This window comes from Danio rerio, chromosome 8 (assembly GCF_049306965.1).
Source record: "Danio rerio strain Tuebingen ecotype United States chromosome 8, GRCz12tu, whole genome shotgun sequence".
Taxonomy (NCBI): domain Eukaryota; kingdom Metazoa; phylum Chordata; class Actinopteri; order Cypriniformes; family Danionidae; genus Danio; species Danio rerio.
Window position 1 is genome coordinate 47,454,185 of NC_133183.1, and position 72,089 is coordinate 47,526,273.

Below are 72,089 nucleotides of genomic sequence, written 5' to 3' on the forward strand. Positions count from 1 at the left end.
AAATCACAGTAATGCAAACTCAGTGATAGACATAGATTTTCACTTGCAACTTGCTTTAACATGTTTAACAGTGCATGAAATGTTGTCTAAAACAAAAAAGAATGATCCATTTTATGGCTGGATCAGGTTTTATTATATTCTGAATTGGACGTTGAAAATGAGCTTATCTCAGCCAGCAGAGAGGTCAAATCACAGTAATGCAAACTCAGTCAGAGACATATATTTTCACTTGCAACTTGCTTTAACATGTTTAACAGTGCATGAAATGTTGTCTAAAACAAAAAAGAATGATGCATTTTATAGCTGGATCAGGTTTTATTACATTCTGAATTGGACGTTGAAAATGAGCTTATCTCAGCCATCAGTGAGGTCAAATCACAGTAATGCAAACTCAGTCAGAGACATAGATTTTCACTTGCAACTTGCTTTAACATGTTTAACAGTGCATGAAATGTTGTCTAAAACAAAAAAGAATGATGCATTTTATGGCTGGATCTGGTTTTATTACATTCTGAATTGGACGTTGAAAATGACCTTATCTCAGCCAGCAGAGAGGTCAAATCACAGTAATACAAACTCAGTCAGAGACATAGATTTTCACTTGCAACTTGCTTTAACATGTTTAACAGTGCATGAAATGTTGTCTAAAACAAAAAAGAATGATGCATTTTATAGCTGGATCAGGTTTTATTATATTCTGAATTGGACGTTGAAAATGAGCTTATCTCAGCCAGCAGAGAGGTCAAATCACAGTAATGCAAACTCAGTCAGAGACATACATTTTCACTTGCAACTTGCTTTAACATGTTTAACAGTGCATGAAATGTTGTCTAAAACAAAAAAGAATGATGCATTTTATGGCTGGATCTGGTTTTATTACATTCTGATTTGGACGTTGAAAATGAGCTTATCTCAGCCAGCAGAGAGGTCAAATCACAGTAATGCAAACTCAGTCAGAGACATAGATTTTCACTTGCAACTTGCTTTAACATGTTTAACAGTGCATGAAATGTTGTCTAAAACAAAAAAGAATGATGCATTTTATGGCTGGATCAGGTTTTATTATATTCTGAATTGGACGTTGAAAATGAGCTTATCTCAGCCAGCAGAGAGGTCAAATCACAGTAATGCAAACTCAGTCAGAGACATATATTTTCACTTGCAACTTGCTTTAACATGTTTAACAGTGCATGAAATGTTGTCTAAAACAAAAAAGAATGATGCATTTTATGGCTGGATCTGGTTTTATTACATTCTGAATTGGACGTTGAAACTGAGCTTATCTCAGCCAGCAGAGAGGTCTAATGCAAACTCAGTCAGAAACATAGATTTTCACTTGCAACTTGCCTTAACATGTTTAACAGTGCATGAAATGTTGTCTAAAACAAAAAAGAATGATGCATTTTATGGCTGGATCTGGTTTTATCACTTTCTGAATTGGACGTTGAAAATGAGCTTATCTCAGCCAGCAGAGAGGTCAAATCACAGTAATGCAAACTCAGTCAGAGACATAGATTTTCACTTGCAACTTGCTTTAACATGTTTAACAGTGCATGAAATGTTGTCTAAAACAAAAAAGAATGATGCATTTTATGGCTGGATCTGGTTTTATTACATTCTGAATTGGACGTTGAAAATGAGCTTATCTCAGCCAGCAGAGAGGTCAAATCACAGTAATGCAAACTCACTCATAGACTTAGATTTTCACTTGCAACTTGCTTTAACATGTTTAACAGTGCATGAAATGTTGTCTAAAACAAAAAAGAATAATGCATTTTATGGCTGGATCTGGTTTTATTACATTCTGAATTGGACGTTGAAAATGAGCTTATCTCAGCCAGCAGAGAGGTCAAATCACAGTAATGCAAACTCAGTCAGAGACATAGATTTTCACTTGCAACTTGCTTTAACATGTTTAACAGTGCATGAAATGTTGTCTAAAACAAAAAAGAATGATGCATTTTATAGCTGGATCTGGTTTTATTACATTCTGAATTGGACGTTGAAAATGAGCTTATCTCAGCCAGCAGAGAGGTCAAATCACAGTAATGCAAACTCAGTCAGAGACATAGATTTTCACTTGCAACTTGCTTTAACATGTTTAACAGTGCATGAAATGTTGTCTAAAACAAAAAAGAATGATGCATTTTATAGCTGGATCTGGTTTTATTACATTCTGAATTGGACGTTGAAAATGAGCTTATCTCAGCCAGCAGAGAGGTCAAATCACAGTAATGCAAACTCAGTCAGAGACATAGATTTTCACTTGCAACTTGCTTTAACATGTTTAACAGTGCATGAAATGTTGTCTAAAACAAAAAAGAATGATGCATTTTATGGCTGGATCTGGTTTTATTACATTCTGAATTGGACGTTGAAAATGAGCTTATCTCAGCCAGCAGAGAGGTCAAATCACAGTAATGCAAACTCAGTCAGAGACATAGATTTTCACTTGCAACTTGCTTTAACATGTTTAACAGTGCATGAAATGTTGTCTAAAACAAAAAAGAATGATGCATTTTATAGCTGGATCTGGTTTTATTACATTCTGAATTGGACGTTGAAAATGAGCTAATCTCAGCCAGCAGAGAGGTCAAATCACAGTAATGCAAACTCAGTCAGAGACATAGATTTTCACTTGCAACTTGCTTTAACATGTTTAACAGTGCATGAAATGTTGTCTAAAACAAAAAAGAATGATGCATTTTATGGCTGGATCTGGTTTTATTACATTCTGAATTGGACGTTGAAAATGAGCTTATCTCAGCCAGCAGAGAGGTCAAATCACAGTAATACAAACTCAGTCAGAGACATAGATTTTCACTTGGCACTTGCTTTAACATGTTTAACAGTGCATGAAATGTTGTCTAAAACAAAAAAGAATGATGCATTTCATAGCTGGATCAGGTTTTATTACATTCTGAATTGGACGTTGAAAATGAGCTTATCTCAGCCAGCAGAGAGGTCAAATCACAGTAATGCAAACTCAGTCAGAGACATAGATTTTCACTTGCAACTTGCTTTAACATGTTTAACAGTGCATGAAATGTTGTCTAAAACAAAAAAGAATGATGCATTTTATAGCTGGATCTGGTTTTATTACATTCTGAATTGGACGTTGAAAATGAGCTTATCTCAGCCAGCAGAGAGGTCAAATCACAGTAATGCAAACTCAGTCAGAGACATAGATTTTCACTTGCAACTTGCTTTAACATGTTTAACAGTGCATGAAATGTTGTCTAAAACAAAAAAGAATGATGCATTTTATGGCTGGATCTGGTTTTATTACATTCTGAATTGGACGTTGAAAATGAGCTTATCTCAGCCAGCAGAGAGGTCAAATCACAGTAATGCAAACTCAGTGATAGACATAGATTTTCACTTGCAACTTGCTTTAACATGTTTAACAGTGCATGAAATGTTGTCTAAAACAAAAAAGAATGATCCATTTTATGGCTGGATCAGGTTTTATTATATTCTGAATTGGACGTTGAAAATGAGCTTATCTCAGCCAGCAGAGAGGTCAAATCACAGTAATGCAAACTCAGTCAGAGACATATATTTTCACTTGCAACTTGCTTTAACATGTTTAACAGTGCATGAAATGTTGTCTAAAACAAAAAAGAATGATGCATTTTATAGCTGGATCAGGTTTTATTACATTCTGAATTGGACGTTGAAAATGAGCTTATCTCAGCCATCAGTGAGGTCAAATCACAGTAATGCAAACTCAGTCAGAGACATAGATTTTCACTTGCAACTTGCTTTAACATGTTTAACAGTGCATGAAATGTTGTCTAAAACAAAAAAGAATGATGCATTTTATGGCTGGATCTGGTTTTATTACATTCTGAATTGGACGTTGAAAATGACCTTATCTCAGCCAGCAGAGAGGTCAAATCACAGTAATACAAACTCAGTCAGAGACATAGATTTTCACTTGCAACTTGCTTTAACATGTTTAACAGTGCATGAAATGTTGTCTAAAACAAAAAAGAATGATGCATTTTATAGCTGGATCAGGTTTTATTATATTCTGAATTGGACGTTGAAAATGAGCTTATCTCAGCCAGCAGAGAGGTCAAATCACAGTAATGCAAACTCAGTCAGAGACATACATTTTCACTTGCAACTTGCTTTAACATGTTTAACAGTGCATGAAATGTTGTCTAAAACAAAAAAGAATGATGCATTTTATGGCTGGATCTGGTTTTATTACATTCTGATTTGGACGTTGAAAATGAGCTTATCTCAGCCAGCAGAGAGGTCAAATCACAGTAATGCAAACTCAGTCAGAGACATAGATTTTCACTTGCAACTTGCTTTAACATGTTTAACAGTGCATGAAATGTTGTCTAAAACAAAAAAGAATGATGCATTTTATGGCTGGATCAGGTTTTATTATATTCTGAATTGGACGTTGAAAATGAGCTTATCTCAGCCAGCAGAGAGGTCAAATCACAGTAATGCAAACTCAGTCAGAGACATATATTTTCACTTGCAACTTGCTTTAACATGTTTAACAGTGCATGAAATGTTGTCTAAAACAAAAAAGAATGATGCATTTTATGGCTGGATCTGGTTTTATTACATTCTGAATTGGACGTTGAAACTGAGCTTATCTCAGCCAGCAGAGAGGTCTAATGCAAACTCAGTCAGAAACATAGATTTTCACTTGCAACTTGCCTTAACATGTTTAACAGTGCATGAAATGTTGTCTAAAACAAAAAAGAATGATGCATTTTATGGCTGGATCTGGTTTTATCACTTTCTGAATTGGACGTTGAAAATGAGCTTATCTCAGCCAGCAGAGAGGTCAAATCACAGTAATGCAAACTCAGTCAGAGACATAGATTTTCACTTGCAACTTGCTTTAACATGTTTAACAGTGCATGAAATGTTGTCTAAAACAAAAAAGAATGATGCATTTTATGGCTGGATCTGGTTTTATTACATTCTGAATTGGACGTTGAAAATGAGCTTATCTCAGCCAGCAGAGAGGTCAAATCACAGTAATGCAAACTCACTCATAGACTTAGATTTTCACTTGCAACTTGCTTTAACATGTTTAACAGTGCATGAAATGTTGTCTAAAACAAAAAAGAATAATGCATTTTATGGCTGGATCTGGTTTTATTACATTCTGAATTGGACTTTGAAAATGAGCTTATCTCAGCCAGCAGAGAGGTCAAATCACAGTAATGCAAACTCAGTCAGAGACATAGATTTTCACTTGCAACTTGCTTTAACATGTTTAACAGTGCATGAAATGTTGTCTAAAACAAAAAAGAATGATGCATTTTATAGCTGGATCTGGTTTTATTACATTCTGAATTGGACGTTGAAAATGAGCTTATCTCAGCCAGCAGAGAGGTCAAATCACAGTAATGCAAACTCAGTCAGAGACATAGATTTTCACTTGCAACTTGCTTTAACATGTTTAACAGTGCATGAAATGTTGTCTAAAACAAAAAAGAATGATGCATTTTATAGCTGGATCTGGTTTTATTACATTCTGAATTGGACGTTGAAAATGAGCTTATCTCAGCCAGCAGAGAGGTCAAATCACAGTAATGCAAACTCAGTCAGAGACATAGATTTTCACTTGCAACTTGCTTTAACATGTTTAACAGTGCATGAAATGTTGTCTAAAACAAAAAAGAATGATGCATTTTATGGCTGGATCTGGTTTTATTACATTCTGAATTGGACGTTGAAAATGAGCTTATCTCAGCCAGCAGAGAGGTCAAATCACAGTAATGCAAACTCAGTCAGAGACATAGATTTTCACTTGCAACTTGCTTTAACATGTTTAACAGTGCATGAAATGTTGTCTAAAACAAAAAAGAATGATGCATTTTATAGCTGGATCAGGTTTATTACATTCTGAATTGGACGTTGAAAATGAGCTTATCTCAGCCAGCAGAGAGGTCAAATCACAGTAATGCAAACTCAGTCAAAGACATAGATTTTCACTTGCAACTTGCTTTAACATGTTTAACAGTGCATGAAATGTTGTCTAAAACAAAAAAGAATGATGCATTTTATAGCTGGATCAGGTTTTATTACATTCTGAATTGGACGTTGAAAATGAGCTTATCTCAGCCATCAGTGAGGTCAAATCACAGTAATGCAAACTCAGTCAGAGACATAGATTTTCACTTGCAACTTGCTTTAACATGTTTAACAGTGCATGAAATGTTGTCTAAAACAAAAAAGAATGATGCATTTTATGGCTGGATCTGGTTTTATTACATTCTGAATTGGACGTTGAAAATGAGCTTATCTCAGCCAGCAGAGAGGTCTAATGCAAACTCAGTCAGAAACATAGATTTTCACTTGCAACTTGCTTTAACATGTTTAACAGTGCATGAAATGTTGTCTAAAACAAAAAAGAATGATGCATTTTATGGCTGGATCTGGTTTTATTACATTCTGAATTGGACGTTGAAAATGAGCTTATCTCAGCCAGCAGAGAGGTCAAATCACAGTAATGCAAACTCAGTCAGAGACATAGATTTTCACTTGCAACTTGCTTTAACATGTTTAACAGTGCATGAAATGTTTTCTAAAACAAAAAAGAATGATGCATTTTATGGCTGGATCTGGTTTTTTTACATTCTGAATTGGACGTTGAAAATGAGCTTATCTCAGCCAGCAGAGAGGTCAAATCACAGTAATGCAAACTCAGTCAGAGACATAGATTTTCATTTGCAACTTGCTTTAACATGTTTAACAGTGCATGAAATGTTGTCGAAAACAAAAAAGAATGATGCATTTTATAGCTGGATCTGGTTTTATTACATTCTGAGTTGGACGTTGAAAATGAGCTTATCTCAGCCAGCAGAGAGGTCAAATCACAGTAATACAAACTCAGTCAGAGACATAGATTTTCACTTGCAACTTGCTTTAACATGTTTAACAGTGCATAAAATGTTGTCTAAAACAAAAAAGAATGATGCATTTTATAGCTGGATCAGGTTTTATTATATTCTGAATTGGACGTTGAAAATGAGCTTATCTCAGCCAGCAGAGAGGTCAAATCACAGTAATACAAACTCAGTCAGAGACATAGATTTTCACTTGCAACTTGCTTTAACATGTTTAACAGTGCATGAAATGTTGTCTAAAACAAAAAAGAATGATGCATTTTATGGCTGGATCTGGTTTTATTACATTCTGAATTGGACGTTGAAAATGAGCTTATCTCAGCCAGCAGAGAGGTCAAATCACAGTAATGCAAACTCAGTCAGAGACATAGATTTTCACTTGCAACTTGCTTTAACATGTTTAACAGTGCATGAAATGTTATCTAAAACAAAAAAGAATGATGCATTTTATAGCTGGATCAGGTTTTATTACATTCTGAATTGGACGTTGAAAATGAGCTTATCTCAGCCAGCAGAGAGGTCAAATCACAGTAATGCAAACTCAGTCAGAGACATAGATTTTCACTTGCAACTTGCTTTAACATGTTTAACAGTGCATGAAATGTTGTCTAAAACAAAAAAGAATGATGCATTTTATAGCTGGATCTGGTTTTATTACATTCTGAATTGGACGTTGAAAATGAGCTTATCTCAGCCAGCAGAGAGGTCAAATCACAGTAATGCAAACTCACTCATAGACATAGATTTTCACTTGCAACTTGCTTTAACATGTTTAACAGTGCATGAAATGTTGTCTAAAACAAAAAAGAATGATGCATTTTATGGCTGGATCTGGTTTTATTACATTCTGAATTGGACGTTGAAAATGAGCTTATCTCAGCCAGCAGAGAGGTCAAATCACAGTAATGCAAACTCAGTCAGAGACATAGATTTTCACTTGCAACTTGCTTTAACATGTTTAACAGTGCATGAAATGTTGTCTAAAACAAAAAAGAATGATGCATTTTATAGCTGGATCTGGTTTTATTACATTCTGAATTGGACGTTGAAAATGAGCTTATCTCAGCCAGCAGAGAGGTCAAATCACAGTAATGCAAACTCAGTCAGAGACATAGATTTTCACTTGCAACTTGCTTTAACATGTTTAACAGTGCATGAAATGTTGTCTAAAACAAAAAAGAATGATGCATTTTATGGCTGGATCTGGTTTTATTACATTCTGAATTGGACGTTGAAAATGAGCTTATCTCAGCCAGCAGAGAGGTCAAATCACAGTAATACAAACTCAGTCAGAGACATAGATTTTCACTTGGCACTTGCTTTAACATGTTTAACAGTGCATGAAATGTTGTCTAAAACAAAAAAGAATGATGCATTTCATAGCTGGATCAGGTTTTATTACATTCTGAATTGGACGTTGAAAATGAGCTTATCTCAGCCAGCAGAGAGGTCAAATCACAGTAATGCAAACTCAGTCAGAGACATAGATTTTCACTTGCAACTTGCTTTAACATGTTTAACAGTGCATGAAATGTTGTCTAAAACAAAAAAGAATGATGCATTTTATAGCTGGATCTGGTTTTATTACATTCTGAATTGGACGTTGAAAATGAGCTTATCTCAGCCAGCAGAGAGGTCAAATCACAGTAATGCAAACTCAGTCAGAGACATAGATTTTCACTTGCAACTTGCTTTAACATGTTTAACAGTGCATGAAATGTTGTCTAAAACAAAAAAGAATGATGCATTTTATGGCTGGATCTGGTTTTATTACATTCTGAATTGGACGTTGAAAATGAGTTTATCTCAGCCAGCAGAGAGGTCAAATCACAGTAATGCAAACTCAGTCAGAGACATAGATTTTCACTTGCAACTTGCTTTAACATGTTTAACAGTGCATGAAATGTTGTCTAAAACAAAAAAGAATGATGCATTTTATAGCTGGATCTGGTTTTATTACATTCTGAATTGGACGTTGAAAATGAGCTTATCTCAGCCAGCAGAGAGGTCAAATCACAGTAATGCAAACTCAGTCAGAGACATAGATTTTCACTTGCAACTTGCTTTAACATGTTTAACAGTGCATGAAATGTTGTCTAAAACAAAAAAGAATGATGCATTTTATAGCTGGATCTGGTTTTATTACATTCTGAATTGGACGTTGAAAATGAGCTTATCTCAGCCAGCAGAGAGGTCAAATCACAGTAATGCAAACTCAGTCAGAGACATAGATTTTCACTTGCAACTTGCTTTAACATGTTTAACAGTGCATGAAATGTTGTCTAAAACAAAAAAGAATGATGCATTTTATGGCTGGATCTGGTTTTATTACATTCTGAATTGGACGTTGAAAATGAGCTTATCTCAGCCAGCAGAGAGGTCAAATCACAGTAATGCAAACTCAGTCAGAGACATAGATTTTCACTTGCAACTTGCTTTAACATGTTTAACAGTGCATGAAATGTTGTCTAAAACAAAAAAGAATGATGCATTTTATAGCTGGATCAGGTTTATTACATTCTGAATTGGACGTTGAAAATGAGCTTATCTCAGCCAGCAGAGAGGTCAAATCACAGTAATGCAAACTCAGTCAAAGACATAGATTTTCACTTGCAACTTGCTTTAACATGTTTAACAGTGCATGAAATGTTGTCTAAAACAAAAAAGAATGATGCATTTTATAGCTGGATCAGGTTTTATTACATTCTGAATTGGACGTTGAAAATGAGCTTATCTCAGCCATCAGTGAGGTCAAATCACAGTAATGCAAACTCAGTCAGAGACATAGATTTTCACTTGCAACTTGCTTTAACATGTTTAACAGTGCATGAAATGTTGTCTAAAACAAAAAAGAATGATGCATTTTATGGCTGGATCTGGTTTTATTACATTCTGAATTGGACGTTGAAAATGAGCTTATCTCAGCCAGCAGAGAGGTCTAATGCAAACTCAGTCAGAAACATAGATTTTCACTTGCAACTTGCTTTAACATGTTTAACAGTGCATGAAATGTTGTCTAAAACAAAAAAGAATGATGCATTTTATGGCTGGATCTGGTTTTATTACATTCTGAATTGGACGTTGAAAATGAGCTTATCTCAGCCAGCAGAGAGGTCAAATCACAGTAATGCAAACTCAGTCAGAGACATAGATTTTCACTTGCAACTTGCTTTAACATGTTTAACAGTGCATGAAATGTTTTCTAAAACAAAAAAGAATGATGCATTTTATGGCTGGATCTGGTTTTTTTACATTCTGAATTGGACGTTGAAAATGAGCTTATCTCAGCCAGCAGAGAGGTCAAATCACAGTAATGCAAACTCAGTCAGAGACATAGATTTTCATTTGCAACTTGCTTTAACATGTTTAACAGTGCATGAAATGTTGTCTAAAACAAAAAAGAATGATGCATTTTATAGCTGGATCTGGTTTTATTACATTCTGAGTTGGACGTTGAAAATGAGCTTATCTCAGCCAGCAGAGAGGTCAAATCACAGTAATACAAACTCAGTCAGAGACATAGATTTTCACTTGCAACTTGCTTTAACATGTTTAACAGTGCATAAAATGTTGTCTAAAACAAAAAAGAATGATGCATTTTATAGCTGGATCAGGTTTTATTATATTCTGAATTGGACGTTGAAAATGAGCTTATCTCAGCCAGCAGAGAGGTCAAATCACAGTAATACAAACTCAGTCAGAGACATAGATTTTCACTTGCAACTTGCTTTAACATGTTTAACAGTGCATGAAATGTTGTCTAAAACAAAAAAGAATGATGCATTTTATGGCTGGATCTGGTTTTATTACATTCTGAATTGGACGTTGAAAATGAGCTTATCTCAGCCAGCAGAGAGGTCAAATCACAGTAATGCAAACTCAGTCAGAGACATAGATTTTCACTTGCAACTTGCTTTAACATGTTTAACAGTGCATGAAATGTTATCTAAAACAAAAAAGAATGATGCATTTTATAGCTGGATCAGGTTTTATTACATTCTGAATTGGACGTTGAAAATGAGCTTATCTCAGCCAGCAGAGAGGTCAAATCACAGTAATGCAAACTCAGTCAGAGACATAGATTTTCACTTGCAACTTGCTTTAACATGTTTAACAGTGCATGAAATGTTGTCTAAAACAAAAAAGAATGATGCATTTTATAGCTGGATCTGGTTTTATTACATTCTGAATTGGACGTTGAAAATGAGCTTATCTCAGCCAGCAGAGAGGTCAAATCACAGTAATGCAAACTCACTCATAGACATAGATTTTCACTTGCAACTTGCTTTAACATGTTTAACAGTGCATGAAATGTTGTCTAAAACAAAAAAGAATGATGCATTTTATGGCTGGATCTGGTTTTATTACATTCTGAATTGGACGTTGAAAATGAGCTTATCTCAGCCAGCAGAGAGGTCAAATCACAGTAATGCAAACTCAGTCAGAGACATAGATTTTCACTTGCAACTTGCTTTAACATGTTTAACAGTGCATGAAATGTTGTCTAAAACAAAAAAGAATGATGCATTTTATAGCTGGATCTGGTTTTATTACATTCTGAATTGGACGTTGAAAATGAGCTTATCTCAGCCAGCAGAGAGGTCAAATCACAGTAATGCAAACTCAGTCAGAGACATAGATTTTCACTTGCAACTTGCTTTAACATGTTTAACAGTGCATGAAATGTTGTCTAAAACAAAAAAGAATGATGCATTTTATGGCTGGATCTGGTTTTATTACATTCTGAATTGGACGTTGAAAATGAGCTTATCTCAGCCAGCAGAGAGGTCAAATCACAGTAATACAAACTCAGTCAGAGACATAGATTTTCACTTGGCACTTGCTTTAACATGTTTAACAGTGCATGAAATGTTGTCTAAAACAAAAAAGAATGATGCATTTCATAGCTGGATCAGGTTTTATTACATTCTGAATTGGACGTTGAAAATGAGCTTATCTCAGCCAGCAGAGAGGTCAAATCACAGTAATGCAAACTCAGTCAGAGACATAGATTTTCACTTGCAACTTGCTTTAACATGTTTAACAGTGCATGAAATGTTGTCTAAAACAAAAAAGAATGATGCATTTTATAGCTGGATCTGGTTTTATTACATTCTGAATTGGACGTTGAAAATGAGCTTATCTCAGCCAGCAGAGAGGTCAAATCACAGTAATGCAAACTCAGTCAGAGACATAGATTTTCACTTGCAACTTGCTTTAACATGTTTAACAGTGCATGAAATGTTGTCTAAAACAAAAAAGAATGATGCATTTTATGGCTGGATCTGGTTTTATTACATTCTGAATTGGACGTTGAAAATGAGTTTATCTCAGCCAGCAGAGAGGTCAAATCACAGTAATGCAAACTCAGTCAGAGACATAGATTTTCACTTGCAACTTGCTTTAACATGTTTAACAGTGCATGAAATGTTGTCTAAAACAAAAAAGAATGATGCATTTTATAGCTGGATCTGGTTTTATTACATTCTGAATTGGACGTTGAAAATGAGCTTATCTCAGCCAGCAGAGAGGTCAAATCACAGTAATGCAAACTCAGTCAGAGACATAGATTTTCACTTGCAACTTGCTTTAACATGTTTAACAGTGCATGAAATGTTATCTAAAACAAAAAAGAATGATGCATTTTATAGCTGGATCAGGTTTTATTACATTCTGAATTGGACGTTGAAAATGAGCTTATCTCAGCCAGCAGAGAGGTCAAATCACAGTAATGCAAACTCAGTCAGAGACATAGATTTTCACTTGCAACTTGCTTTAACATGTTTAACAGTGCATGAAATGTTGTCTAAAACAAAAAAGAATGATGCATTTTATAGCTGGATCTGGTTTTATTACATTCTGAATTGGACGTTGAAAATGAGCTTATCTCAGCCAGCAGAGAGGTCAAATCACAGTAATGCAAACTCACTCATAGACATAGATTTTCACTTGCAACTTGCTTTAACATGTTTACCAGTGCATGAAATGTTGTCTAAAACAAAAAAGAATGATGCATTTTATGGCTGGATCTGGTTTTATTACATTCTGAATTGGACGTTGAAAATGAGCTTATCTCAGCCAGCAGAGAGGTCAAATCACAGTAATGCAAACTCAGTCAGAGACATAGATTTTCACTTGCAACTTGCTTTAACATGTTTAACAGTGCATGAAATGTTGTCTAAAACAAAAAAGAATGATGCATTTTATAGCTGGATCTGGTTTTATTACATTCTGAATTGGACGTTGAAAATGAGCTAATCTCAGCCAGCAGAGAGGTCAAATCACAGTAATGCAAACTCAGTCAGAGACATAGATTTTCACTTGCAACTTGCTTTAACATGTTTAACAGTGCATGAAATGTTGTCTAAAACAAAAAAGAATGATGCATTTTATGGCTGGATCTGGTTTTATTACATTCTGAATTGGACGTTGAAAATGAGCTTATCTCAGCCAGCAGAGAGGTCAAATCACAGTAATACAAACTCAGTCAGAGACATAGATTTTCACTTGGCACTTGCTTTAACATGTTTAACAGTGCATGAAATGTTGTCTAAAACAAAAAAGAATGATGCATTTCATAGCTGGATCAGGTTTTATTACATTCTGAATTGGACGTTGAAAATGAGCTTATCTCAGCCAGCAGAGAGGTCAAATCACAGTAATGCAAACTCAGTCAGAGACATAGATTTTCACTTGCAACTTGCTTTAACATGTTTAACAGTGCATGAAATGTTGTCTAAAACAAAAAAGAATGATGCATTTTATAGCTGGATCTGGTTTTATTACATTCTGAATTGGACGTTGAAAATGAGCTTATCTCAGCCAGCAGAGAGGTCAAATCACAGTAATGCAAACTCAGTCAGAGACATAGATTTTCACTTGCAACTTGCTTTAACATGTTTAACAGTGCATGAAATGTTGTCTAAAACAAAAAAGAATGATGCATTTTATGGCTGGATCTGGTTTTATTACATTCTGAATTGGACGTTGAAAATGAGCTTATCTCAGCCAGCAGAGAGGTCAAATCACAGTAATGCAAACTCAGTGATAGACATAGATTTTCACTTGCAACTTGCTTTAACATGTTTAACAGTGCATGAAATGTTGTCTAAAACAAAAAAGAATGATCCATTTTATGGCTGGATCAGGTTTTATTATATTCTGAATTGGACGTTGAAAATGAGCTTATCTCAGCCAGCAGAGAGGTCAAATCACAGTAATGCAAACTCAGTCAGAGACATATATTTTCACTTGCAACTTGCTTTAACATGTTTAACAGTGCATGAAATGTTGTCTAAAACAAAAAAGAATGATGCATTTTATAGCTGGATCAGGTTTTATTACATTCTGAATTGGACGTTGAAAATGAGCTTATCTCAGCCATCAGTGAGGTCAAATCACAGTAATGCAAACTCAGTCAGAGACATAGATTTTCACTTGCAACTTGCTTTAACATGTTTAACAGTGCATGAAATGTTGTCTAAAACAAAAAAGAATGATGCATTTTATGGCTGGATCTGGTTTTATTACATTCTGAATTGGACGTTGAAAATGACCTTATCTCAGCCAGCAGAGAGGTCAAATCACAGTAATACAAACTCAGTCAGAGACATAGATTTTCACTTGCAACTTGCTTTAACATGTTTAACAGTGCATGAAATGTTGTCTAAAACAAAAAAGAATGATGCATTTTATAGCTGGATCAGGTTTTATTATATTCTGAATTGGACGTTGAAAATGAGCTTATCTCAGCCAGCAGAGAGGTCAAATCACAGTAATGCAAACTCAGTCAGAGACATACATTTTCACTTGCAACTTGCTTTAACATGTTTAACAGTGCATGAAATGTTGTCTAAAACAAAAAAGAATGATGCATTTTATGGCTGGATCTGGTTTTATTACATTCTGATTTGGACGTTGAAAATGAGCTTATCTCAGCCAGCAGAGAGGTCAAATCACAGTAATGCAAACTCAGTCAGAGACATAGATTTTCACTTGCAACTTGCTTTAACATGTTTAACAGTGCATGAAATGTTGTCTAAAACAAAAAAGAATGATGCATTTTATGGCTGGATCAGGTTTTATTATATTCTGAATTGGACGTTGAAAATGAGCTTATCTCAGCCAGCAGAGAGGTCAAATCACAGTAATGCAAACTCAGTCAGAGACATATATTTTCACTTGCAACTTGCTTTAACATGTTTAACAGTGCATGAAATGTTGTCTAAAACAAAAAAGAATGATGCATTTTATGGCTGGATCTGGTTTTATTACATTCTGAATTGGACGTTGAAACTGAGCTTATCTCAGCCAGCAGAGAGGTCTAATGCAAACTCAGTCAGAAACATAGATTTTCACTTGCAACTTGCCTTAACATGTTTAACAGTGCATGAAATGTTGTCTAAAACAAAAAAGAATGATGCATTTTATGGCTGGATCTGGTTTTATCACTTTCTGAATTGGACGTTGAAAATGAGCTTATCTCAGCCAGCAGAGAGGTCAAATCACAGTAATGCAAACTCAGTCAGAGACATAGATTTTCACTTGCAACTTGCTTTAACATGTTTAACAGTGCATGAAATGTTGTCTAAAACAAAAAAGAATGATGCATTTTATGGCTGGATCTGGTTTTATTACATTCTGAATTGGACGTTGAAAATGAGCTTATCTCAGCCAGCAGAGAGGTCAAATCACAGTAATGCAAACTCACTCATAGACTTAGATTTTCACTTGCAACTTGCTTTAACATGTTTAACAGTGCATGAAATGTTGTCTAAAACAAAAAAGAATAATGCATTTTATGGCTGGATCTGGTTTTATTACATTCTGAATTGGACGTTGAAAATGAGCTTATCTCAGCCAGCAGAGAGGTCAAATCACAGTAATGCAAACTCAGTCAGAGACATAGATTTTCACTTGCAACTTGCTTTAACATGTTTAACAGTGCATGAAATGTTGTCTAAAACAAAAAAGAATGATGCATTTTATAGCTGGATCTGGTTTTATTACATTCTGAATTGGACGTTGAAAATGAGCTTATCTCAGCCAGCAGAGAGGTCAAATCACAGTAATGCAAACTCAGTCAGAGACATAGATTTTCACTTGCAACTTGCTTTAACATGTTTAACAGTGCATGAAATGTTGTCTAAAACAAAAAAGAATGATGCATTTTATAGCTGGATCTGGTTTTATTACATTCTGAATTGGACGTTGAAAATGAGCTAATCTCAGCCAGCAGAGAGGTCAAATCACAGTAATGCAAACTCAGTCAGAGACATAGATTTTCACTTGCAACTTGCTTTAACATGTTTAACAGTGCATGAAATGTTGTCTAAAACAAAAAAGAATGATGCATTTTATGGCTGGATCTGGTTTTATTACATTCTGAATTGGACGTTGAAAATGAGCTTATCTCAGCCAGCAGAGAGGTCAAATCACAGTAATGCAAACTCAGTCAGAGACATAGATTTTCACTTGCAACTTGCTTTAACATGTTTAACAGTGCATGAAATGTTGTCTAAAACAAAAAAGAATGATGCATTTTATAGCTGGATCTGGTTTTATTACATTCTGAATTGGACGTTGAAAATGAGCTTATCTCAGCCAGCAGAGAGGTCAAATCACAGTAATGCAAACTCAGTCAGAGACATAGATTTTCACTTGCAACTTGCTTTAACATGTTTAACAGTGCATGAAATGTTGTCTAAAACAAAAAAGAATGATGCATTTTATGGCTGGATCTGGTTTTATTACATTCTGAATTGGACGTTGAAAATGAGCTTATCTCAGCCAGCAGAGAGGTCAAATCACAGTAATGCAAACTCAGTCAGAGACATAGATTTTCACTTGCAACTTGCTTTAACATGTTTAACAGTGCATGAAATGTTGTCTAAAACAAAAAAGAATGATGCATTTTATAGCTGGATCTGGTTTTATTACATTCTGAATTGGACGTTGAAAATGAGCTAATCTCAGCCAGCAGAGAGGTCAAATCACAGTAATGCAAACTCAGTCAGAGACATAGATTTTCACTTGCAACTTGCTTTAACATGTTTAACAGTGCATGAAATGTTGTCTAAAACAAAAAAGAATGATGCATTTTATGGCTGGATCTGGTTTTATTACATTCTGAATTGGACGTTGAAAATGAGCTTATCTCAGCCAGCAGAGAGGTCAAATCACAGTAATACAAACTCAGTCAGAGACATAGATTTTCACTTGGCACTTGCTTTAACATGTTTAACAGTGCATGAAATGTTGTCTAAAACAAAAAAGAATGATGCATTTCATAGCTGGATCAGGTTTTATTACATTCTGAATTGGACGTTGAAAATGAGCTTATCTCAGCCAGCAGAGAGGTCAAATCACAGTAATGCAAACTCAGTCAGAGACATAGATTTTCACTTGCAACTTGCTTTAACATGTTTAACAGTGCATGAAATGTTGTCTAAAACAAAAAAGAATGATGCATTTTATAGCTGGATCTGGTTTTATTACATTCTGAATTGGACGTTGAAAATGAGCTTATCTCAGCCAGCAGAGAGGTCAAATCACAGTAATGCAAACTCAGTCAGAGACATAGATTTTCACTTGCAACTTGCTTTAACATGTTTAACAGTGCATGAAATGTTGTCTAAAACAAAAAAGAATGATGCATTTTATGGCTGGATCTGGTTTTATTACATTCTGAATTGGACGTTGAAAATGAGCTTATCTCAGCCAGCAGAGAGGTCAAATCACAGTAATGCAAACTCAGTGATAGACATAGATTTTCACTTGCAACTTGCTTTAACATGTTTAACAGTGCATGAAATGTTGTCTAAAACAAAAAAGAATGATCCATTTTATGGCTGGATCAGGTTTTATTATATTCTGAATTGGACGTTGAAAATGAGCTTATCTCAGCCAGCAGAGAGGTCAAATCACAGTAATGCAAACTCAGTCAGAGACATATATTTTCACTTGCAACTTGCTTTAACATGTTTAACAGTGCATGAAATGTTGTCTAAAACAAAAAAGAATGATGCATTTTATAGCTGGATCAGGTTTTATTACATTCTGAATTGGACGTTGAAAATGAGCTTATCTCAGCCATCAGTGAGGTCAAATCACAGTAATGCAAACTCAGTCAGAGACATAGATTTTCACTTGCAACTTGCTTTAACATGTTTAACAGTGCATGAAATGTTGTCTAAAACAAAAAAGAATGATGCATTTTATGGCTGGATCTGGTTTTATTACATTCTGAATTGGACGTTGAAAATGACCTTATCTCAGCCAGCAGAGAGGTCAAATCACAGTAATACAAACTCAGTCAGAGACATAGATTTTCACTTGCAACTTGCTTTAACATGTTTAACAGTGCATGAAATGTTGTCTAAAACAAAAAAGAATGATGCATTTTATAGCTGGATCAGGTTTTATTATATTCTGAATTGGACGTTGAAAATGAGCTTATCTCAGCCAGCAGAGAGGTCAAATCACAGTAATGCAAACTCAGTCAGAGACATACATTTTCACTTGCAACTTGCTTTAACATGTTTAACAGTGCATGAAATGTTGTCTAAAACAAAAAAGAATGATGCATTTTATGGCTGGATCTGGTTTTATTACATTCTGATTTGGACGTTGAAAATGAGCTTATCTCAGCCAGCAGAGAGGTCAAATCACAGTAATGCAAACTCAGTCAGAGACATAGATTTTCACTTGCAACTTGCTTTAACATGTTTAACAGTGCATGAAATGTTGTCTAAAACAAAAAAGAATGATGCATTTTATGGCTGGATCAGGTTTTATTATATTCTGAATTGGACGTTGAAAATGAGCTTATCTCAGCCAGCAGAGAGGTCAAATCACAGTAATGCAAACTCAGTCAGAGACATATATTTTCACTTGCAACTTGCTTTAACATGTTTAACAGTGCATGAAATGTTGTCTAAAACAAAAAAGAATGATGCATTTTATGGCTGGATCTGGTTTTATTACATTCTGAATTGGACGTTGAAACTGAGCTTATCTCAGCCAGCAGAGAGGTCTAATGCAAACTCAGTCAGAAACATAGATTTTCACTTGCAACTTGCCTTAACATGTTTAACAGTGCATGAAATGTTGTCTAAAACAAAAAAGAATGATGCATTTTATGGCTGGATCTGGTTTTATCACTTTCTGAATTGGACGTTGAAAATGAGCTTATCTCAGCCAGCAGAGAGGTCAAATCACAGTAATGCAAACTCAGTCAGAGACATAGATTTTCACTTGCAACTTGCTTTAACATGTTTAACAGTGCATGAAATGTTGTCTAAAACAAAAAAGAATGATGCATTTTATGGCTGGATCTGGTTTTATTACATTCTGAATTGGACGTTGAAAATGAGCTTATCTCAGCCAGCAGAGAGGTCAAATCACAGTAATGCAAACTCACTCATAGACTTAGATTTTCACTTGCAACTTGCTTTAACATGTTTAACAGTGCATGAAATGTTGTCTAAAACAAAAAAGAATAATGCATTTTATGGCTGGATCTGGTTTTATTACATTCTGAATTGGACGTTGAAAATGAGCTTATCTCAGCCAGCAGAGAGGTCAAATCACAGTAATGCAAACTCAGTCAGAGACATAGATTTTCACTTGCAACTTGCTTTAACATGTTTAACAGTGCATGAAATGTTGTCTAAAACAAAAAAGAATGATGCATTTTATAGCTGGATCTGGTTTTATTACATTCTGAATTGGACGTTGAAAATGAGCTAATCTCAGCCAGCAGAGAGGTCAAATCACAGTAATGCAAACTCAGTCAGAGACATAGATTTTCACTTGCAACTTGCTTTAACATGTTTAACAGTGCATGAAATGTTGTCTAAAACAAAAAAGAATGATGCATTTTATGGCTGGATCTGGTTTTATTACATTCTGAATTGGACGTTGAAAATGAGCTTATCTCAGCCAGCAGAGAGGTCAAATCACAGTAATACAAACTCAGTCAGAGACATAGATTTTCACTTGGCACTTGCTTTAACATGTTTAACAGTGCATGAAATGTTGTCTAAAACAAAAAAGAATGATGCATTTCATAGCTGGATCAGGTTTTATTACATTCTGAATTGGACGTTGAAAATGAGCTTATCTCAGCCAGCAGAGAGGTCAAATCACAGTAATGCAAACTCAGTCAGAGACATAGATTTTCACTTGCAACTTGCTTTAACATGTTTAACAGTGCATGAAATGTTGTCTAAAACAAAAAAGAATGATGCATTTTATAGCTGGATCTGGTTTTATTACATTCTGAATTGGACGTTGAAAATGAGCTTATCTCAGCCAGCAGAGAGGTCAAATCACAGTAATGCAAACTCAGTCAGAGACATAGATTTTCACTTGCAACTTGCTTTAACATGTTTAACAGTGCATGAAATGTTGTCTAAAACAAAAAAGAATGATGCATTTTATGGCTGGATCTGGTTTTATTACATTCTGAATTGGACGTTGAAAATGAGCTTATCTCAGCCAGCAGAGAGGTCAAATCACAGTAATGCAAACTCAGTGATAGACATAGATTTTCACTTGCAACTTGCTTTAACATGTTTAACAGTGCATGAAATGTTGTCTAAAACAAAAAAGAATGATCCATTTTATGGCTGGATCAGGTTTTATTATATTCTGAATTGGACGTTGAAAATGAGCTTATCTCAGCCAGCAGAGAGGTCAAATCACAGTAATGCAAACTCAGTCAGAGACATATATTTTCACTTGCAACTTGCTTTAACATGTTTAACAGTGCATGAAATGTTGTCTAAAACAAAAAAGAATGATGCATTTTATAGCTGGATCAGGTTTTATTACATTCTGAATTGGACGTTGAAAATGAGCTTATCTCAGCCATCAGTGAGGTCAAATCACAGTAATGCAAACTCAGTCAGAGACATAGATTTTCACTTGCAACTTGCTTTAACATGTTTAACAGTGCATGAAATGTTGTCTAAAACAAAAAAGAATGATGCATTTTATGGCTGGATCTGGTTTTATTACATTCTGAATTGGACGTTGAAAATGACCTTATCTCAGCCAGCAGAGAGGTCAAATCACAGTAATACAAACTCAGTCAGAGACATAGATTTTCACTTGCAACTTGCTTTAACATGTTTAACAGTGCATGAAATGTTGTCTAAAACAAAAAAGAATGATGCATTTTATAGCTGGATCAGGTTTTATTATATTCTGAATTGGACGTTGAAAATGAGCTTATCTCAGCCAGCAGAGAGGTCAAATCACAGTAATGCAAACTCAGTCAGAGACATACATTTTCACTTGCAACTTGCTTTAACATGTTTAACAGTGCATGAAATGTTGTCTAAAACAAAAAAGAATGATGCATTTTATGGCTGGATCTGGTTTTATTACATTCTGATTTGGACGTTGAAAATGAGCTTATCTCAGCCAGCAGAGAGGTCAAATCACAGTAATGCAAACTCAGTCAGAGACATAGATTTTCACTTGCAACTTGCTTTAACATGTTTAACAGTGCATGAAATGTTGTCTAAAACAAAAAAGAATGATGCATTTTATGGCTGGATCAGGTTTTATTATATTCTGAATTGGACGTTGAAAATGAGCTTATCTCAGCCAGCAGAGAGGTCAAATCACAGTAATGCAAACTCAGTCAGAGACATATATTTTCACTTGCAACTTGCTTTAACATGTTTAACAGTGCATGAAATGTTGTCTAAAACAAAAAAGAATGATGCATTTTATGGCTGGATCTGGTTTTATTACATTCTGAATTGGACGTTGAAACTGAGCTTATCTCAGCCAGCAGAGAGGTCTAATGCAAACTCAGTCAGAAACATAGATTTTCACTTGCAACTTGCCTTAACATGTTTAACAGTGCATGAAATGTTGTCTAAAACAAAAAAGAATGATGCATTTTATGGCTGGATCTGGTTTTATCACTTTCTGAATTGGACGTTGAAAATGAGCTTATCTCAGCCAGCAGAGAGGTCAAATCACAGTAATGCAAACTCAGTCAGAGACATAGATTTTCACTTGCAACTTGCTTTAACATGTTTAACAGTGCATGAAATGTTGTCTAAAACAAAAAAGAATGATGCATTTTATGGCTGGATCTGGTTTTATTACATTCTGAATTGGACGTTGAAAATGAGCTTATCTCAGCCAGCAGAGAGGTCAAATCACAGTAATGCAAACTCACTCATAGACTTAGATTTTCACTTGCAACTTGCTTTAACATGTTTAACAGTGCATGAAATGTTGTCTAAAACAAAAAAGAATAATGCATTTTATGGCTGGATCTGGTTTTATTACATTCTGAATTGGACGTTGAAAATGAGCTTATCTCAGCCAGCAGAGAGGTCAAATCACAGTAATGCAAACTCAGTCAGAGACATACATTTTCACTTGCAACTTGCTTTAACATGTTTAACAGTGCATGAAATGTTGTCTAAAACAAAAAAGAATGATGCATTTTATAGCTGGATCTGGTTTTATTACATTCTGAATTGGACGTTGAAAATGAGCTTATCTCAGCCAGCAGAGAGGTCAAATCACAGTAATGCAAACTCAGTCAGAGACATAGATTTTCACTTGCAACTTGCTTTAACATGTTTAACAGTGCATGAAATGTTGTCTAAAACAAAAAAGAATGATGCATTTTATAGCTGGATCTGGTTTTATTACATTCTGAATTGGACGTTGAAAATGAGCTAATCTCAGCCAGCAGAGAGGTCAAATCACAGTAATGCAAACTCAGTCAGAGACATAGATTTTCACTTGCAACTTGCTTTAACATGTTTAACAGTGCATGAAATGTTGTCTAAAACAAAAAAGAATGATGCATTTTATGGCTGGATCTGGTTTTATTACATTCTGAATTGGACGTTGAAAATGAGCTTATCTCAGCCAGCAGAGAGGTCAAATCACAGTAATGCAAACTCAGTCAGAGACATAGATTTTCACTTGCAACTTGCTTTAACATGTTTAACAGTGCATGAAATGTTGTCTAAAACAAAAAAGAATGATGCATTTTATAGCTGGATCTGGTTTTATTACATTCTGAATTGGACGTTGAAAATGAGCTTATCTCAGCCAGCAGAGAGGTCAAATCACAGTAATGCAAACTCAGTCAGAGACATAGATTTTCACTTGCAACTTGCTTTAACATGTTTAACAGTGCATGAAATGTTGTCTAAAACAAAAAAGAATGATGCATTTTATGGCTGGATCTGGTTTTATTACATTCTGAATTGGACGTTGAAAATGAGCTTATCTCAGCCAGCAGAGAGGTCAAATCACAGTAATGCAAACTCAGTCAGAGACATAGATTTTCACTTGCAACTTGCTTTAACATGTTTAACAGTGCATGAAATGTTGTCTAAAACAAAAAAGAATGATGCATTTTATAGCTGGATCTGGTTTTATTACATTCTGAATTGGACGTTGAAAATGAGCTWATCTCAGCCAGCAGAGAGGTCAAATCACAGTAATGCAAACTCAGTCAGAGACATAGATTTTCACTTGCAACTTGCTTTAACATGTTTAACAGTGCATGAAATGTTGTCTAAAACAAAAAAGAATGATGCATTTTATGGCTGGATCTGGTTTTATTACATTCTGAATTGGACGTTGAAAATGAGCTTATCTCAGCCAGCAGAGAGGTCAAATCACAGTAATACAAACTCAGTCAGAGACATAGATTTTCACTTGGCACTTGCTTTAACATGTTTAACAGTGCATGAAATGTTGTCTAAAACAAAAAAGAATGATGCATTTCATAGCTGGATCAGGTTTTATTACATTCTGAATTGGACGTTGAAAATGAGCTTATCTCAGCCAGCAGAGAGGTCAAATCACAGTAATGCAAACTCAGTCAGAGACATAGATTTTCACTTGCAACTTGCTTTAACATGTTTAACAGTGCATGAAATGTTGTCTAAAACAAAAAAGAATGATGCATTTTATAGCTGGATCTGGTTTTATTACATTCTGAATTGGACGTTGAAAATGAGCTTATCTCAGCCAGCAGAGAGGTCAAATCACAGTAATGCAAACTCAGTCAGAGACATAGATTTTCACTTGCAACTTGCTTTAACATGTTTAACAGTGCATGAAATGTTGTCTAAAACAAAAAAGAATGATGCATTTTATGGCTGGATCTGGTTTTATTACATTCTGAATTGGACGTTGAAAATGAGCTTATCTCAGCCAGCAGAGAGGTCAAATCACAGTAATGCAAACTCAGTGATAGACATAGATTTTCACTTGCAACTTGCTTTAACATGTTTAACAGTGCATGAAATGTTGTCTAAAACAAAAAAGAATGATCCATTTTATGGCTGGATCAGGTTTTATTATATTCTGAATTGGACGTTGAAAATGAGCTTATCTCAGCCAGCAGAGAGGTCAAATCACAGTAATGCAAACTCAGTCAGAGACATATATTTTCACTTGCAACTTGCTTTAACATGTTTAACAGTGCATGAAATGTTGTCTAAAACAAAAAAGAATGATGCATTTTATAGCTGGATCAGGTTTTATTACATTCTGAATTGGACGTTGAAAATGAGCTTATCTCAGCCATCAGTGAGGTCAAATCACAGTAATGCAAACTCAGTCAGAGACATAGATTTTCACTTGCAACTTGCTTTAACATGTTTAACAGTGCATGAAATGTTGTCTAAAACAAAAAAGAATGATGCATTTTATGGCTGGATCTGGTTTTATTACATTCTGAATTGGACGTTGAAAATGACCTTATCTCAGCCAGCAGAGAGGTCAAATCACAGTAATACAAACTCAGTCAGAGACATAGATTTTCACTTGCAACTTGCTTTAACATGTTTAACAGTGCATGAAATGTTGTCTAAAACAAAAAAGAATGATGCATTTTATAGCTGGATCAGGTTTTATTATATTCTGAATTGGACGTTGAAAATGAGCTTATCTCAGCCAGCAGAGAGGTCAAATCACAGTAATGCAAACTCAGTCAGAGACATACATTTTCACTTGCAACTTGCTTTAACATGTTTAACAGTGCATGAAATGTTGTCTAAAACAAAAAAGAATGATGCATTTTATGGCTGGATCTGGTTTTATTACATTCTGATTTGGACGTTGAAAATGAGCTTATCTCAGCCAGCAGAGAGGTCAAATCACAGTAATGCAAACTCAGTCAGAGACATAGATTTTCACTTGCAACTTGCTTTAACATGTTTAACAGTGCATGAAATGTTGTCTAAAACAAAAAAGAATGATGCATTTTATGGCTGGATCAGGTTTTATTATATTCTGAATTGGACGTTGAAAATGAGCTTATCTCAGCCAGCAGAGAGGTCAAATCACAGTAATGCAAACTCAGTCAGAGACATATATTTTCACTTGCAACTTGCTTTAACATGTTTAACAGTGCATGAAATGTTGTCTAAAACAAAAAAGAATGATGCATTTTATGGCTGGATCTGGTTTTATTACATTCTGAATTGGACGTTGAAACTGAGCTTATCTCAGCCAGCAGAGAGGTCTAATGCAAACTCAGTCAGAAACATAGATTTTCACTTGCAACTTGCCTTAACATGTTTAACAGTGCATGAAATGTTGTCTAAAACAAAAAAGAATGATGCATTTTATGGCTGGATCTGGTTTTATCACTTTCTGAATTGGACGTTGAAAATGAGCTTATCTCAGCCAGCAGAGAGGTCAAATCACAGTAATGCAAACTCAGTCAGAGACATAGATTTTCACTTGCAACTTGCTTTAACATGTTTAACAGTGCATGAAATGTTGTCTAAAACAAAAAAGAATGATGCATTTTATGGCTGGATCTGGTTTTATTACATTCTGAATTGGACGTTGAAAATGAGCTTATCTCAGCCAGCAGAGAGGTCAAATCACAGTAATGCAAACTCACTCATAGACTTAGATTTTCACTTGCAACTTGCTTTAACATGTTTAACAGTGCATGAAATGTTGTCTAAAACAAAAAAGAATGATGCATTTTATGGCTGGATCTGGTTTTATTACATTCTGAATTGGACGTTGAAAATGAGCTTATCTCAGCCAGCAGAGAGGTCAAATCACAGTAATGCAAACTCAGTCAGAGACATAGATTTTCACTTGCAACTTGCTTTAACATGTTTAACAGTGCATGAAATGTTGTCTAAAACAAAAAAGAATGATGCATTTTATAGCTGGATCTGGTTTTATTACATTCTGAATTGGACGTTGAAAATGAGCTAATCTCAGCCAGCAGAGAGGTCAAATCACAGTAATGCAAACTCAGTCAGAGACATAGATTTTCACTTGCAACTTGCTTTAACATGTTTAACAGTGCATGAAATGTTGTCTAAAACAAAAAAGAATGATGCATTTTATGGCTGGATCTGGTTTTATTACATTCTGAATTGGACGTTGAAAATGAGCTTATCTCAGCCAGCAGAGAGGTCAAATCACAGTAATACAAACTCAGTCAGAGACATAGATTTTCACTTGGCACTTGCTTTAACATGTTTAACAGTGCATGAAATGTTGTCTAAAACAAAAAAGAATGATGCATTTCATAGCTGGATCAGGTTTTATTACATTCTGAATTGGACGTTGAAAATGAGCTTATCTCAGCCAGCAGAGAGGTCAAATCACAGTAATGCAAACTCAGTCAGAGACATAGATTTTCACTTGCAACTTGCTTTAACATGTTTAACAGTGCATGAAATGTTGTCTAAAACAAAAAAGAATGATGCATTTTATAGCTGGATCTGGTTTTATTACATTCTGAATTGGACGTTGAAAATGAGCTTATCTCAGCCAGCAGAGAGGTCAAATCACAGTAATGCAAACTCAGTCAGAGACATAGATTTTCACTTGCAACTTGCTTTAACATGTTTAACAGTGCATGAAATGTTGTCTAAAACAAAAAAGAATGATGCATTTTATGGCTGGATCTGGTTTTATTACATTCTGAATTGGACGTTGAAAATGAGCTTATCTCAGCCAGCAGAGAGGTCAAATCACAGTAATGCAAACTCAGTGAKAGACATAGATTTTCACTTGCAACTTGCTTTAACATGTTTAACAGTGCATGAAATGTTGTCTAAAACAAAAAAGAATGATCCATTTTATGGCTAGATCAGGTTTTATTATATTCTGAATTGGACGTTGAAAATGAGCTTATCTCAGCCAGCAGAGAGGTCAAATCACAGTAATGCAAACTCAGTCAGAGACATATATTTTCACTTGCAACTTGCTTTAACATGTTTAACAGTGCATGAAATGTTGTCTAAAACAAAAAAGAATGATGCATTTTATAGCTGGATCAGGTTTTATTACATTCTGAATTGGACGTTGAAAATGAGCTTATCTCAGCCATCAGTGAGGTCAAATCACAGTAATGCAAACTCAGTCAGAGACATAGATTTTCACTTGCAACTTGCTTTAACATGTTTAACAGTGCATGAAATGTTGTCTAAAACAAAAAAGAATGATGCATTTTATGGCTGGATCTGGTTTTATTACATTCTGAATTGGACGTTGAAAATGACCTTATCTCAGCCAGCAGAGAGGTCAAATCACAGTAATACAAACTCAGTCAGAGACATAGATTTTCACTTGCAACTTGCTTTAACATGTTTAACAGTGCATGAAATGTTGTCTAAAACAAAAAAGAATGATGCATTTTATAGCTGGATCAGGTTTTATTATATTCTGAATTGGACGTTGAAAATGAGCTTATCTCAGCCAGCAGAGAGGTCAAATCACAGTAATGCAAACTCAGTCAGAGACATACATTTTCACTTGCAACTTGCTTTAACATGTTTAACAGTGCATGAAATGTTGTCTAAAACAAAAAAGAATGATGCATTTTATGGCTGGATCTGGTTTTATTACATTCTGATTTGGACGTTGAAAATGAGCTTATCTCAGCCAGCAGAGAGGTCAAATCACAGTAATGCAAACTCAGTCAGAGACATAGATTTTCACTTGCAACTTGCTTTAACATGTTTAACAGTGCATGAAATGTTGTCTAAAACAAAAAAGAATGATGCATTTTATGGCTGGATCAGGTTTTATTATATTCTGAATTGGACGTTGAAAATGAGCTTATCTCAGCCAGCAGAGAGGTCAAATCACAGTAATGCAAACTCAGTCAGAGACATATATTTTCACTTGCAACTTGCTTTAACATGTTTAACAGTGCATGAAATGTTGTCTAAAACAAAAAAGAATGATGCATTTTATGGCTGGATCTGGTTTTATTACATTCTGAATTGGACGTTGAAACTGAGCTTATCTCAGCCAGCAGAGAGGTCTAATGCAAACTCAGTCAGAAACATAGATTTTCACTTGCAACTTGCCTTAACATGTTTAACAGTGCATGAAATGTTGTCTAAAACAAAAAAGAATGATGCATTTTATGGCTGGATCTGGTTTTATCACTTTCTGAATTGGACGTTGAAAATGAGCTTATCTCAGCCAGCAGAGAGGTCAAATCACAGTAATGCAAACTCAGTCAGAGACATAGATTTTCACTTGCAACTTGCTTTAACATGTTTAACAGTGCATGAAATGTTGTCTAAAACAAAAAAGAATGATGCATTTTATGGCTGGATCTGGTTTTATTACATTCTGAATTGGACGTTGAAAATGAGCTTATCTCAGCCAGCAGAGAGGTCAAATCACAGTAATGCAAACTCACTCATAGACTTAGATTTTCACTTGCAACTTGCTTTAACATGTTTAACAGTGCATGAAATGTTGTCTAAAACAAAAAAGAATAATGCATTTTATGGCTGGATCTGGTTTTATTACATTCTGAATTGGACGTTGAAAATGAGCTTATCTCAGCCAGCAGAGAGGTCAAATCACAGTAATGCAAACTCAGTCAGAGACATAGATTTTCACTTGCAACTTGCTTTAACATGTTTAACAGTGCATGAAATGTTGTCTAAAACAAAAAAGAATGATGCATTTTATAGCTGGATCTGGTTTTATTACATTCTGAATTGGACGTTGAAAATGAGCTTATCTCAGCCAGCAGAGAGGTCAAATCACAGTAATGCAAACTCAGTCAGAGACATAGATTTTCACTTGCAACTTGCTTTAACATGTTTAACAGTGCATGAAATGTTGTCTAAAACAAAAAAGAATGATGCATTTTATGGCTGGATCTGGTTTTATTACATTCTGAATTGGACGTTGAAAATGAGCTTATCTCAGCCAGCAGAGAGGTCAAATCACAGTAATGCAAACTCAGTCAGAGACATAGATTTTCACTTGCAACTTGCTTTAACATGTTTAACAGTGCATGAAATGTTGTCTAAAACAAAAAAGAATGATGCATTTTATAGCTGGATCTGGTTTTATTACATTCTGAATTGGACGTTGAAAATGAGCTAATCTCAGCCAGCAGAGAGGTCAAATCACAGTAATGCAAACTCAGTCAGAGACATAGATTTTCACTTGCAACTTGCTTTAACATGTTTAACAGTGCATGAAATGTTGTCTAAAACAAAAAAGAATGATGCATTTTATGGCTGGATCTGGTTTTATTACATTCTGAATTGGACGTTGAAAATGAGCTTATCTCAGCCAGCAGAGAGGTCAAATCACAGTAATACAAACTCAGTCAGAGACATAGATTTTCACTTGGCACTTGCTTTAACATGTTTAACAGTGCATGAAATGTTGTCTAAAACAAAAAAGAATGATGCATTTCATAGCTGGATCAGGTTTTATTACATTCTGAATTGGACGTTGAAAATGAGCTTATCTCAGCCAGCAGAGAGGTCAAATCACAGTAATGCAAACTCAGTCAGAGACATAGATTTTCACTTGCAACTTGCTTTAACATGTTTAACAGTGCATGAAATGTTGTCTAAAACAAAAAAGAATGATGCATTTTATAGCTGGATCTGGTTTTATTACATTCTGAATTGGACGTTGAAAATGAGCTTATCTCAGCCAGCAGAGAGGTCAAATCACAGTAATGCAAACTCAGTCAGAGACATAGATTTTCACTTGCAACTTGCTTTAACATGTTTAACAGTGCATGAAATGTTGTCTAAAACAAAAAAGAATGATGCATTTTATGGCTGGATCTGGTTTTATTACATTCTGAATTGGACGTTGAAAATGAGCTTATCTCAGCCAGCAGAGAGGTCAAATCACAGTAATGCAAACTCAGTGATAGACATAGATTTTCACTTGCAACTTGCTTTAACATGTTTAACAGTGCATGAAATGTTGTCTAAAACAAAAAAGAATGATCCATTTTATGGCTGGATCAGGTTTTATTATATTCTGAATTGGACGTTGAAAATGAGCTTATCTCAGCCAGCAGAGAGGTCAAATCACAGTAATGCAAACTCAGTCAGAGACATATATTTTCACTTGCAACTTGCTTTAACATGTTTAACAGTGCATGAAATGTTGTCTAAAACAAAAAAGAATGATGCATTTTATGGCTGGATCTGGTTTTATTACATTCTGAATTGGACGTTGAAAATTAGTTTATCTCAGCCAGCAGAGAGGTCAAATCACAGTAATGCAAACTCAGTCAGAGACATAGATTTTCACTTGCAACTTGCTTTAACATGTTTAACAGTGCATGAAATGTTGTCTAAAACAAAAAAGAATGATGCATTTTATAGCTGGATCTGGTTTTATTACATTCTGAATTGGACGTTGAAAATGAGCTTATCTCAGCCAGCAGAGAGGTCAAATCACAGTAATGCAAACTCAGTCAGAGACATAGATTTTCACTTGCAACTTGCTTTAACATGTTTAACAGTGCATGAAATGTTGTCTAAAACAAAAAAGAATGATGCATTTTATAGCTGGATCAGGTTTTATCACATTCTGAATTGGACGTTGAAAATGAGCTTATCTCAGCCAGCAGTGAGGTCAAATCACAGTAATGCAAACTCAGTCAGAGACATAGATTTTCACTTGCAACTTGCTTTAACATGTTTAACAGTGCATGAAATGTTTTCTAAAACAAAAAAGAATGATGCATTTTATGGCTGGATCTGGTTTTATTACATTCTGAATTGGACGTTGAAAATGAGCTTATCTCAGCCAGCAGAGAGGTCAATACACAGTAATGCAAACTCAGTCAGAGACATAGATTTTCACTTGCAACTTGCTTTAACATGTTTAACAGTGCATGAAATGTTGTCTAAAACAAAAAAGAATGATGCATTTTATAGCTGGATCTGGTTTTATTACATTCTGAATTGGACGTTGAAAATGAGCTTATCTCAGCCAGCAGAGAGGTCAAATCACAGTAATGCAAACTCAGTCAGAGACATAGATTTTCACTTGCAACTTGCTTTAACATGTTTAACAGTGCATGAAATGTTGTCTAAAACAAAAAAGAATGATGCATTTTATGGCTGGATCTGGTTTTATCACTTTCTGAATTGGACGTTGAAAATGAGCTTATCTCAGCCAGCAGAGAGGTCAAATCACAGTAATGCAAACTCAGTCAGAGACATAGATTTTCACTTGCAACTTGCTTTAACATGTTTAACAGTGCATGAAATGTTGTCTAAAACAAAAAAGAATGATGCATTTTATGGCTGGATCTGGTTTTATTACATTCTGAATTGGACGTTGAAAATGAGCTTATCTCAGCCAGCAGAGAGGTCAAATCACAGTAATGCAAACTCACTCATAGACTTAGATTTTCACTTGCAACTTGCTTTAACATGTTTAACAGTGCATGAAATGTTGTCTAAAACAAAAAAGAATAATGCATTTTATGGCTGGATCTGGTTTTATTACATTCTGAATTGGACGTTGAAAATGAGCTTATCTCAGCCAGCAGAGAGGTCAAATCACAGTAATGCAAACTCAGTCAGAGACATAGATTTTCACTTGCAACTTGCTTTAACATGTTTAACAGTGCATGAAATGTTGTCTAAAACAAAAAAGAATGATGCATTTTATAGCTGGATCTGGTTTTATTACATTCTGAATTGGACGTTGAAAATGAGCTTATCTCAGCCAGCAGAGAGGTCAAATCACAGTAATGCAAACTCAGTCAGAGACATAGATTTTCACTTGCAACTTGCTTTAACATGTTTAACAGTGCATGAAATGTTGTCTAAAACAAAAAAGAATGATGCATTTTATGGCTGGATCTGGTTTTATTACATTCTGAATTGGACGTTGAAAATGAGCTTATCTCAGCCAGCAGAGAGGTCAAATCACAGTAATGCAAACTCAGTCAGAGACATAGATTTTCACTTGCAACTTGCTTTAACATGTTTAACAGTGCATGAAATGTTGTCTAAAACAAAAAAGAATGATGCATTTTATAGCTGGATCAGGTTTTATTACATTCTGAATTGGACGTTGAAAATGAGCTTATCTCAGCCAGCAGAGAGGTCAAATCACAGTAATGCAAACTCAGTCAAAGACATAGATTTTCACTTGCAACTTGCTTTAACATGTTTAACAGTGCATGAAATGTTGTCTAAAACAAAAAAGAATGATGCATTTTATAGCTGGATCAGGTTTTATTACATTCTGAATTGGACGTTGAAAATGAGCTTATCTCAGCCATCAGTGAGGTCAAATCACAGTAATGCAAACTCAGTCAGAGACATAGATTTTCACTTGCAACTTGCTTTAACATGTTTAACAGTGCATGAAATGTTGTCTAAAACAAAAAAGAATGATGCATTTTATGGCTGGATCTGGTTTTATTACATTCTGAATTGGACGTTGAAAATGAGCTTATCTCAGCCAGCAGAGAGGTCTAATGCAAACTCAGTCAGAGACATATATTTTCACTTGCAACTTGCTTTAACATGTTTAACAGTGCATGAAATGTTGTCTAAAACAAAAAAGAATGATGCATTTTATGGCTGGATCTGGTTTTATTACATTCTGAATTGGACGTTGAAAATGAGCTTATCTCAGCCAGCAGAGAGGTCAAATCACAGTAATGCAAACTCAGTCAGAGACATAGATTTTCACTTGCAACTTGCTTTAACATGTTTAACAGTGCATGAAATGTTTTCTAAAACAAAAAAGAATGATGCATTTTATGGCTGGATCTGGTTTTATTACATTCTGAATTGGACGTTGAAAATGAGCTTATCTCAGCCAGCAGAGAGGTCAAATCACAGTAATGCAAACTCAGTCAGAGACATAGATTTTCATTTGCAACTTGCTTTAACATGTTTAACAGTGCATGAAATGTTGTCTAAAACAAAAAAGAATGATGCATTTTATAGCTGGATCTGGTTTTATTACATTCTGAATTGGACGTTGAAAATGAGCTTATCTCAGCCAGCAGAGAGGTCAAATCACAGTAATGCAAACTCAGTCAGAGACATAGATTTTCACTTGCAACTTGCTTTAACATGTTTAACAGTGCATGAAATGTTGTCTAAAAAAAAAAAGAATGATGCATTTTATGGCTGGATCTGTTTTTATCACTTTCTGAATTGGACGTTGAAAATGAGCTTATCTCAGCCAGCAGAGAGGTCAAATCACAGTAATGCAAACTCAGTCAGAGACATAGATTTTCACTTGCAACTTGCTTTAACATGTTTAACAGTGCATGAAATGTTGTCTAAAACAAAAAAGAATGATGCATTTTATGGCTGGATCTGGTTTTATTACATTCTGAATTGGACGTTGAAAATGAGCTTATCTCAGCCAGCAGAGAGGTCAAATCACAGTAATACAAACTCAGTCAGAGACATAGATTTTCACTTGCAACTTGCTTTAACATGTTTAACAGTGCATGAAATGTTGTCTAAAACAAAAAAGAATGATGCATTTTATAGCTGGATCAGGTTTTATTATATTCTGAATTGGACGTTGAAAATGAGCTTATCTCAGCCAGCAGAGAGGTCAAATCACAGTAATGCAAACTCAGTCAGAGACATACATTTTCACTTGCAACTTGCTTTAACATGTTTAACAGTGCATGAAATGTTGTCTAAAACAAAAAAGAATGATGCATTTTATGGCTGGATCTGGTTTTATTACATTCTGAATTGGACGTTGAAAATGAGCTTATCTCAGCCAGCAGAGAGGTCAAATCACAGTAATGCAAACTCACTCATAGACATAGATTTTCACTTGCAACTTGCTTTAACATGTTTAACAGTGCATGAAATGTTGTCTAAAACAAAAAAGAATGATGCATTTTATGGCTGGATCTGGTTTTATTACATTCTGAATTGGACGTTGAAAATGAGCTTATCTCAGCCAGCAGAGAGGTCAAATCACAGTAATGCAAACTCAGTCAGAGACATACATTTTCACTTGCAACTTGCTTTAACATGTTTAACAGTGCATGAAATGTTGTCTAAAACAAAAAAGAATGATGCATTTTATGGCTGGATCTGGTTTTATTACATTCTGAATTGGACGTTGAAAATGAGCTTATCTCAGCCAGCAGTGAGGTCAAATCACAGTAATGCAAACTCAGTCAGAGACATACATTTTCACTTGCAACTTGCTTTAACATGTTTAACAGTGCATGAAATGTTGTCTAAAACAAAAAAGAATGATGCATTTTATGGCTGGATCTGGTTTTATTACATTCTGAATTGGACGTTGAAAATGAGCTTATCTCAGCCAGCAGAGAGGTCTAATGCAAACTCAGTCAGAAACATAGATTTTCACTTGCAACTTGCTTTAACATGTTTAACAGTGCATGAAATGTTGTCTAAAACAAAAAAGAATGATGCATTTTATAGCTGGATCTGGTTTTATTACATTCTGAATTGGACGTTGAAAATGAGCTTATCTCAGCCAGCAGAGAGGTCAAATCACAGTAATGCAAACTCAGTCAGAGACATAGATTTTCACTTGCAACTTGCTTTAACATGTTTAACAGTGCATGAAATGTTTTCTAAAACAAAAAAGAATGATGCATTTTATGGCTGGATCTGGTTTTATTACAATCTGAATTGGACGTTGAAAATGAGCTTATCTCAGCCAGCAGAGAGGTCAAATCACAGTAATGCAAACTCAGTCAGAGACATAGATTTTCACTTGCAACTTGCTTTAACATGTTTAACAGTGCATGAAATGTTGTCTAAAACAAAAAAGAATGATGCATTTTATGGCTGGATCTGGTTTTATTACATTCTGAATTGGACGTTGAAAATGAGCTTATCTCAGCCAGCAGAGAGGTCAAATCACAGTAATGCAAACTCAGTCAGAGACATAGATTTTCACTTGCAACTTGCTTTAACATGTTTAACAGTGCATGAAATGTTGTCTAAAACAAAAAAGAATGATGCATTTTATAGCTGGATCTGGTTTTATTACATTCTGAATTGGACGTTGAAAATGAGCTTATCTCAGCCAGCAGAGAGGTCAAATCACAGTAATGCAAACTCAGTCAGAGACATAGATTTTCACTTGCAACTTGCTTTAACATGTTTAACAGTGCATGAAATGTTGTCTAAAACAAAAAAGAATGATGCATTTTATGGCTGGATCTGGTTTTATCACTTTCTGAATTGGACGTTGAAAATGAGCTTATCTCAGCCAGCAGAGAGGTCAAATCACAGTAATGCAAACTCAGTCAGAGACATAGATTTTCACTTGCAACTTGCTTTAACATGTTTAACAGTGCATGAAATGTTGTCTAAAACAAAAAAGAATGATGCATTTTATGGCTGGATCTGGTTTTATTACATTCTGAATTGGACGTTGAAAATGAGCTTATCTCAGCCAGCAGAGAGGTCAAATCACAGTAATGCAAACTCACTCATAGACATAGATTTTCACTTGCAACTTGCTTTAACATGTTTAACAGTGCATGAAATGTTGTCTAAAACAAAAAAGAATGATGCATTTTATGGCTGGATCTGGTTTTATTACATTCTGAATTGGACGTTGAAAATGAGCTTATCTCAGCCAGCAGAGAGGTCAAATCACAGTAATGCAAACTCAGTCAGAGACATAGATTTTCACTTGCAACTTGCTTTAACATGTTTAACAGTGCATGAAATGTTGTCTAAAACAAAAAAGAATGATGCATTTTATAGCTGGATCTGGTTTTATTACATTCTGAATTGGACGTTGAAAATGAGCTTATCTCAGCCAGCAGAGAGGTCAAATCACAGTAATGCAAACTCAGTCAGAGACATAGATTTTCACTTGCAACTTGCTTTAACATGTTTAACAGTGCATGAAATGTTGTCTAAAACAAAAAAGAATGATGCATTTTATAGCTGGATCTGGTTTTATTACATTCTGAATTGGACGTTGAAAATGAGCTTATCTCAGCCAGCAGAGAGGTCAAATCACAGTAATGCAAACTCAGTCAGAGACATAGATTTTCACTTGCAACTTGCTTTAACATGTTTAACAGTGCATGAAATGTTGTCTAAAACAAAAAAGAATGATGCATTTTATGGCTGGATCTGGTTTTATTACATTCTGAATTGGACGTTGAAAATGAGCTTATCTCAGCCAGCAGAGAGGTCAAATCACAGTAATACAAACTCAGTCAGAGACATAGATTTTCACTTGGCACTTGCTTTAACATGTTTAACAGTGCATGAAATGTTGTCTAAAACAAAAAAGAATGATGCATTTCATAGCTGGATCAGGTTTTATTACATTCTGAATTGGACGTTGAAAATGAGCTTATCTCAGCCAGCAGAGAGGTCAAATCACAGTAATGCAAACTCAGTCAGAGACATAGATTTTCACTTGCAACTTGCTTTAACATGTTTAACAGTGCATGAAATGTTGTCTAAAACAAAAAAGAATGATGCATTTTATAGCTGGATCTGGTTTTATTACATTCTGAATTGGACGTTGAAAATGAGCTTATCTCAGCCAGCAGAGAGGTCAAATCACAGTAATGCAAACTCAGTCAGAGACATAGATTTTCACTTGCAACTTGCTTTAACATGTTTAACAGTGCATGAAATGTTGTCTAAAACAAAAAAGAATGATGCATTTTATGGCTGGATCTGGTTTTATTACATTCTGAATTGGACGTTGAAAATGAGCTTATCTCAGCCAGCAGAGAGGTCTAATGCAAACTCAGTCAGAAACATAGATTTTCACTTGCAACTTGCTTTAACATGTTTAACAGTGCATGAAATGTTGTCTAAAACAAAAAAGAATGATGCATTTTATAGCTGGATCTGGTTTTATTACATTCTGAATTGGACGTTGAAAATGAGCTTATCTCAGCCAGCAGAGAGGTCAAATCACAGTAATGCAAACTCAGTCAGAGACATAGATTTTCACTTGCAACTTGCTTTAACATGTTTAACAGTGCATGAAATGTTTTCTAAAACAAAAAAGAATGATGCATTTTATGGCTGGATCTGGTTTTATTACAATCTGAATTGGACGTTGAAAATGAGCTTATCTCAGCCAGCAGAGAGGTCAAATCACAGTAATGCAAACTCAGTCAGAGACATAGATTTTCACTTGCAACTTGCTTTAACATGTTTAACAGTGCATGAAATGTTGTCTAAAACAAAAAAGAATGATGCATTTTATGGCTGGATCTGGTTTTATTACATTCTGAATTGGACGTTGAAAATGAGCTTATCTCAGCCAGCAGAGAGGTCAAATCACAGTAATGCAAACTCAGTCAGAGACATAGATTTTCACTTGCAACTTGCTTTAACATGTTTAACAGTGCATGAAATGTTGTCTAAAACAAAAAAGAATGATGCATTTTATAGCTGGATCTGGTTTTATTACATTCTGAATTGGACGTTGAAAATGAGCTTATCTCAGCCAGCAGAGAGGTCAAATCACAGTAATGCAAACTCAGTCAGAGACATAGATTTTCACTTGCAACTTGCTTTAACATGTTTAACAGTGCATGAAATGTTGTCTAAAACAAAAAAGAATGATGCATTTTATGGCTGGATCTGGTTTTATYACTTTCTGAATTGGACGTTGAAAATGAGCTTATCTCAGCCAGCAGAGAGGTCAAATCACAGTAATGCAAACTCAGTCAGAGACATAGATTTTCACTTGCAACTTGCTTTAACATGTTTAACAGTGCATGAAATGTTGTCTAAAACAAAAAAGAATGATGCATTTTATGGCTGGATCTGGTTTTATTACATTCTGAATTGGACGTTGAAAATGAGCTTATCTCAGCCAGCAGAGAGGTCAAATCACAGTAATGCAAACTCASTCAKAGACATAGATTTTCACTTGCAACTTGCTTTAACATGTTTAACAGTGCATGAAATGTTGTCTAAAACAAAAAAGAATGATGCATTTTATGGCTGGATCTGGTTTTATTACATTCTGAATTGGACGTTGAAAATGAGCTTATCTCAGCCAGCAGAGAGGTCAAATCACAGTAATGCAAACTCAGTCAGAGACATAGATTTTCACTTGCAACTTGCTTTAACATGTTTAACAGTGCATGAAATGTTGTCTAAAACAAAAAAGAATGATGCATTTTATAGCTGGATCTGGTTTTATTACATTCTGAATTGGACGTTGAAAATGAGCTTATCTCAGCCAGCAGAGAGGTCAAATCACAGTAATGCAAACTCAGTCAGAGACATAGATTTTCACTTGCAACTTGCTTTAACATGTTTAACAGTGCATGAAATGTTGTCTAAAACAAAAAAGAATGATGCATTTTATAGCTGGATCTGGTTTTATTACATTCTGAATTGGACGTTGAAAATGAGCTTATCTCAGCCAGCAGAGAGGTCAAATCACAGTAATGCAAACTCAGTCAGAGACATAGATTTTCACTTGCAACTTGCTTTAACATGTTTAACAGTGCATGAAATGTTGTCTAAAACAAAAAAGAATGATGCATTTTATGGCTGGATCTGGTTTTATTACATTCTGAATTGGACGTTGAAAATGAGCTTATCTCAGCCAGCAGAGAGGTCAAATCACAGTAATRCAAACTCAGTCAGAGACATAGATTTTCACTTGGCACTTGCTTTAACATGTTTAACAGTGCATGAAATGTTGTCTAAAACAAAAAAGAATGATGCATTTCATAGCTGGATCAGGTTTTATTACATTCTGAATTGGACGTTGAAAATGAGCTTATCTCAGCCAGCAGAGAGGTCAAATCACAGTAATGCAAACTCAGTCAGAGACATAGATTTTCACTTGCAACTTGCTTTAACATGTTTAACAGTGCATGAAATGTTGTCTAAAACAAAAAAGAATGATGCATTTTATAGCTGGATCTGGTTTTATTACATTCTGAATTGGACGTTGAAAATGAGCTTATCTCAGCCAGCAGAGAGGTCAAATCACAGTAATGCAAACTCAGTCAGAGACATAGATTTTCACTTGCAACTTGCTTTAACATGTTTAACAGTGCATGAAATGTTGTCTAAAACAAAAAAGAATGATGCATTTTATGGCTGGATCTGGTTTTATTACATTCTGAATTGGACGTTGAAAATGAGCTTATCTCAGCCAGCAGAGAGGTCTAATGCAAACTCAGTCAGAAACATAGATTTTCACTTGCAACTTGCTTTAACATGTTTAACAGTGCATGAAATGTTGTCTAAAACAAAAAAGAATGATGCATTTTATAGCTGGATCTGGTTTTATTACATTCTGAATTGGACGTTGAAAATGAGCTTATCTCAGCCAGCAGAGAGGTCAAATCACAGTAATGCAAACTCAGTCAGAGACATAGATTTTCACTTGCAACTTGCTTTAACATGTTTAACAGTGCATGAAATGTTTTCTAAAACAAAAAAGAATGATGCATTTTATGGCTGGATCTGGTTTTATTACAATCTGAATTGGACGTTGAAAATGAGCTTATCTCAGCCAGCAGAGAGGTCAAATCACAGTAATGCAAACTCAGTCAGAGACATAGATTTTCACTTGCAACTTGCTTTAACATGTTTAACAGTGCATGAAATGTTGTCTAAAACAAAAAAGAATGATGCATTTTATGGCTGGATCTGGTTTTATTACATTCTGAATTGGACGTTGAAAATGAGCTTATCTCAGCCAGCAGAGAGGTCAAATCACAGTAATGCAAACTCAGTCAGAGACATAGATTTTCACTTGCAACTTGCTTTAACATGTTTAACAGTGCATGAAATGTTGTCTAAAACAAAAAAGAATGATGCATTTTATAGCTGGATCTGGTTTTATTACATTCTGAATTGGACGTTGAAAATGAGCTTATCTCAGCCAGCAGAGAGGTCTAATGCAAACTCAGTCAGAAACATAGATTTTCACTTGCAACTTGCTTTAACATGTTTAACAGTGCATGAAATGTTGTCTAAAACAAAAAAGAATGATGCATTTTATAGCTGGATCTGGTTTTATTACATTCTGAATTGGACGTTGAAAATGAGCTTATCTCAGCCAGCAGAGAGGTCAAATCACAGTAATGCAAACTCAGTCAGAGACATAGATTTTCACTTGCAACTTGCTTTAACATGTTTAACAGTGCATGAAATGTTKTCTAAAACAAAAAAGAATGATGCATTTTATGGCTGGATCTGGTTTTATTACAATCTGAATTGGACGTTGAAAATGAGCTTATCTCAGCCAGCAGAGAGGTCAAATCACAGTAATGCAAACTCAGTCAGAGACATAGATTTTCACTTGCAACTTGCTTTAACATGTTTAACAGTGCATGAAATGTTGTCTAAAACAAAAAAGAATGATGCATTTTATGGCTGGATCTGGTTTTATTACATTCTGAATTGGACGTTGAAAATGAGCTTATCTCAGCCAGCAGAGAGGTCAAATCACAGTAATGCAAACTCAGTCAGAGACATAGATTTTCACTTGCAACTTGCTTTAACATGTTTAACAGTGCATGAAATGTTGTCTAAAACAAAAAAGAATGATGCATTTTATAGCTGGATCTGGTTTTATTACATTCTGAATTGGACGTTGAAAATGAGCTTATCTCAGCCAGCAGAGAGGTCAAATCACAGTAATGCAAACTCAGTCAGAGACATAGATTTTCACTTGCAACTTGCTTTAACATGTTTAACAGTGCATGAAATGTTGTCTAAAACAAAAAAGAATGATGCATTTTATGGCTGGATCTGGTTTTATCACTTTCTGAATTGGACGTTGAAAATGAGCTTATCTCAGCCAGCAGAGAGGTCAAATCACAGTAATGCAAACTCAGTCAGAGACATAGATTTTCACTTGCAACTTGCTTTAACATGTTTAACAGTGCATGAAATGTTGTCTAAAACAAAAAAGAATGATGCATTTTATGGCTGGATCTGGTTTTATTACATTCTGAATTGGACGTTGAAAATGAGCTTATCTCAGCCAGCAGAGAGGTCAAATCACAGTAATGCAAACTCACTCATAGACATAGATTTTCACTTGCAACTTGCTTTAACATGTTTAACAGTGCATGAAATGTTGTCTAAAACAAAAAAGAATGATGCATTTTATGGCTGGATCTGGTTTTATTACATTCTGAATTGGACGTTGAAAATGAGCTTATCTCAGCCAGCAGAGAGGTCAAATCACAGTAATGCAAACTCAGTCAGAGACATAGATTTTCACTTGCAACTTGCTTTAACATGTTTAACAGTGCATGAAATGTTGTCTAAAACAAAAAAGAATGATGCATTTTATAGCTGGATCTGGTTTTATTACATTCTGAATTGGACGTTGAAAATGAGCTTATCTCAGCCAGCAGAGAGGTCAAATCACAGTAATGCAAACTCAGTCAGAGACATAGATTTTCACTTGCAACTTGCTTTAACATGTTTAACAGTGCATGAAATGTTGTCTAAAACAAAAAAGAATGATGCATTTTATAGCTGGATCTGGTTTTATTACATTCTGAATTGGACGTTGAAAATGAGCTTATCTCAGCCAGCAGAGAGGTCAAATCACAGTAATGCAAACTCAGTCAGAGACATAGATTTTCACTTGCAACTTGCTTTAACATGTTTAACAGTGCATGAAATGTTGTCTAAAACAAAAAAGAATGATGCATTTTATGGCTGGATCTGGTTTTATTACATTCTGAATTGGACGTTGAAAATGAGCTTATCTCAGCCAGCAGAGAGGTCAAATCACAGTAATACAAACTCAGTCAGAGACATAGATTTTCACTTGGCACTTGCTTTAACATGTTTAACAGTGCATGAAATGTTGTCTAAAACAAAAAAGAATGATGCATTTCATAGCTGGATCAGGTTTTATTACATTCTGAATTGGACGTTGAAAATGAGCTTATCTCAGCCAGCAGAGAGGTCAAATCACAGTAATGCAAACTCAGTCAGAGACATAGATTTTCACTTGCAACTTGCTTTAACATGTTTAACAGTGCATGAAATGTTGTCTAAAACAAAAAAGAATGATGCATTTTATAGCTGGATCTGGTTTTATTACATTCTGAATTGGACGTTGAAAATGAGCTTATCTCAGCCAGCAGAGAGGTCAAATCACAGTAATGCAAACTCAGTCAGAGACATAGATTTTCACTTGCAACTTGCTTTAACATGTTTAACAGTGCATGAAATGTTGTCTAAAACAAAAAAGAATGATGCATTTTATGGCTGGATCTGGTTTTATTACATTCTGAATTGGACGTTGAAAATGAGCTTATCTCAGCCAGCAGAGAGGTCAAATCACAGTAATGCAAACTCAGTCAGAGACATAGATTTTCACTTGCAACTTGCTTTAACATGTTTAACAGTGCATGAAATGTTGTCTAAAACAAAAAAGAATGATCCATTTTATGGCTGGATCAGGTTTTATTATATTCTGAATTGGACGTTGAAAATGAGCTTATCTCAGCCAGCAGAGAGGTCAAATCACAGTAATGCAAACTCAGTCAGAGACATAKATTTTCACTTGCAACTTGCTTTAACATGTTTAACAGTGCATGAAATGTTGTCTAAAACAAAAAAGAATGATGCATTTTATGGCTGGATCTGGTTTTATTACATTCTGAATTGGACGTTGAAAATGAGTTTATCTCAGCCAGCAGAGAGGTCAAATCACAGTAATGCAAACTCAGTCAGAGACATAGATTTTCACTTGCAACTTGCTTTAACATGTTTAACAGTGCATGAAATGTTGTCTAAAACAAAAAAGAATGATGCATTTTATAGCTGGATCTGGTTTTATTACATTCTGAATTGGACGTTGAAAATGAGCTTATCTCAGCCAGCAGAGAGGTCAAATCACAGTAATGCAAACTCAGTCAGAGACATAGATTTTCACTTGCAACTTGCTTTAACATGTTTAACAGTGCATGAAATGTTGTCTAAAACAAAAAAGAATGATGCATTTTATAGCTGGATCAGGTTTTATCACATTCTGAATTGGACGTTGAAAATGAGCTTATCTCAGCCAGCAGTGAGGTCAAATCACAGTAATGCAAACTCAGTCAGAGACATAGATTTTCACTTGCAACTTGCTTTAACATGTTTAACAGTGCATGAAATGTTGTCTAAAACAAAAAAGAATGATGCATTTTATGGCTGGATCTGGTTTTATTACATTCTGAATTGGACGTTGAAAATGAGCTTATCTCAGCCAGCAGAGAGGTCAAATCACAGTAATGCAAACTCAGTCAGAGACATAGATTTTCACTTGCAACTTGCTTTAACATGTTTAACAGTGCATGAAATGTTGTCTAAAACAAAAAAGAATGATGCATTTTATAGCTGGATCAGGTTTTATTACATTCTGAATTGGACGTTGAAAATGAGCTTATCTCAGCCAGCAGAGAGGTCAAATCACAGTAATGCAAACTCAGTCAGAGACATAGATTTTCACTTGCAACTTGCTTTAACATGTTTAACAGTGCATGAAATGTTGTCTAAAACAAAAAAGAATGATGCATTTTATGGCTGGATCTGGTTTTATTACATTCTGAATTGGACGTTGAAAATGAGCTTATCTCAGCCAGCAGAGAGGTCAAATCACAGTAATGCAAACTCACTCATAGACTTAGATTTTCACTTGCAACTTGCTTTAACATGTTTAACAGTGCATGAAATGTTGTCTAAAACAAAAAAGAATAATGCATTTTATGGCTGGATCTGGTTTTATTACATTCTGAATTGGACGTTGAAAATGAGCTTATCTCAGCCAGCAGAGAGGTCAAATCACAGTAATGCAAACTCAGTCAGAGACATAGATTTTCACTTGCAACTTGCTTTAACATGTTTAACAGTGCATGAAATGTTGTCTAAAACAAAAAAGAATGATGCATTTTATAGCTGGATCTGGTTTTATTACATTCTGAATTGGACGTTGAAAATGAGCTTATCTCAGCCAGCAGAGAGGTCAAATCACAGTAATGCAAACTCAGTCAGAGACATAGATTTTCACTTGCAACTTGCTTTAACATGTTTAACAGTGCATGAAATGTTGTCTAAAACAAAAAAGAATGATGCATTTTATGGCTGGATCTGGTTTTATTACATTCTGAATTGGACGTTGAAAATGAGCTTATCTCAGCCAGCAGAGAGGTCAAATCACAGTAATGCAAACTCAGTCAGAGACATAGATTTTCACTTGCAACTTGCTTTAACATGTTTAACAGTGCATGAAATGTTGTCTAAAACAAAAAAGAATGATGCATTTTATAGCTGGATCAGGTTTTATTACATTCTGAATTGGACGTTGAAAATGAGCTTATCTCAGCCAGCAGAGAGGTCAAATCACAGTAATGCAAACTCAGTCAAAGACATAGATTTTCACTTGCAACTTGCTTTAACATGTTTAACAGTGCATGAAATGTTGTCTAAAACAAAAAAGAATGATGCATTTTATAGCTGGATCAGGTTTTATTACATTCTGAATTGGACGTTGAAAATGAGCTTATCTCAGCCATCAGTGAGGTCAAATCACAGTAATGCAAACTCAGTCAGAGACATAGATTTTCACTTGCAACTTGCTTTAACATGTTTAACAGTGCATGAAATGTTGTCTAAAACAAAAAAGAATGATGCATTTTATGGCTGGATCTGGTTTTATTACATTCTGAATTGGACGTTGAAAATGAGCTTATCTCAGCCAGCAGAGAGGTCTAAAGCAAACTCAGTCAGAGACATATATTTTCACTTGCAACTTGCTTTAACATGTTTAACAGTGCATGAAATGTTGTCTAAAACAAAAAAGAATGATGCATTTTATGGCTGGATCTGGTTTTATTACATTCTGAATTGGACGTTGAAAATGAGCTTATCTCAGCCAGCAGAGAGGTCAAATCACAGTAATGCAAACTCAGTCAGAGACATAGATTTTCACTTGCAACTTGCTTTAACATGTTTAACAGTGCATGAAATGTTTTCTAAAACAAAAAAGAATGATGCATTTTATGGCTGGATCTGGTTTTATTACATTCTGAATTGGACGTTGAAAATGAGCTTATCTCAGCCAGCAGAGAGGTCAAATCACAGTAATGCAAACTCAGTCAGAGACATAGATTTTCATTTGCAACTTGCTTTAACATGTTTAACAGTGCATGAAATGTTGTCTAAAACAAAAAAGAATGATGCATTTTATAGCTGGATCTGGTTTTATTACATTCTGAATTGGACGTTGAAAATGAGCTTATCTCAGCCAGCAGAGAGGTCAAATCACAGTAATGCAAACTCAGTCAGAGACATAGATTTTCACTTGCAACTTGCTTTAACATGTTTAACAGTGCATGAAATGTTGTCTAAAACAAAAAACAATGATGCATTTTATAGCTGGATCTGGTTTTATTACATTCTGAATTGGACGTTGAAAATGAGCTTATCTCAGCCAGCAGAGAGGTCAAATCACAGTAATGCAAACTCAGTCAGAGACATAGATTTTCACTTGCAACTTGCTTTAACATGTTTAACAGTGCATGAAATGTTGTCTAAAACAAAAAAGAATGATGCATTTTATGGCTGGATCTGGTTTTATCACTTTCTGAATTGGACGTTGAAAATGAGCTTATCTCAGCCAGCAGAGAGGTCAAATCACAGTAATGCAAACTCAGTCAGAGACATAGATTTTCACTTGCAACTTGCTTTAACATGTTTAACAGTGCATGAAATGTTGTCTAAAACAAAAAAGAATGATGCATTTTATGGCTGGATCTGGTTTTATTACATGCTGAATTGGACGTTGAAAATGAGCTTATCTCAGCCAGCAGATAGGTCAAATCACAGTAATGCAAACTCAGTCAGAGACATAGATTTTCACTTGCAACTTGCTTTAACATGTTTAACAGTGCATGAAATGTTGTCTAAAACAAAAAAGAATGATGCAATTTATGGCTGGATCTGGTTTTATTACATTCTGAATTGGACGTTGAAAATGAGCTTATCTCAGCCAGCAGAGAGGTCAAATCACAGTAATGCAAACTCAGTCAGAGACATAGATTTTCACTTGCAACTTGCTTTAACATGTTTAACAGTGCATGAAATGTTGTCTAAAACAAAAAAGAATGATGCATTTTTTAGCTGGATCTGGTTTTATTACATTCTGAATTGGACGTTGAAAATGAGCTTATCTCAGCCAGCAGAGAGGTCAAATCACAGTAATGCAAACTCAGTCAGAGACATAGATTTTCACTTGCAACTTGCTTTAACATGTTTAACAGTGCATGAAATGTTGTCTAAAACAAAAAAGAATGATGCATTTTATGGCTGGATCTGGTTTTATTACATTCTGAATTGGACGTTGAAAATGAGCTTATCTCAGCCAGCAGAGAGGTCAAATCACAGTAATGCAAACTCAGTCAGAGACATAGATTTTCACTTGCAACTTGCTTTAACATGTTTAACAGTGCATGAAATGTTGTCTAAAACAAAAAAGAATGATGCATTTTATAGCTGGATCAGGTTTTATTACATTCTGAATTGGACGTTGAAAATGAGCTTATCTCAGCCAGCAGTGAGGTCAAATCACAGTAATGCAAACTCAGTCAGAGACATAGATTTTCACTTGCAACTTGCTTTAACATGTTTAACAGTGCATGAAATGTTGTCTAAAACAAAAAAGAATGATGCATTTTATGGCTGGATCTGGTTTTATTACATTCTGAATTGGACGTTGAAAATGAGCTTATCTCAGCCAGCAGAGAGGTCTAATGCAAACTCAGTCAGAAACATAGATTTTCACTTGCAACTTGCTTTAACATGTTTAACAGTGCATGAAATGTTGTCTAAAACAAAAAAGAATGATGCATTTTATAGCTGGATCTGGTTTTGTTACATTCTGAATTGGACGTTGAAAATGAGCTTATCTCAGCCAGCAGAGAGGTCAAATCACAGTAATGCAAACTCAGTCAGAGACATAGATTTTCACTTGCAACTTGCTTTAACATGTTTAACAGTGCATGAAATGTTGTCTAAAACAAAAAAGAATGATGCATTTTATGGCTGGATCTGGTTTTATTACATTCTGAATTGGACGTTGAAAATGAGCTTATCTCAGCCAGCAGAGAGGTCAAATCACAGTAATGCAAACTCACTCATAGACTTAGATTTTCACTTGCAACTTGCTTTAACATGTTTAACAGTGCATGAAATGTTGTCTAAAACAAAAAAGAATAATGCATTTTATGGCTGGATCTGGTTTTATTACATTCTGAATTGGACGTTGAAAATGAGCTTATCTCAGCCAGCAGAGAGGTCAAATCACAGTAATGCAAACTCAGTCAGAGACATAGATTTTCACTTGCAACTTGCTTTAACATGTTTAACAGTGCATGAAATGTTGTCTAAAACAAAAAAGAATGATGCATTTTATAGCTGGATCTGGTTTTATTACATTCTGAATTGGACGTTGAAAATGAGCTTATCTCAGCCAGCAGAGAGGTCAAATCACAGTAATGCAAACTCAGTCAGAGACATAGATTTTCACTTGCAACTTGCTTTAACATGTTTAACAGTGCATGAAATGTTGTCTAAAACAAAAAAGAATGATGCATTTTATGGCTGGATCTGGTTTTATTACATTCTGAATTGGACGTTGAAAATGAGCTTATCTCAGCCAGCAGAGAGGTCAAATCACAGTAATGCAAACTCAGTCAGAGACATAGATTTTCACTTGCAACTTGCTTTAACATGTTTAACAGTGCATGAAATGTTGTCTAAAACAAAAAAGAATGATGCATTTTATGGCTGGATCTGGTTTTATTACATTCTGAATTGGACGTTGAAAATGAGCTTATCTCAGCCAGCAGAGAGGTCAAATCACAGTAATGCAAACTCAGTCAGAGACATAGATTTTCACTTGCAACTTGCTTTAACATGTTTAACAGTGCATGAAATGTTGTCTAAAACAAAAAAGAATGATGCATTTTATAGCTGGATCAGGTTTTATTACATTCTGAATTGGACGTTGAAAATGAGCTTATCTCAGCCAGCAGAGAGGTCAAATCACAGTAATGCAAACTCAGTCAAAGACATAGATTTTCACTTGCAACTTGCTTTAACATGTTTAACAGTGCATGAAATGTTGTCTAAAACAAAAAAGAATGATGCATTTTATAGCTGGATCAGGTTTTATTACATTCTGAATTGGACGTTGAAAATGAGCTTATCTCAGCCATCAGTGAGGTCAAATCACAGTAATGCAAACTCAGTCAGAGACATAGATTTTCACTTGCAACTTGCTTTAACATGTTTAACAGTGCATGAAATGTTGTCTAAAACAAAAAAGAATGATGCATTTTATGGCTGGATCTGGTTTTATTACATTCTGAATTGGACGTTGAAAATGAGCTTATCTCAGCCAGCAGAGAGGTCTAATGCAAACTCAGTCAGAGACATATATTTTCACTTGCAACTTGCTTTAACATGTTTAACAGTGCATGAAATGTTGTCTAAAACAAAAAAGAATGATGCATTTTATGGCTGGATCTGGTTTTATTACTTTCTGAATTGGACGTTGAAAATGAGCTTATCTCAGCCAGCAGAGAGGTCAAATCACAGTAATGCAAACTCAGTCAGAGACATAGATTTTCACTTGCAACTTGCTTTAACATGTTTAACAGTGCATGAAATGTTTTCTAAAACAAAAAAGAATGATGCATTTTATGGCTGGATCTGGTTTTATTACATTCTGAATTGGACGTTGAAAATGAGCTTATCTCAGCCAGCAGAGAGGTCAAATCACAGTAATGCAAACTCAGTCAGAGACATAGATTTTCATTTGCAACTTGCTTTAACATGTTTAACAGTGCATGAAATGTTGTCTAAAACAAAAAAGAATGATGCATTTTATAGCTGGATCTGGTTTTATTACATTCTGAATTGGACGTTGAAAATGAGCTTATCTCAGCCAGCAGAGAGGTCAAATCACAGTAATGCAAACTCAGTCAGAAACATAGATTTTCACTTGCAACTTGCTTTAACATGTTTAACAGTGCATGAAATGTTGTCTAAAACAAAAAAGAATGATGCATTTTATAGCTGGATCAGGTTTTATTACATTCTGAATTGGACGTTGAAAATGAGCTTATCTCAGCCAGCAGTGAGGTCAAATCACAGTAATGCAAACTCAGTCAGAGACATAGATTTTCACTTGCAACTTGCTTTAACATGTTTAACAGTGCATGAAATGTTGTCTAAAACAAAAAAGAATGATGCATTTTATGGCTGGATCTGGTTTTATTACATTCTGAATTGGACGTTGAAAATGAGCTTATCTCAGCCAGCAGAGAGGTCTAATGCAAACTCAGTCAGAAACATAGATTTTCACTTGCAACTTGCTTTAACATGTTTAACAGTGCATGAAATGTTGTCTAAAACAAAAAAGAATGATGCATTTTATAGCTGGATCAGGTTTTATTACATTCTGAATTGGACGTTGAAAATGAGCTTATCTCAGCCAGCAGAGAGGTCAAATCACAGTAATGCAAACTCAGTCAAAGACATAGATTTTCACTTGCAACTTGCTTTAACATGTTTAACAGTGCATGAAATGTTGTCTAAAACAAAAAAGAATGATGCATTTTATAGCTGGATCAGGTTTTATTACATTCTGAATTGGACGTTGAAAATGAGCTTATCTCAGCCAGCAGAGAGGTCTAATGCAAACTCAGTCAGAAACATAGATTTTCACTTGCAACTTGCTTTAACATGTTTAACAGTGCATGAAATGTTGTCTAAAACAAAAAAGAATGATGCATTTTATAGCTGGATCAGGTTTTATTACATTCTGAATTGGACGTTGAAAATGAGCTTATCTCAGCCAGCAGTGAGGTCAAATCACAGTAATGCAAACTCAGTCAGAGACATAGATTTTCACTTGCAACTTGCTTTAACATGTTTAACAGTGCATGAAATGTTGTCTAAAACAAAAAAGAATGATGCATTTTATGGCTGGATCTGGTTTTATTACATTCTGAATTGGACGTTGAAAATGAGCTTATCTCAGCCAGCAGAGAGGTCTAATGCAAACTCAGTCAGAAACATAGATTTTCACTTGCAACTTGCTTTAACATGTTTAACAGTGCATGAAATGTTGTCTAAAACAAAAAAGAATGATGCATTTTATAGCTGGATCTGGTTTTGTTACATTCTGAATTGGACGTTGAAAATGAGCTTATCTCAGCCAGCAGAGAGGTCAAATCACAGTAATGCAAACTCAGTCAGAGACATAGATTTTCACTTGCAACTTGCTTTAACATGTTTAACAGTGCATGAAATGTTGTCTAAAACAAAAAAGAATGATGCATTTTATGGCTGGATCTGGTTTTATTACATTCTGAATTGGACGTTGAAAATGAGCTTATCTCAGCCAGCAGAGAGGTCAAATCACAGTAATGCAAACTCACTCATAGACTTAGATTTTCACTTGCAACTTGCTTTAACATGTTTAACAGTGCATGAAATGTTGTCTAAAACAAAAAAGAATAATGCATTTTATGGCTGGATCTGGTTTTATTACATTCTGAATTGGACGTTGAAAATGAGCTTATCTCAGCCAGCAGAGAGGTCAAATCACAGTAATGCAAACTCAGTCAGAGACATAGATTTTCACTTGCAACTTGCTTTAACATGTTTAACAGTGCATGAAATGTTGTCTAAAACAAAAAAGAATGATGCATTTTATAGCTGGATCTGGTTTTATTACATTCTGAATTGGACGTTGAAAATGAGCTTATCTCAGCCAGCAGAGAGGTCAAATCACAGTAATGCAAACTCAGTCAGAGACATAGATTTTCACTTGCAACTTGCTTTAACATGTTTAACAGTGCATGAAATGTTGTCTAAAACAAAAAAGAATGATGCATTTTATGGCTGGATCTGGTTTTATTACATTCTGAATTGGACGTTGAAAATGAGCTTATCTCAGCCAGCAGAGAGGTCAAATCACAGTAATGCAAACTCAGTCAGAGACATAGATTTTCACTTGCAACTTGCTTTAACATGTTTAACAGTGCATGAAATGTTGTCTAAAACAAAAAAGAATGATGCATTTTATGGCTGGATCTGGTTTTATTACATTCTGAATTGGACGTTGAAAATGAGCTTATCTCAGCCAGCAGAGAGGTCAAATCACAGTAATGCAAACTCAGTCAGAGACATAGATTTTCACTTGCAACTTGCTTTAACATGTTTAACAGTGCATGAAATGTTGTCTAAAACAAAAAAGAATGATGCATTTTATAGCTGGATCAGGTTTTATTACATTCTGAATTGGACGTTGAAAATGAGCTTATCTCAGCCAGCAGAGAGGTCAAATCACAGTAATGCAAACTCAGTCAAAGACATAGATTTTCACTTGCAACTTGCTTTAACATGTTTAACAGTGCATGAAATGTTGTCTAAAACAAAAAAGAATGATGCATTTTATAGCTGGATCAGGTTTTATTACATTCTGAATTGGACGTTGAAAATGAGCTTATCTCAGCCATCAGTGAGGTCAAATCACAGTAATGCAAACTCAGTCAGAGACATAGATTTTCACTTGCAACTTGCTTTAACATGTTTAACAGTGCATGAAATGTTGTCTAAAACAAAAAAGAATGATGCATTTTATGGCTGGATCTGGTTTTATTACATTCTGAATTGGACGTTGAAAATGAGCTTATCTCAGCCAGCAGAGAGGTCTAATGCAAACTCAGTCAGAGACATAKATTTTCACTTGCAACTTGCTTTAACATGTTTAACAGTGCATGAAATGTTGTCTAAAACAAAAAAGAATGATGCATTTTATGGCTGGATCTGGTTTTATTACTTTCTGAATTGGACGTTGAAAATGAGCTTATCTCAGCCAGCAGAGAGGTCAAATCACAGTAATGCAAACTCAGTCAGAGACATAGATTTTCACTTGCAACTTGCTTTAACATGTTTAACAGTGCATGAAATGTTTTCTAAAACAAAAAAGAATGATGCATTTTATGGCTGGATCTGGTTTTATTACATTCTGAATTGGACGTTGAAAATGAGCTTATCTCAGCCAGCAGAGAGGTCAAATCACAGTAATGCAAACTCAGTCAGAGACATAGATTTTCATTTGCAACTTGCTTTAACATGTTTAACAGTGCATGAAATGTTGTCTAAAACAAAAAAGAATGATGCATTTTATAGCTGGATCTGGTTTTATTACATTCTGAATTGGACGTTGAAAATGAGCTTATCTCAGCCAGCAGAGAGGTCAAATCACAGTAATGCAAACTCAGTCAGAGACATAGATTTTCACTTGCAACTTGCTTTAACATGTTTAACAGTGCATGAAATGTTGTCTAAAAAAAAAAAAGAATGATGCATTTTATGGCTGGATCTGKTTTTATCACTTTCTGAATTGGACGTTGAAAATGAGCTTATCTCAGCCAGCAGAGAGGTCAAATCACAGTAATGCAAACTCAGTCAGAGACATAGATTTTCACTTGCAACTTGCTTTAACATGTTTAACAGTGCATGAAATGTTGTCTAAAACAAAAAAGAATGATGCATTTTATAGCTGGATCTGGTTTTATTACATTCTGAATTGGACGTTGAAAATGAGCTTATCTCAGCCAGCAGAGAGGTCAAATCACAGTAATGCAAACTCAGTCAGAGACATAGATTTTCACTTGCAACTTGCTTTAACATGTTTAACAGTGCATGAAATGTTGTCTAAAACAAAAAAGAATGATGCATTTTATGGCTGGATCTGGTTTTATTACATTCTGAATTGGACGTTGAAAATGAGCTTATCTCAGCCAGCAGAGAGGTCAAATCACAGTAATGCAAACTCAGTCAGAGACATAGATTTTCACTTGCAACTTGCTTTAACATGTTTAACAGTGCATGAAATGTTGTCTAAAACAAAAAAGAATGATGCATTTTATAGCTGGATCWGGTTTTATTACATTCTGAATTGGACGTTGAAAATGAGCTTATCTCAGCCAGCAGWGAGGTCAAATCACAGTAATGCAAACTCAGTCAGAGACATAGATTTTCACTTGCAACTTGCTTTAACATGTTTAACAGTGCATGAAATGTTGTCTAAAACAAAAAAGAATGATGCATTTTATGGCTGGATCTGGTTTTATTACATTCTGAATTGGACGTTGAAAATGAGCTTATCTCAGCCAGCAGAGAGGTCTAATGCAAACTCAGTCAGAAACATAGATTTTCACTTGCAACTTGCTTTAACATGTTTAACAGTGCATGAAATGTTGTCTAAAACAAAAAAGAATGATGCATTTTATAGCTGGATCTGGTTTTRTTACATTCTGAATTGGACGTTGAAAATGAGCTTATCTCAGCCAGCAGAGAGGTCAAATCACAGTAATGCAAACTCAGTCAGAGACATAGATTTTCACTTGCAACTTGCTTTAACATGTTTAACAGTGCATGAAATGTTGTCTAAAACAAAAAAGAATGATGCATTTTATGGCTGGATCTGGTTTTATTACATTCTGAATTGGACGTTGAAAATGAGCTTATCTCAGCCAGCAGAGAGGTCAAATCACAGTAATGCAAACTCACTCATAGACTTAGATTTTCACTTGCAACTTGCTTTAACATGTTTAACAGTGCATGAAATGTTGTCTAAAACAAAAAAGAATRATGCATTTTATGGCTGGATCTGGTTTTATTACATTCTGAATTGGACGTTGAAAATGAGCTTATCTCAGCCAGCAGAGAGGTCAAATCACAGTAATGCAAACTCAGTCAGAGACATAGATTTTCACTTGCAACTTGCTTTAACATGTTTAACAGTGCATGAAATGTTGTCTAAAACAAAAAAGAATGATGCATTTTATAGCTGGTGCTGGTTTTATTACATTCTGAATTGGACGTTGAAAATGAGCTTATCTCAGCCAGCAGAGAGGTCAAATCACAGTAATGCAAACTCAGTCAGAGACATAGATTTTCACTTGCAACTTGCTTTAACATGTTTAACAGTGCATGAAATGTTGTCTAAAACAAAAAAGAATGATGCATTTTATGGCTGGATCTGGTTTTATTACATTCTGAATTGGACGTTGAAAATGAGCTTATCTCAGCCAGCAGAGAGGTCAAATCACAGTAATGCAAACTCAGTCAGAGACATAGATTTTCACTTGCAACTTGCTTTAACATGTTTAACAGTGCATGAAATGTTGTCTAAAACAAAAAAGAATGATGCATTTTATGGCTGGATCTGGTTTTATTACATTCTGAATTGGACGTTGAAAATGAGCTTATCTCAGCCAGCAGAGAGGTCAAATCACAGTAATGCAAACTCAGTCAGAGACATAGATTTTCACTTGCAACTTGCTTTAACATGTTTAACAGTGCATGAAATGTTGTCTAAAACAAAAAAGAATGATGCATTTTATAGCTGGATCAGGTTTTATTACATTCTGAATTGGACGTTGAAAATGAGCTTATCTCAGCCAGCAGAGAGGTCAAATCACAGTAATGCAAACTCAGTCAAAGACATAGATTTTCACTTGCAACTTGCTTTAACATGTTTAACAGTGCATGAAATGTTGTCTAAAACAAAAAAGAATGATGCATTTTATAGCTGGATCAGGTTTTATTACATTCTGAATTGGACGTTGAAAATGAGCTTATCTCAGCCATCAGTGAGGTCAAATCACAGTAATGCAAACTCAGTCAGAGACATAGATTTTCACTTGCAACTTGCTTTAACATGTTTAACAGTGCATGAAATGTTGTCTAAAACAAAAAAGAATGATGCATTTTATGGCTGGATCTGGTTTTATTACATTCTGAATTGGACGTTGAAAATGAGCTTATCTCAGCCATCAGTGAGGTCAAATCACAGTAATGCAAACTCAGTCAGAGACATAGATTTTCACTTGCAACTTGCTTTAACATGTTTAACAGTGCATGAAATGTTGTCTAAAACAAAAAAGAATGATGCATTTTATGGCTGGATCTGGTTTTATTACATTCTGAATTGGACGTTGAAAATGAGCTTATCTCAGCCAGCAGAGAGGTCTAATGCAAACTCAGTCAGAGACATATATTTTCACTTGCAACTTGCTTTAACATGTTTAACAGTGCATGAAATGTTGTCTAAAACAAAAAAGAATGATGCATTTTATGGCTGGATCTGGTTTTATTACTTTCTGAATTGGACGTTGAAAATGAGCTTATCTCAGCCAGCAGAGAGGTCAAATCACAGTAATGCAAACTCAGTCAGAGACATAGATTTTCACTTGCAACTTGCTTTAACATGTTTAACAGTGCATGAAATGTTTTCTAAAACAAAAAAGAATGATGCATTTTATGGCTGGATCTGGTTTTATTACATTCTGAATTGGACGTTAAAAATGAGCTTATCTCAGCCAGCAGAGAGGTCAAATCACAGTAATGCAAACTCAGTCAGAGACATAGATTTTCATTTGCAACTTGCTTTAACATGTTTAACAGTGCATGAAATGTTGTCTAAAACAAAAAAGAATGATGCATTTTATAGCTGGATCTGGTTTTATTACATTCTGAATTGGACGTTGAAAATGAGCTTATCTCAGCCAGCAGAGAGGTCAAATCACAGTAATGCAAACTCAGTCAGAGACATAGATTTTCACTTGCAACTTGCTTTAACATGTTTAACAGTGCATGAAATGTTGTCTAAAAAAAAAAAAGAATGATGCATTTTATGGCTGGATCTGTTTTTATCACTTTCTGAATTGGACGTTGAAAATGAGCTTATCTCAGCCAGCAGAGAGGTCAAATCACAGTAATGCAAACTCAGTCAGAGACATAGATTTTCACTTGCAACTTGCTTTAACATGTTTAACAGTGCATGAAATGTTGTCTAAAACAAAAAAGAATGATGCATTTTATAGCTGGATCTGGTTTTATTACATTCTGAATTGGACGTTGAAAATGAGCTTATCTCAGCCAGCAGAGAGGTCAAATCACAGTAATGCAAACTCAGTCAGAGACATAGATTTTCACTTGCAACTTGCTTTAACATGTTTAACAGTGCATGAAATGTTGTCTAAAACAAAAAAGAATGATGCATTTTATGGCTGGATCTGGTTTTATCACTTTCTGAATTGGACGTTGAAAATGAGCTTATCTCAGCCAGCAGAGAGGTCAAATCACAGTAATGCAAACTCAGTCAGAGACATAGATTTTCACTTGCAACTTGCTTTAACATGTTTAACAGTGCATGAAATGTTGTCTAAAACAAAAAAGAATGATGCAGTTTATGGCTGGATCTGGTTTTATTACATGCTGAATTGGACGTTGAAAATGAGCTTATCTCAGCCAGCAGATAGGTCAAATCACAGTAATGCAAACTCAGTCAGAGACATAGATTTTCACTTGCAACTTGCTTTAACATGTTTAACAGTGCATGAAATGTTGTCTAAAACAAAAAAGAATGATGCAATTTATGGCTGGATCTGGTTTTATTACATTCTGAATTGGACGTTGAAAATGAGCTTATCTCAGCCAGCAGAGAGGTCAAATCACAGTAATGCAAACTCAGTCAGAGACATAGATTTTCACTTGCAACTTGCTTTAACATGTTTAACAGTGCATGAAATGTTGTCTAAAACAAAAAAGAATGATGCATTTTTTAGCTGGATCTGGTTTTATTACATTCTGAATTGGACGTTGAAAATGAGCTTATCTCAGCCAGCAGAGAGGTCAAATCACAGTAATGCAAACTCAGTCAGAGACATAGATTTTCACTTGCAACTTGCTTTAACATGTTTAACAGTGCATGAAATGTTGTCTAAAACAAAAAAGAATGATGCATTTTATGGCTGGATCTGGTTTTATTACATTCTGAATTGGACGTTGAAAATGAGCTTATCTCAGCCAGCAGAGAGGTCAAATCACAGTAATGCAAACTCAGTCAGAGACATAGATTTTCACTTGCAACTTGCTTTAACATGTTTAACAGTGCATGAAATGTTGTCTAAAACAAAAAAGAATGATGCATTTTATAGCTGGATCAGGTTTTATTACATTCTGAATTGGACGTTGAAAATGAGCTTATCTCAGCCAGCAGTGAGGTCAAATCACAGTAATGCAAACTCAGTCAGAGACATAGATTTTCACTTGCAACTTGCTTTAACATGTTTAACAGTGCATGAAATGTTGTCTAAAACAAAAAAGAATGATGCATTTTATGGCTGGATCTGGTTTTATTACATTCTGAATTGGACGTTGAAAATGAGCTTATCTCAGCCAGCAGAGAGGTCTAATGCAAACTCAGTCAGAAACATAGATTTTCACTTGCAACTTGCTTTAACATGTTTAACAGTGCATGAAATGTTGTCTAAAACAAAAAAGAATGATGCATTTTATAGCTGGATCTGGTTTTGTTACATTCTGAATTGGACGTTGAAAATGAGCTTATCTCAGCCAGCAGAGAGGTCAAATCACAGTAATGCAAACTCAGTCAGAGACATAGATTTTCACTTGCAACTTGCTTTAACATGTTTAACAGTGCATGAAATGTTGTCTAAAACAAAAAAGAATGATGCATTTTATAGCTGGATCAGGTTTTATTACATTCTGAATTGGACGTTGAAAATGAGCTTATCTCAGCCAGCAGTGAGGTCAAATCACAGTAATGCAAACTCAGTCAGAGACATAGATTTTCACTTGCAACTTGCTTTAACATGTTTAACAGTGCATGAAATGTTGTCTAAAACAAAAAAGAATGATGCATTTTATGGCTGGATCTGGTTTTATTACATTCTGAATTGGACGTTGAAAATGAGCTTATCTCAGCCAGCAGAGAGGTCTAATGCAAACTCAGTCAGAAACATAGATTTTCACTTGCAACTTGCTTTAACATGTTTAACAGTGCATGAAATGTTGTCTAAAACAAAAAAGAATGATGCATTTTATAGCTGGATCTGGTTTTATTACATTCTGAATTGGACGTTGAAAATGAGCTTATCTCAGCCAGCAGAGAGGTCAAATCACAGTAATGCAAACTCAGTCAGAGACATAGATTTTCACTTGCAACTTGCTTTAACATGTTTAACAGTGCATGAAATGTTTTCTAAAACAAAAAAGAATGATGCATTTTATGGCTGGATCTGGTTTTATTACAATCTGAATTGGACGTTGAAAATGAGCTTATCTCAGCCAGCAGAGAGGTCAAATCACAGTAATGCAAACTCAGTCAGAGACATAAATTTTCACTTGCAACTTGCTTTAACATGTTTAACAGTGCATGAAATGTTGTCTAAAACAAAAAAGAATGATGCATTTTATGGCTGGATCTGGTTTTATTACATTCTGAATTGGACGTTGAAAATGAGCTTATCTCAGCCAGCAGAGAGGTCAAATCACAGTAATGCAAACTCAGTCAGAGACATAGATTTTCACTTGCAACTTGCTTTAACATGTTTAACAGTGCATGAAATGTTGTCTAAAACAAAAAAGAATGATGCATTTTATGGCTGGATCTGGTTTTATTACATTCTGAATTGGACGTTGAAAATGAGCTTATCTCAGCCAGCAGAGAGGTCAAATCACAGTAATGCAAACTCAGTCAGAGACATAGATTTTCACTTGCAACTTGCTTTAACATGTTTAACAGTGCATGAAATGTTGTCTAAAACAAAAAAGAATGATGCATTTTATGGCTGGATCTGGTTTTATTACATTCTGAATTGGACGTTGAAAATGAGCTTATCTCAGCCAGCAGAGAGGTCAAATCACAGTAATGCAAACTCAGTCAGAGACATAGATTTTCACTTGCAACTTGCTTTAACATGTTTAACAGTGCATGAAATGTTGTCTAAAACAAAAAAGAATGATGCATTTTATGGCTGGATCTGGTTTTATTACATTCTGAATTGGACGTTAAAAATGAGCTTATCTCAGCCAGCAGAGAGGTCAAATAGCAGTAATGCAAACTCAGTCAGAGACATAGATTTTCACTTGCAACTTGCTTTAACATGTTTAACAGTGCATGAAATGTTGTCTAAACCAAAAAAGAATGATGCATTTTATAGCTGGATCTGGTTTTATTACATTCTGAATTGGACGTTGAAAATGAGCTTATCTCAGCCAGCAGAGAGGTCAAATCACAGTAATGCAAACTCAGTCAGAGACATAGATTTTCACTTACAACTTGCTTTAACATGTTTAACAGTGCATGAAATGTTGTCTAAAACAAAAAAGAATGATGCATTTTATGGCTGGATCTGTTTTTATCACTTTCTGAATTGGACGTTGAAAATGAGCTTATCTCAGCCAGCAGATAGGTCAAATCACAGTAATGCAAACTCAGTCAGAGACATAGATTTTCACTTGCAACTTGCTTTAACATGTTTAACAGTGCATGAAATGTTGTCTAAAACAAAAAAGAATGATGCAATTTATGGCTGGATCTGGTTTTATTACATTCTGAATTGGACGTTGAAAATGAGCTTATCTCAGCCAGCAGATAGGTAATCACAGTAATGCAAACTCAGTCAGAGACATAGATTTTCACTTGCAACTTGCTTTAACATGTTTAACAGTGCATGAAATGTTGTCTAAAACAAAAAAGAATGATGCATTTTATGGCTGGATCTGTTTTTATCACTTTCTGAATTGGACGTTGAAAATGAGCTTATCTCAGCCAGCAGAGAGGTCAAATCACAGTAATGCAAACTCAGTCAGAGACATAGATTTTCACTTGCAACTTGCTTTAACATGTTTAACAGTGCATGAAATGTTGTCTAAAACAAAAAAGAATGATGCATTTTATGGCTGGATCTGTTTTTATCACTTTCTGAATTGGACGTTGAAAATGAGCTTATCTCAGCCAGCAGATAGGTAATCACAGTAATGCAAACTCAGTCAGAGACATAGATTTTCACTTGCAACTTGCTTTAACATGTTTAACAGTGCATGAAATGTTGTCTAAAACAAAAAAGAATGATGCATTTTATGGCTGGATCTGGTTTTATTACATTCTGAATTGGACGTTGAAAATGAGCTTATCTCAGCCAGCAGAGAGGTCAAATCACAGTAATGCAAACTCAGTCAGAGACATAGATTTTCACTTGCAACTTGCTTTAACATGTTTAACAGTGCATGAAATGTTGTCTAAAACAAAAAAGAATGATGCATTTTATGGCTGGATCTGGTTTTATTACATTCTGAATTGGACGTTGAAAATGAGCTTATCTCAGCCAGCAGAGAGGTCAAATCACAGTAATGCAAACTCAGTCAGAGACATAGATTTTCACTTGCAACTTGCTTTAACATGTTTAACAGTGCATGAAATGTTGTCTAAAACAAAAAAGAATGATGCATTTTATGGCTGGATCTGGTTTTATTACATTCTGAATTGGACGTTGAAAATGAGCTTATCTCAGCCAGCAGAGAGGTCAAATAGCAGTAATGCAAACTCAGTCAGAGACATAGATTTTCACTTGCAACTTGCTTTAACATGTTTAACAGTGCATGAAATGTTGTCTAAACCAAAAAAGAATGATGCATTTTATAGCTGGATCTGGTTTTATTACATTCTGAATTGGACGTTGAAAATGAGCTTATCTCAGCCAGCAGAGAGGTCTAATGCAAACTCAGTCAGAAACATAGATTTTCACTTGCAACTTGCTTTAACATGTTTAACAGTGCATGAAATGTTGTCTAAAACAAAAAAGAATGATGCAATTTATGGCTGGATCTGGTTTTATTACATTCTGAATTGGACGTTGAAAATGAGCTTATCTCAGCCAGCAGATAGGTAATCACAGTAATGCAAACTCAGTCAGAGACATAGATTTTCACTTGCAACTTGCTTTAACATGTTTAACAGTGCATGAAATGTTGTCTAAAACAAAAAAGAATGATGCATTTTATGGCTGGATCTGTTTTTATCACTTTCTGAATTGGACGTTGAAAATGAGCTTATCTCAGCCAGCAGAGAGGTCAAATCACAGTAATGCAAACTCAGTCAGAGACATAGATTTTCACTTGCAACTTGCTTTAACATGTTTAACAGTGCATGAAATGTTGTCTAAAACAAAAAAGAATGATGCATTTTATGGCTGGATCTGGTTTTATTACATTCTGAATTGGACGTTGAAAATGAGCTTATCTCAGCCAGCAGAGAGGTCAAATCACAGTAATGCAAACTCAGTCAGAGACATAGATTTTCACTTGCAACTTGCTTTAACATGTTTAACAGTGCATGAAATGTTGTCTAAAACAAAAAAGAATGATGCATTTTATAGCTGGATCTGGTTTTATTACATTCTGAATTGGACGTTGAAAATGAGCTTATCTCAGCCAGCAGAGAGGTCAAATCACAGTAATGCAAACTCAGTCAGAGACATAGATTTTCACTTGCAACTTGCTTTAACATGTTTAACAGTGCATGAAATGTTGTCTAAAACAAAAAAGAATGATGCATTTTATGGCTGGATCTGTTTTTATCACTTTCTGAATTGGACGTTGAAAATGAGCTTATCTCAGCCAGCAGATAGGTAATCACAGTAATGCAAACTCAGTCAGAGACATAGATTTTCACTTGCAACTTGCTTTAACATGTTTAACAGTGCATGAAATGTTGTCTAAAACAAAAAAGAATGATGCATTTTATGGCTGGATCTGGTTTTATTACATTCTGAATTGGACGTTGAAAATGAGCTTATCTCAGCCAGCAGAGAGGTCAAATCACAGTAATGCAAACTCAGTCAGAGACATAGATTTTCACTTGCAACTTGCTTTAACATGTTTAACAGTGCATGAAATGTTGTCTAAAACAAAAAAGAATGATGCATTTTATGGCTGGATCTGGTTTTATTACATTCTGAATTGGACGTTGAAAATGAGCTTATCTCAGCCAGCAGAGAGGTCAAATCACAGTAATGCAAACTCAGTCAGAGACATAGATTTTCACTTGCAACTTGCTTTAACATGTTTAACAGTGCATGAAATGTTGTCTAAAACAAAAAAGAATGATGCATTTTATGGCTGGATCTGGTTTTATTACATTCTGAATTGGACGTTGAAAATGAGCTTATCTCAGCCAGCAGAGAGGTCAAATAGCAGTAATGCAAACTCAGTCAGAGACATAGATTTTCACTTGCAACTTGCTTTAACATGTTTAACAGTGCATGAAATGTTGTCTAAACCAAAAAAGAATGATGCATTTTATAGCTGGATCTGGTTTTATTACATTCTGAATTGGACGTTGAAAATGAGCTTATCTCAGCCAGCAGAGAGGTCTAATGCAAACTCAGTCAGAAACATAGATTTTCACTTGCAACTTGCTTTAACATGTTTAACAGTGCATGAAATGTTGTCTAAAACAAAAAAGAATGATGCATTTTATAGCTGGATCTGGTTTTATTACATTCTGAATTGGACGTTGAAAATGAGCTTATCTCAGCCAGCAGAGAGGTCAAATCACAGTAATGCAAACTCAGTCAGAGACATAGATTTTCACTTGCAACTTGCTTTAACATGTTTAACAGTGCATGAAATGTTGTCTAAAACAAAAAAGAATGATGCATTTTATAGCTGGATCTGGTTTTATTACATTCTGAATTGGACGTTGAAAATGAGCTTATCTCAGCCAGCAGAGAGGTCAAATCACAGTAATGCAAACTCAGTCAGAGACATAGATTTTCACTTGCAACTTGCTTTAACATGTTTAACAGTGCATGAAATGTTGTCTAAAACAAAAAAGAATGATGCATTTTATAGCTGGATCAGGTTTTATTACATTCTGAATTGGACGTTGAAAATGAGCTTATCTCAGCCAGCAGTGAGGTCAAATCACAGTAATGCAAACTCAGTCAGAGACATAGATTTTCACTTGCAACTTGCTTTAACATGTTTAACAGTGCATGAAATGTTGTCTAAAACAAAAAAGAATGATGCATTTTATGGCTGGATCTGGTTTTATTACATTCTGAATTGGACGTTGAAAATGAGCTTATCTCAGCCAGCAGAGAGGTCAAATCACAGTAATGCAAACTCAGTCAGAGACATAGATTTTCACTTGCAACTTGCTTTAACATGTTTAACAGTGCATGAAATGTTGTCTAAAACAAAAAAGAATGATGCATTTTATAGCTGGATCTGGTTTTATTACATTCTGAATTGGACGTTGAAAATGAGCTTATCTCAGCCAGCAGAGAGGTCAAATCACAGTAATGCAAACTCAGTCAGAGACATAGATTTTCACTTGCAACTTGCTTTAACATGTTTAACAGTGCATGAAATGTTGTCTAAAACAAAAAAGAATGATGCATTTTATGGCTGGATCTGGTTTTATTACATTCTGAATTGGACGTTGAAAATGAGCTTATCTCAGCCAGCAGAGAGGTCAAATAGCAGTAATGCAAACTCAGTCAGAGACATAGATTTTCACTTGCAACTTGCTTTAACATGTTTAACAGTGCATGAAATGTTGTCTAAACCAAAAAAGAATGATGCATTTTATAGCTGGATCTGGTTTTATTACATTCTGAATTGGACGTTGAAAATGAGCTTATCTCAGCCAGCAGAGAGGTCAAATCACAGTAATGCAAACTCAGTCAGAGACATAGATTTTCACTTACAACTTGCTTTAACATGTTTAACAGTGCATGAAATGTTGTCTAAAACAAAAAAGAATGATGCATTTTATGGCTGGATCTGTTTTTATCACTTTCTGTATTGGACGTTGAAAATGAGCTTATCTCAGCCAGCAGATAGGTCAAATCACAGTAATGCAAACTCAGTCAGAGACATAGATTTTCACTTGCAACTTGCTTTAACATGTTTAACAGTGCATGAAATGTTGTCTAAAACAAAAAAGAATGATGCATTTTATGGCTGGATCTGGTTTTATTACATTCTGAATTGGACGTTGAAAATGAGCTTATCTCAGCCAGCAGAGAGGTCAAATCACAGTAATGCAAACTCAGTCAGAGACATAGATTTTCACTTGCAACTTGCTTTAACATGTTTAACAGTGCATGAAATGTTGTCTAAAACAAAAAAGAATGATGCATTTTATAGCTGGATCTGGTTTTATTACATTCTGAATTGGACGTTGAAAATGAGCTTATCTCAGCCAGCAGAGAGGTCAAATCACAGTAATGCAAACTCAGTCAGAGACATAGATTTTCACTTGCAACTTGCTTTAACATGTTTAACAGTGCATGAAATGTTGTCTAAAACAAAAAAGAATGATGCATTTTATGGCTGGATCTGGTTTTATCACTTTCTGAATTGGACGTTGAAAATGAGCTTATCTCAGCCAGCAGAGAGGTCAAATCACAGTAATGCAAACTCAGTCAGAGACATAGATTTTCACTTGCAACTTGCTTTAACATGTTTAACAGTGCATGAAATGTTGTCTAAAACAAAAAAGAATGATGCATTTTATGGCTGGATCTGGTTTTATTACATTCTGAATTGGACGTTGAAAATGAGCTTATCTCAGCCAGCAGAGAGGTCAAATCACAGTAATGCAAACTCACTCATAGACATAGATTTTCACTTGCAACTTGCTTTAACATGTTTAACAGTGCATGAAATGTTGTCTAAAACAAAAAAGAATGATGCATTTTATGGCTGGATCTGGTTTTATTACATTCTGAATTGGACGTTGAAAATGAGCTTATCTCAGCCAGCAGAGAGGTCAAATCACAGTAATGCAAACTCAGTCAGAGACATAGATTTTCACTTGCAACTTGCTTTAACATGTTTAACAGTGCATGAAATGTTGTCTAAAACAAAAAAGAATGATGCATTTTATAGCTGGATCTGGTTTTATTACATTCTGAATTGGACGTTGAAAATGAGCTTATCTCAGCCAGCAGAGAGGTCAAATCACAGTAATGCAAACTCAGTCAGAGACATAGATTTTCACTTGCAACTTGCTTTAACATGTTTAACAGTGCATGAAATGTTGTCTAAAACAAAAAAGAATGATGCATTTTATGGCTGGATCTGGTTTTATTACATTCTGAATTGGACGTTGAAAATGAGCTTATCTCAGCCAGCAGAGAGGTCAAATCACAGTAATGCAAACTCAGTCAGAGACATAGATTTTCACTTGCAACTTGCTTTAACATGTTTAACAGTGCATGAAATGTTGTCTAAAACAAAAAAGAATGATGCATTTTATGGCTGGATCTGGTTTTATTACATTCTGAATTGGACGTTGAAAATGAGCTTATCTCAGCCAGCAGAGAGGTCAAATCACAGTAATGCAAACTCAGTCAGAGACATAGATTTTCACTTGCAACTTGCTTTAACATGTTTAACAGTGCATGAAATGTTGTCTAAAACAAAAAAGAATGATGCATTTTATGGCTGGATCTGGTTTTATTACATTCTGAATTGGACGTTGAAAATGAGCTTATCTCAGCCAGCAGAGAGGTCAAATAGCAGTAATGCAAACTCAGTCAGAGACATAGATTTTCACTTGCAACTTGCTTTAACATGTTTAACAGTGCATGAAATGTTGTCTAAACCAAAAAAGAATGATGCATTTTATAGCTGGATCTGGTTTTATTACATTCTGAATTGGACGTTGAAAATGAGCTTATCTCAGCCAGCAGAGAGGTCTAATGCAAACTCAGTCAGAAACATAGATTTTCACTTGCAACTTGCTTTAACATGTTTAACAGTGCATGAAATGTTGTCTAAAACAAAAAAGAATGATGCATTTTATAGCTGGATCTGGTTTTATTACATTCTGAATTGGACGTTGAAAATGAGCTTATCTCAGCCAGCAATGAGGTCAAATCACAGTAATGCAAACTCAGTCAGAGACATAGATTTTCACTTGCAACTTGCTTTAACATGTTTAATAGTGCATGAAATGTTGTCTAAAACAAAAAAGAATGATGCATTTTATAGCTGGATCAGGTTTTATTACATTCTGAATTGGACGTTGAAAATGAGCTTATCTCAGCCAGCAGTGAGGTCAAATCACAGTAATGCAAACTCAGTCAGAGACATAGATTTTCACTTGCAACTTGCTTTAACATGTTTAACAGTGCATGAAATGTTGTCTAAAACAAAAAAGAATGATGCATTTTATGGCTGGATCTGGTTTTATTACATTCTGAATTGGACGTTGAAAATGAGCTTATCTCAGCCAGCAGTGAGGTCAAATCACAGTAATGCAAACTCAGTCAGAGACATAGATTTTCACTTGCAACTTGCTTTAACATGTTTAACAGTGCATGAAATGTTGTCTAAAACAAAAAAGAATGATGCATTTTATGGCTGGATCTGGTTTTATTACATTCTGAATTGGACGTTGAAAATGAGCTTATCTCAGCCAGCAGAGAGGTCAAATCACAGTAATGCAAACTCAGTCAGAGACATAGATTTTCACTTGCAACTTGCTTTAACATGTTTAACAGTGCATGAAATGTTGTCTAAAACAAAAAAGAATGATGCATTTTATAGCTGGATCTGGTTTTATTACATTCTGAATTGGACGTTGAAAATGAGCTTATCTCAGCCAGCAGAGAGGTCAAATCACAGTAATGCAAACTCAGTCAGAGACATAGATTTTCACTTGCAACTTGCTTTAACATGTTTAACAGTGCATGAAATGTTGTCTAAAACAAAAAAGAATGATGCATTTTATGGCTGGATCTGGTTTTATTACATTCTGAATTGGACGTTGAAAATGAGCTTATCTCAGCCAGCAGAGAGGTCAAATAGCAGTAATGCAAACTCAGTCAGAGACATAGATTTTCACTTGCAACTTGCTTTAACATGTTTAACAGTGCATGAAATGTTGTCTAAACCAAAAAAGAATGATGCATTTTATAGCTGGATCTGGTTTTATTACATTCTGAATTGGACGTTGAAAATGAGCTTATCTCAGCCAGCAGAGAGGTCAAATCACAGTAATGCAAACTCAGTCAGAGACATAGATTTTCACTTACAACTTGCTTTAACATGTTTAACAGTGCATGAAATGTTGTCTAAAACAAAAAAGAATGATGCATTTTATGGCTGGATCTGTTTTTATCACTTTCTGTAATGGACGTTGAAAATGAGCTTATCTCAGCCAGCAGATAGGTCAAATCACAGTAATGCAAACTCAGTCAGAGACATAGATTTTCACTTGCAACTTGCTTTAACATGTTTAACAGTGCATGAAATGTTGTCTAAAACAAAAAAGAATGATGCATTTTATGGCTGGATCTGGTTTTATTACATTCTGAATTGGACGTTGAAAATGAGCTTATCTCAGCCAGCAGAGAGGTCAAATCACAGTAATGCAAACTCAGTCAGAGACATAGATTTTCACTTGCAACTTGCTTTAACATGTTTAACAGTGCATGAAATGTTGTCTAAAACAAAAAAGAATGATGCATTTTATAGCTGGATCTGGTTTTATTACATTCTGAATTGGACGTTGAAAATGAGCTTATCTCAGCCAGCAGAGAGGTCAAATCACAGTAATGCAAACTCAGTCAGAGACATAGATTTTCACTTGCAACTTGCTTTAACATGTTTAACAGTGCATGAAATGTTGTCTAAAACAAAAAAGAATGATGCATTTTATGGCTGGATCTGGTTTTATCACTTTCTGAATTGGACGTTGAAAATGAGCTTATCTCAGCCAGCAGAGAGGTCAAATCACAGTAATGCAAACTCAGTCAGAGACATAGATTTTCACTTGCAACTTGCTTTAACATGTTTAACAGTGCATGAAATGTTGTCTAAAACAAAAAAAGAATGATGCATTTTATGGCTGGATCTGGTTTTATTACATTCTGAATTGGACGTTGAAAATGAGCTTATCTCAGCCAGCAGAGAGGTCAAATCACAGTAATGCAAACTCACTCATAGACATAGATTTTCACTTGCAACTTGCTTTAACATGTTTAACAGTGCATGAAATGTTGTCTAAAACAAAAAAGAATGATGCATTTTATGGCTGGATCTGGTTTTATTACATTCTGAATTGGACGTTGAAAATGAGCTTATCTCAGCCAGCAGAGAGGTCAAATCACAGTAATGCAAACTCAGTCAGAGACATAGATTTTCACTTGCAACTTGCTTTATAACATGTTTAACAGTGCATGAAATGTTGTCTAAAACAAAAAAGAATGATGCATTTTATGGCTGGATCTGGTTTTATTACATTCTGAATTGGACGTTGAAAATGAGCTTATCTCAGCCAGCAGAGAGGTCAAATCACAGTAATGCAAACTCAGTCAGAGACATAGATTTTCACTTGCAACTTGCTTTAACATGTTTAACAGTGCATGAAATGTTGTCTAAAACAAAAAAGAATGATGCATTTTATAGCTGGATCTGGTTTTATTACATTCTGAATTGGACGTTGAAAATGAGCTTATCTCAGCCAGCAGAGAGGTCAAATCACAGTAATGCAAACTCAGTCAGAGACATAGATTTTCACTTGCAACTTGCTTTAACATGTTTAACAGTGCATGAAATGTTGTCTAAAACAAAAAAGAATGATGCATTTTATAGCTGGATCTGGTTTTATTACATTCTGAATTGGACGTTGAAAATGAGCTTATCTCAGCCAGCAGAGAGGTCAAATCACAGTAATGCAAACTCAGTCAGAGACATAGATTTTCACTTGCAACTTGCTTTAACATGTTTAACAGTGCATGAAATGTTGTCTAAAACAAAAAAGAATGATGCATTTTATAGCTGGATCAGGTTTTATTACATTCTGAATTGGACGTTGAAAATGAGCTTATCTCAGCCAGCAGTGAGGTCAAATCACAGTAATGCAAACTCAGTCAGAGACATAGATTTTCACTTGCAACTTGCTTTAACATGTTTAACAGTGCATGAAATGTTGTCTAAAACAAAAAAGAATGATGCATTTTATGGCTGGATCTGGTTTTATTACATTCTGAATTGGACGTTGAAAATGAGCTTATCTCAGCCAGCAGAGAGGTCAAATCACAGTAATGCAAACTCAGTCAGAGACATAGATTTTCACTTGCAACTTGCTTTAACATGTTTAACAGTGCATGAAATGTTGTCTAAAACAAAAAAGAATGATGCATTTTATAGCTGGATCTGGTTTTATTACATTCTGAATTGGACGTTGAAAATGAGCTTATCTCAGCCAGCAGAGAGGTCAAATCACAGTAATGCAAACTCAGTCAGAGACATAGATTTTCACTTGCAACTTGCTTTAACATGTTTAACAGTGCATGAAATGTTGTCTAAAACAAAAAAGAATGATGCATTTTATGGCTGGATCTGGTTTTATTACATTCTGAATTGGACGTTGAAAATGAGCTTATCTCAGCCAGCAGAGAGGTCAAATAGCAGTAATGCAAACTCAGTCAGAGACATAGATTTTCACTTGCAACTTGCTTTAACATGTTTAACAGTGCATGAAATGTTGTCTAAACCAAAAAAGAATGATGCATTTTATAGCTGGATCTGGTTTTATTACATTCTGAATTGGACGTTGAAAATGAGCTTATCTCAGCCAGCAGAGAGGTCAAATCACAGTAATGCAAACTCAGTCAGAGACATAGATTTTCACTTACAACTTGCTTTAACATGTTTAACAGTGCATGAAATGTTGTCTAAAACAAAAAAGAATGATGCATTTTATGGCTGGATCTGTTTTTATCACTTTCTGTATTGGACGTTGAAAATGAGCTTATCTCAGCCAGCAGATAGGTCAAATCACAGTAATGCAAACTCAGTCAGAGACATAGATTTTCACTTGCAACTTGCTTTAACATGTTTAACAGTGCATGAAATGTTGTCTAAAACAAAAAAGAATGATGCATTTTATGGCTGGATCTGGTTTTATTACATTCTGAATTGGACGTTGAAAATGAGCTTATCTCAGCCAGCAGAGAGGTCAAATCACAGTAATGCAAACTCAGTCAGAGACATAGATTTTCACTTGCAACTTGCTTTAACATGTTTAACAGTGCATGAAATGTTGTCTAAAACAAAAAAGAATGATGCATTTTATAGCTGGATCTGGTTTTATTACATTCTGAATTGGACGTTGAAAATGAGCTTATCTCAGCCAGCAGAGAGGTCAAATCACAGTAATGCAAACTCAGTCAGAGACATAGATTTTCACTTGCAACTTGCTTTAACATGTTTAACAGTGCATGAAATGTTGTCTAAAACAAAAAAGAATGATGCATTTTATGGCTGGATCTGGTTTTATCACTTTCTGAATTGGACGTTGAAAATGAGCTTATCTCAGCCAGCAGAGAGGTCAAATCACAGTAATGCAAACTCAGTCAGAGACATAGATTTTCACTTGCAACTTGCTTTAACATGTTTAACAGTGCATGAAATGTTGTCTAAAACAAAAAAGAATGATGCATTTTATGGCTGGATCTGGTTTTATTACATTCTGAATTGGACGTTGAAAATGAGCTTATCTCAGCCAGCAGAGAGGTCAAATCACAGTAATGCAAACTCACTCATAGACATAGATTTTCACTTGCAACTTGCTTTAACATGTTTAACAGTGCATGAAATGTTGTCTAAAACAAAAAAGAATGATGCATTTTATGGCTGGATCTGGTTTTATTACATTCTGAATTGGACGTTGAAAATGAGCTTATCTCAGCCAGCAGAGAGGTCAAATCACAGTAATGCAAACTCAGTCAGAGACATAGATTTTCACTTGCAACTTGCTTTAACATGTTTAACAGTGCATGAAATGTTGTCTAAAACAAAAAAGAATGATGCATTTTATAGCTGGATCTGGTTTTATTACATTCTGAATTGGACGTTGAAAATGAGCTTATCTCAGCCAGCAGAGAGGTCAAATCACAGTAATGCAAACTCAGTCAGAGACATAGATTTTCACTTGCAACTTGCTTTAACATGTTTAACAGTGCATGAAATGTTGTCTAAAACAAAAAAGAATGATGCATTTTATGGCTGGATCTGGTTTTATTACATTCTGAATTGGACGTTGAAAATGAGCTTATCTCAGCCAGCAGAGAGGTCAAATCACAGTAATGCAAACTCAGTCAGAGACATAGATTTTCACTTGCAACTTGCTTTAACATGTTTAACAGTGCATGAAATGTTGTCTAAAACAAAAAAGAATGATGCATTTTATAGCTGGATCTGGTTTTATTACATTCTGAATTGGACGTTGAAAATGAGCTTATCTCAGCCAGCAGAGAGGTCAAATCACAGTAATGCAAACTCAGTCAGAGACATAGATTTTCACTTGCAACTTGCTTTAACATGTTTAACAGTGCATGAAATGTTGTCTAAAACAAAAAAGAATGATGCATTTTATGGCTGGATCTGGTTTTATTACATTCTGAATTGGACGTTGAAAATGAGCTTATCTCAGCCAGCAGAGAGGTCAAATCACAGTAATGCAAACTCAGTCAGAGACATAGATTTTCACTTGCAACTTGCTTTAACATGTTTAACAGTGCATGAAATGTTGTCTAAACCAAAAAAGAATGATGCATTTTATAGCTGGATCTGGTTTTATTACATTCTGAATTGGACGTTGAAAATGAGCTTATCTCAGCCAGCAGAGAGGTCAAATCACAGTAATGCAAACTCAGTCAGAGACATAGATTTTCACTTACAACTTGCTTTAACATGTTTAACAGTGCATGAAATGTTGTCTAAAACAAAAAAGAATGATGCATTTTATGGCTGGATCTGTTTTTATCACTTTCTGTATTGGACGTTGAAAATGAGCTTATCTCAGCCAGCAGATAGGTCAAATCACAGTAATGCAAACTCAGTCAGAGACATAGATTTTCACTTGCAACTTGCTTTAACATGTTTAACAGTGCATGAAATGTTGTCTAAAACAAAAAAGAATGATGCATTTTATAGCTGGATCTGGTTTTATTACATTCTGAATTGGACGTTGAAAATGAGCTTATCTCAGCCAGCA